Raw genomic sequence first — 69,213 nt, forward strand, 5'->3', positions numbered from 1 at the left:
TATTGTAGATCTTTTTGTCGTTGAAGATGGTCGTACTGCCCATAATGCTAGCTCCAAGTTCCTTGTCGTGACGATTTTAAGTTTTCTAATGTGTCAAGTTATGATGTCAAATCAGATGTCCCTATGGTTATAGTTCTTTAAATGTTATAAGGCATATTAAAGTTGATTAGAGGGAGACCAGTTAGGATCCTGCGTTTCCCTCATTTCAGTATCACTATTTTCTATTGGATTCACTTAGTCCAATGAATTTACTAAACTCAACTCAATGCAATGAGTTCCATCAATGAGTTCCACACTTTCATTTATACCGTGGGAAATTTTGTTAGCAATCGTAGGTTACCTCCTCCGAGGGATTCCCAATCATCCGGTAGAGAAGTCTTAATTTAGTTGTAGTTGTTGTTTTGTGATGTAAATTTTGAGTTGTCTTATATTATGAATGTTGTGGTGTTGAATTTTATCTTTATTGATTTTAGTTTTGGTTTTGGTTTTACGACTATCCTAGCAGTTTTGGTTCTCATGCAGGGTGACATCGTTATTTAACATGCAAGTTTTGTAAGTATAAAAATATAGTGTGGGAAGTACAAGAAAAGATGGTACTGTAAATTGTAAAAGCGTACCTGACGATTCTTCTTGTTCCACCACTTGCAAGGAACTTACAAGGCATGTATATAATATTGCAAGGAACTTAAATTGCAAGAGTAGATGAATGTTTAGCTACCAAACCCTAGGCTATGATTTTATTGAGTCTTGGAAGATCCTAGGAAGATCCTAGTGGAAGATCCTAGTGGATAATTTTAGAACAAAATATGACAAGTTCAATTTGTCTTCAAACTATCCAAAAGATTTCAAAGTGCTCGGAATATGACCTTGAACGATTTTGCAGATCTCTTGAACTATTTTGACTTCAGTTCTAAACTTATCATATTGTTCCATCAACCATCCAAGTTTAAAGTGTTGCTAACTCGTTGCTCAGTGAAACTTGTTAATTTAATTATCCTAAGGATAGGATACTCGATTAGTCAAATGATGTTTCGTTTAAAAGTTATGTGAGCGGGTGCCCCTAAGGCAAGTTTAGGTCATTTAAGTCTGTGATGCCCACAATTAAGGTCAGGATTGTAGTGTTTAAAGATGTTAATCGCCAATTATGTTATCTTCTAAATCCAATCAATTGAGTTTAGATATTGAGCATATGTCACTACCAAGCCCTTAATAATCATGATAGGTGAAATGGTGATTATCAAAATTTTGATTTAAATGACATGTATTCTTATCAAATGGTCAAACCATCCTCAACTTTGGGCTTAAGAAAAGTGAATTTCCATCTTTCCAACTTAAGCCCATCATTTAAGAATTGTCTGATCTTAGTTGACTTCCAAGTTACGAAGATTATGAGATTTATAATCTTGTTGACCTTGTGCAAAGGTGGTGAGTGGGTTTCTACCTTTCAATCCCATTGTGTTTCAATCATCCAAACATATTTATTAAGAACAAAATTACCCATTTTACCTTGGTTAATAAAAAATTTGATTAAGGCGCCAAAGTCTAAAATTACAACTTTGACCTTGGGCCACTTCATCTCATAACTCATTAAACACAACTCAAATGACTTTGAGGATTTAATGTGTCATGTCCATGAGGTAATTATAATGTTAGAGGAGAGCATGTGGACCTCTCAAAATTTTAATTTAGTTTAGATAATTATTTAAATTTAGAAAATAGGATTTTTAAAAATTGATTTGTTTAAATTTTCAAAATGAAGTTTTATTTATGAGAAAATGATTAAAGGCTTCCTTAGGCCAGAGAAATACTTAAGCAAAATTTCATGGTCTTTTAAATTAATTTATTATAATAATTTTAGTGGGAGAATAAGGAAAATACACTTTTAAGCCTTTAAAAATTATTTTTAATTCATGGAGAATTAGGAAAAATATTTCAATGGGGCCCAAGTGATCAGGGAGCGATTTGGCACATTTTGAAATATTTTAGTATTTTTGGGATTTTTAAGTATTTTAAATTTAAAAGAAGACTCAAAAATCAAGTAGTTTACCAAAAATAACTTTTATTTTTTCTAAGTGCCCCTGATCATAAGGAACTCAGAAAACCACTTTTCATAATTTTTTCAAGTATATTTGATTTATTATAATTATTTTTGCACAAAAATACAAGGTTATTTTGAAAATCAACTTTGGTTCTTAAACTTAGTCAAATAATTTTTAAATTTTTGCAGTGAGTAAACATGATTTTTATGGACAGTGGGGAAGTGATTTTGTCAATTTTTTATAAATATTTAATTTACATAAATTATTATAAAGTATATGCATCAATTAAATATGGGAATGTACAAGATGATTCAAAATATCACAATATTTTTCCTATACTTCTCTGACCACAGGAAACCTACTAAAATTATTCTCATAATTTTCTATGTGATATTTTGATTTATATAATTAAAATAAGCTAAAAAGGTCACTTTAACTTGAAAATTAGGGACAGGAGCATAGGAATATCCTCTGGCCTTGGAAAAATCAGAAGACATAGCCTCTGTCATGAGGAACAAACCCTTAAAATTTCAAGCCATGGTGGGCAATGTTTAGTCATGGAGAATTAAAATACCACAGAGGGGGTTTAAATCATTAAAAATTAGGGAGTAAGAAAAATAATTTATGCATCAAATTAATGTGAAAATTATTCCACATGGTTCTCTTCTCTTTACTGAGCAAGAGGGTATTTTTCTTTTATTTTTGTGATTTTTCTACTCAAAATTACAGATTTTCTAAGTTAGGGGTATTTAAATAAATCGGAAAAATTCCTATTTATCTATTAAAACTATTTATCCAGCGAGGGGCCAACTCATCCTACGTCGGCTCCGAACTCAAACGTGGTACACTCTCATTCAATGCCACCATCCACTTTAGTTGCCACAGGGCCCGCAGTTCACGCACCATCCGCTCGTGCGGCTTGATCTTATCTTCTCCGTTGGTTGGATACACGGGCGATCAGACGGCTCTCCATTATCATCCCCAAGTGACTTAACCTATAAGTTGTTCACACTAAAACCTTAAGATTTTGAGCTAGACTCAACCAAATTGCATGGGGTTTGTTTCTAAACCTTCATCTACTTAAGACAAACACATCTTTACGATTAATCAAGTATGAAATCAAGCCATTACACATGGAGAATCAAAATATTAGGGTTGAGGTTCAATACATTTGTCTGAGAGGGGAGGCCTCAATCAGATGGTTGTGGTAGCTTAACAAACCTCCGAATGAAGTCTTAAGCCTTGGTGAGTTTTCTAGGTATTAATTCAATCAAGCTCGATTTCAGGTGTTGGTCTAAAGCTAGGTTAGAGGCTGTTTTTGGGGGGGTTTTGTGGGAAAACCACTTCTTTTACTTTTGAACTTCTTTCACTGTTGGGAATCAACTTCTTTCACTGTGGGGATGGTGTGTGCACAATTAATTGCAGTTTGGTTCACTATGGAGGTGTGGAGAAATATGTCCTGGTTTTGGGCCAAATTTCAGTGGAGAAATTGGCTCTAATGGGTGGTTATCAGTGGATGACAGCAAGGGGATTGCACTTGGGATGGTTTGGGGAAGCTTTTGTAAGATTTTGGCAGAGTTTCTTTAAGGTTCAAAGCACACTCTTCCTTGGCCGTGGAGAGCTTCATTTAAATCCATGGCTATCTAGTGGAGCTCAGGGCTTGGAGTTGGGTCCTAAAGCTTGTTGAGGTGGAGGAAAGGAAAGCTCTAATGGCCAATGGGAGCGAGCCAAGTCAGGGAAGTTCAATTTTGGGTTTTATCCATTTGGGATTCCCTTGGGGTGGATGTTTTGGTCGATGGGAGGTGGCTGGCTAGAGTATGGTCACTTCGTAGCTCAGGGTGGCCAGGGAGTTGCTAATGATGTGGGTAAGTGATGATGAAGGAGATATTTGAAGTTTAAGCCAAATATAGGGTGAAATCCCTTAAATCAAGGGACCATTTGTCCATAGCTCATCTTAGCTGGTCTGGGCAGGTTTAGCCTGGTCCATAGGGTGTATTTAGTGGTTATGGTCATTAATTTGGTGGCTTAGACATGGTTAAGTCAATTTTTGTGCACGGGTTCAACTTGGGTCCAAATGGCTAAAAGTTGGGTTTGGGTTAGGGTAGTCATGATTTTGAGCTCAATTAACTGATCAACATTGTGTAGATGATTGTCATGAAGATTTTTTATGAAGGATTGAAGTAATTTTAAGGTCAATTGGATGCTCAATTTGAAAGATTTTGGGATTTTGGTCAATTTGGGCATGATGGACTAGACTTGGGTCTAGATTGGGCTAAGGTTGGGATAAGTCCAAATATAAGTCCAAATGATAAGTCCAAATTTATGGTTTAAAACTGTCTATAGGAAGGTCATGAAGATTTTTCAACAAAAATTGGGTGTCAATTTTGGGTTAGGGCATTCAATTTGGTGGAATTTAGAGACAGCCAATTTGGGTCAAATTTGAGGAGTTTTGGACTTGAGTTAAAATTAAGTGAAATTAAGGCTTGGTCAAGGCCAATTGAAGGTCCAATTTGATGTGTATGATTGTTATGAATAGTTTAGGATTCAAATTGGGGCAATAGTTTAGGATATAGTTTAGGATTCAAATTGGGGCAAATTGAGTAGGTTATGAGGTTCAATTAGGTAAGATTAGGTCACAAGGTAAAAATTGCGGGTTTTGATTTGGATCAAAATTAAGCTTAAAGCATGGGCCAATTAGGCTTGGATTTAGTTTGGGTTGGTCATATGAAAGGTTAATTTGAGTTTAGAATTGAAATTGGCTAGGATTGGGGCTAAATTGATGGACATTTAGGATGAATTTGGGGAAATTGGGCCTTAAAGATAATTTGGGGGTTTTTTCAAAATGGTCAAATTGGCAAAATTAGGTTCAATTGAAAGGTTCAAATTGGTTTTGGAAATAATTGAAGTGATTTTGGGTATTTTGGAAAATTTTGGGGTGCCAAGGATCTTTTGTAATTTTGGCAATTTTTGGGGTATTTTGATAATTTTGGAAATTTTGGGTGGATTTTGGTAATTTGGGTATTTTGAAATGGTTTGAAATGTTTTTTGGCCAAATTTGAGTATTTTGGGTGAAATTGGGATTTTTGGCCAAATTTGGGATTTCGGGGTGTTTAGGTAATTTGGGTAGGTTTGGGGGTAAAAATGTCAAATTGGAAACTTTGGAAGAATTGGGTGCCAACCACCTTACATGAGCTATGTACCAATGAAATCCCCATTTTGGGTCCTTTATGTACTGGTATTAGCTAAACCCTAGCCTAGGGCTAATGGGTCTAGGGGACCATCTATTTGAGTCTCCCAAAAGATCAAGGGATCAAAATTAACAAGTTTGTTTTTAGGGTTGTGAGTGGATATAGGTGATAGTGAGTGTAGTGAGCTAGCTTCAGACCAACACCCAAGGTCAACACCCAAGGTCAACCCTAAGCATAAGGCCAAGTAGTCTTATGGGGACTCCCTTTGTGATCCTTCATACTAACCCCACCTACCAAGTGTTAGAGGTTATGACCAATATGTGGAACTTCAAGTTGAGCAAGGAAGAGTTTAGAGTTTCTAATGTTGAGGGTTCCTTTTCTAATTTTCTAAGAATAGGCAACAGGAAAGTCTTACGGCTAGACCTTAGACAACTGAAGAGGGAAAACTAAACCTCAACCAAAAGTGAGGTCAAAAAAGCGTAATTAATTCAAATAAAATTCTTCTAAAAGTCAAGACCAACCGTTGTGATCCCCAACAACAGTGCCAAAAACTTGATCTTGATATTTTTTAATATGTAAGGATTTATGAAGTTGACACCCCTATTTGAAGATTTTAATCCCCGGCAATGAAACCAAAAACATGATCCCAAGCAAAGTAAGATTTCAATTATATCTTTAAATAGTAGGGATTCTACGCAAGTATATGTATCGTTATCAAGTAATATAAAACTTTCTGATTAAACACTGAATATCAATTCTACGGAGATCAAGGTTAATCACGGCGGCTTTCAAGAGAAGTTATAGTCTAGAATACACGCTCTAGCTTGGAAAGTCAATAAAGGTTTGGTTTTGATTATATCTTAAAATTATCACTACAGTAATACTTCTACTCCTAAACTAAAATACTAAGTGAAAATTAGAAAGTGAGATTTAATATATTAAAAGTACCCGTCCTCATGCAATGAAATTAGTGATATGTGTAAAAGTAAAACAAGTGGTGAGAGAGATTGTGAAAAATAGGAGCAATTATATTCTTTACCCTTAGTTAAGAAATATAAAGAACATTGGCAAATTCATAGTTCAAAAATCCTAAATATTGGTTAGGTAGGAGAAATACTAGCTCTCAATTTAGAGTCCCCTCATCCCCTCACCTGAAGGCTAGCATTTAGTATTAAGACCTAAAATTATGAGCCAAATTAAGATACTCTCTCTCTTTCTCTCTCACCTTGTCATCCCACTCGGGGCTCTCGCCCAAGCCTTCTTATTCTTCACCAAGACTTCTTCTTGTCCTTTAATTAGTTTAATAGTTCTTAAAAACATTTCCAAGCCTTGTTTATAATTTTCTAAAATGTGCTTAAGTGTCTCTTCCAAAGTGTCCATATTCAATGAATCTTTCAAATTGTTCCTCAAGTGTCTCTTCAAAAGTCTTCAAAAACCTCCTTCTAACCACCCTAAATCCTTCTATAAAGTCCCTAAATCCATTTTCAATGAATTCCCTAAGAGACACATGAAGCACCACTTCAAAAATCATCCAAATCCAATGTATATTCTAGAAGATATGCACCACTTCAAAAATCATCCCACCACTTCAAAAATCATCCAAATCCAATGTATATTCTAGAAGATATGTTGAAATTCGTTTCTGATGCTTATGCACCAATTTTGGGCTCTGTCTGGTGGCACCTAAGTGCCATGCTTGGGCACTTAAGCACCAAGCATAGACATTTAAGTGCCCGATTTCGGCCTCAATGGCTTCAGTGTGCCCAATTTGACCAAGTTTGCCCCGGTTTGTTCCATTTTGGTCCATTTTTGTTCATTTTGCTCCAATCACTCCAAATTCTTCAATTTTATGTGTCTACAAACAAAAACACAAGAAAACATACATTTAAAGTACAATATCATTATAAAATATAGCATTAAAAGTAGCACATTCTTAGGCACATCATTGATGCAAAGTTTATAAACTACATATGTGTAAGGAAGTATGATTATAATAAAAATTCTTTCCCCTTTTTAAGAGATTGTAATTAATGTAGGAGTCCAATGCATGAAGATTAAAAAGAGGTTTTGTGATAAATAGGAAGATACCTATTCCTTAACCTCTCTCGAGTGCATAAAGAACAATGGCTAATCTAAAGTTACATTCCTGATTGAATGGTTATGTTGAGTAGATTCTAGTCTCTCACTTCCTGATTGCCCAATATGCCATTTCTATATGACAAACCAAGGACTTAGTTTATGAACTAAGACCAAATAAATAAAGGTTCTAGCCTTTCATTTTAGAATCATTAATTCTACACCAATCAAAACTTATCTCTCTATCTCTTTGCACTCCCTCTTGGACGTGGCATCCCCTACATCCAAGGTTTAGTGTGGTACTCACTAGTTAGTGAAATCGTAGCCCTCTCGGGTCATTAAGTTTTGCAATAGATTTTAACATCACAAATGACCAATTTTCAAAGTAAATAAAGAACTAGTGAAAATACCATCACAAATTTTTGGCATAAAACAAATCTTTAAAACATTCTAACCCCACACATGATTACTTCTTATTACAAGGAGAAAGAAAAGAAAACTACTCAAAATTCACGGGGATAAAAAAAAAGATATTATATATATTAAAAACTAATTTTACAAAACAAAAAGTACAAATACTTATCTTAAACTCTTCCCCAAGCAATCCTCTAAAGTTTCCTGACTGAACTTGACTCCACAAGACTCAACAAAAAGTCACAATCACCAAACTCACACTATGGTGGGCACCCAGCTATGGTGGTCGCCCACCCAATGGTGGTCTAACCTACCCAAAAATGACTTTTCTTTCATTCTCCTCTCTTCTCAGACGTGTGGATTCTTATATATAAAGCTCTGAAAATAACTAAGGTTTGCTTCAGACACCATTTCTAAATTCATCCAAATTCAATCAATATAAGCATAATTGTCACTGGCACCTAGGTGCCAACCTTCTAGAACTACCCGACGCTTAGGTGTCAGGTCACATTTTTATTCTTTGACTTCATTTGACCCATTTTTGCTTCTTTTTCTCTTAAAATCCATTTCTTACACCTGAAATAAAAAACACACAAAATATATTTCATTAAAGCACAATATCCTTAAAAATGAGCATGAAATACACATATAAAATAGGTAATTTTAAGGCATGTCACCTAGCTAACCTATCCAACATTTGGTCCAAAAAATATAGAGGAAAGTGATCTTTCCTTGTGGTGAGATTTAATTTTCTATAATTAATACAGATTTGTCACCAAGTGACTTATCTTGTTGAAATTAAATCATTTCTTTCATTTAACTACAGTCACTCCCCCTTTCATAGGAAAGCAGTGAACTAGACTAACCTTGGCTCTGTTATAAACAAGATAAATGATTCTAGCATCCAACCATTTTAAAATTTCCTTCTTTACAACATCTTTCATTATAGGGTTCAATCTCCTTTAAGGAACCGCCCTAGGCTTATGATTATCCTCCATCAAAATTTTGTGTATACAAATTGAAGAGTTGATTCTTTTGATATCTGCTAATGTCAATCTAAAGGCTTTCTTGTAATTTCTCAATGTTTCCAATAATTTTTCTTCTTGTTATTTAGTCAATTTTAAGGACATTGTAATGAGTAATGTTGATGAATTCTCTAGAAAAACATACTTTAAATGCGTAGGAAGCACCTTCATCTCAAGTTCAGGAGCTCAAGTTCAGGAGGTTTCAAGTTCAGGAGGTTTTTCAATTGAAGGAATAAGAGGTTTTTTATTTTCAGTAGCATCCAAAATTTCAAATCTTTCCTAAACATAATTTAAATCCTTAGTTATTATCTCAATTGATTTTTCTTGAAAACCAGTCTCATTCTCATCCTTCAGTTTTGTTTGGTTTGATTTAAATTTGCATCTTTCTTAAAAAGGATTATCACATAAATAATCAATAGTCTCCATTCTGTAACAATCATCATCTTTTCCATTAGTTGGATACTTCATAGATCTTAGCACATTAAAAGCAACTTATTGGTCATTAACTCTCATGGTTAGTTCTCCTTTTCTACAAATTTATCATAGCTCGTCCAATAGCTTAAAAAGATCTCCGTAAAATGATAGGTATTTCTTTATCATCCTCCATATCTAAAATAATAAAAATCCATAGAAAAGAAAAAAATTATCTACCTTCACCAGTACATCTTATATAACTCCCTTAGGATACGTAATAGATTGATTACCTAACTGAAGGGTTATAATAGTGGAAGAAATCTCTCCTGAGCTTAACCTTCTAAATATAGATAATGAGATGAGGTTAATGCTCACTCCAAAATCACATAAAGCTTTTCCACAAAATTTTTCTTCAATCACAAAAGGAAAAGTGAAGCTACAGGATCTTTTTGTTTTTAGGAAGCTTTTTTTTTAAATTATAGCACTGCATTCTTCACTTAATGCCACATTTTCATGATCTCCAAATTTTCTATTCTTATTTAATATTTTTTTCATAAACTTTGCATAAATTGGCATTTGTTCTAAAGCTTCAGTAAAAGGAATGTTGATAGTTAGATTTTCAAATATCTCAAAAAATTTAGAGAATTATTGATCTAAATTTTGCTGCCTAAGTTTCTAAAAAAATGGAGGTGGTGGTCTTTGTAATCTAATCATGGTTGGAGAGATAAGTTTTTCCAAATCCTTAGTAATATTTTCTTCAGGTTTTTTCAGATTCTTCTGCTTCTCTCTCAACTTCAATTTTTTTTGCGCTTCATTCTCCAATTCTCTCTCACTTCTCAACGTAGCTGCTTTAACTTCTTCTTTATTTTTATCTTTAGGATTAACTTCAGTATTAATTGGAAGTATTCTTTGAGGCTTATTGTTAAGTGATCTAGAAATTTATCCTAGCCAATTCTCAATATTACTTATTGTTGCACCTTGACTTTGAAATTGATTTCTCATTTGTAACACCACTTCTTTTAAAGACAACTTCTTCTCCTTCTTTTGTTGTTTATTGATAAATCCAGAAGGATAAGAAGGTTTAAAGTTAGTATTACCTTGGTTGTTTCAATTTCTTAATGGGTTCGCTTGATTGTTCCCTCACTGCTGACCTCCACTAAAATTATTATTCCAATTAAAGTTAGGGTGGTTTTTCCAAACTGAGTTGTAATAGTTAGAATATAGGTTATTGGGTCAATTTTTAATTGCATTTAAATTTTTTAATGAAGGTTGAGAATAAATCAATTGTCCCAATGAGTTTTCTTTAATCACATCAGGTGCTTGAGAAAATTTCATTCTAAATTGATCTAACTTCCTAGATATTGCGGCTACTTGAGATACCAAAATGAAAATAGCATCATTATCTTGAACATTAGCTATTTTCTTAGGATTCACCCTTTCAGCTGACCATTAAGAATTTTTATTATCCATTTCTTCTATTAATTCATAAGCTTCATTAAATGGTTTAGACATTAAAGAACCTCCAACAGCAGCATCAATAATAGATCTAAGGGATTTCACTAACCCATTATAAAATGTTTGAATAATCAACCAGTTTGGTAAAACATGATGTGGACCTTTCTAAGTTTTTCTTTAAATCATTCTCAAGCTTCTCATAGTAAATCACCTTCATACTGTGTAAAAGAAGTAAAATCATTTCTAAGCTTATCAATTTTTTAAGGTGAAAAATACTTAGTTTTAAGGGATTCCACTAACCCATTATAAAATGTTTGAATAATCAACCAGTTTGGTAAAACATGATGTGGACCTTTCTAAGTTTTTCTTTAAATCATTCTCAAGCTTCTCATAGTAAATCACCTTCATACTGCGTAAAAGAAGTAAAATCATTTCTAAGCTTATCAATTTTTTAAGGTGAAAAATACTTAGCCAGGAATTTATGTGCTAAATCTCCTCAAGTTCTAATATATCCAGGTGATAATGAGTTTAACCACATCTTAGCTTTATCCCTCAAGAAATAAGGAAATTTTTTATGTTTAACGACGTCATTTGATACACCATCGTATCTAAATGTAGTACATAGTTCTAGAAAACTTGCATGGTGTAAGCTTGGATCCTCAGATGGTGTTCCTCCAAAGTGATTATTTTGTACCATTTGGATTATAATAGGTTTAAGTTCAAATTCATTTACTGTAGGGTTTGGATAGTCTCTTAAAGGCCTTTGCATGTTATGATGTTCATTTTCAAATGTTTGGTTATCAATGTTATTATGTGATGTGCTAGTCATGCCTTGCAAATTGTAAATTTCTTTTCATTTTTGAATTTTTCTTATGGTTCATTTTAACTTAGAATCATAAGGAACTAAACATTTAGATCTTAAACTATGCATGCAAAAGGTAAAAATTCAGAAAATAAAAATACTCCAAATAAAAAATATTTTTTTGTTTTTATGATTTTTTTCTTTTTTTTGTAAATTATATTTATATCCTTATATTTTAAGAAATAAACAAATACTTATAAAGAAAAATTAAAATAAAATTCTCCTAAAGTAAATCGACAGCTTAAATAAAATTTTTAAGTCAAAAATTTTGTTACTTCCCCGGCAACGGCGCCAAAAACTTGGCCCAATCAACAATTAAGCAATTATTTAATTTTCGAAAGTTGACTAATAACTTGACCCAATATATCTTAGTGGCTAGTGCACAAAATGATATTTTCTAGAATTTTAGAATTTGATGTGCACACTAGGGGCACTATACAAGTTTACATATCGTTTCAAGTAATATAGATTTTTCTTTAAAAGCCCCAATATCGATCCCACAGAGAAGCAATAACTTTATATAATGACTTATAAAACTCCTACTTAAAATAGTAGGTAATTATCTAGGAAAAATAAGTAATTACAACAAATAAGTGCAGTTTAAAAAATAAAATAAAAATGCTAAGTGTTTCTAGAATAGCTAAGTGTAAAAGAGTTTTAAATTATGTGAAGAATCTTCCTCCTTGCAAATCTTCCTCCTTGCAATGAGTTAATCAATGTAGGAATCAAATATTTAAAGGTTAAAATGTAGTTTTGTGCTAAATAGGAGCATGCATATTATTTACCCTCTTTTGAGTGCATAAAAAATATTAGCTAATCTAAAGCTAAGCTCCTTATTGATATGACTATGCTGGTAGATTCTAACCTCGCACTTCCAGATTACTCGTTGTGCCCTCTCTATAGGACAAACCAGGCCTTAGGTTCTGAACTTAAGACCAAATTTATAAAAATTCTAGCATATCAACCTAGAATCACCAATTCTACACCCATCAAAGCTTATCTCCCTATTTATTTGCACTAGACTATGGACTACTTTTCCTTCACCCAATAATGCAATGTGATTCTTACTAGTTAAGAAATACATGGCCATCCCGGGTCATTATGGATTCACATCAAATTTTAACATACCAATTGACTAGATTGAATATGTAAATGAAGCACGAAGTAATGAATCATCATAATTATGAAATAAGAGAAGCTCTAAACAATTCCACTCCTACAATATTAATTCTCATTATAAGGAAAATGATAAGAAAACTACTCAGACTTTATGGGGATAACAGAACAAAACATGATTTATACTAAACCTAAAGGTGAACAAACTTTAAAAAAAATTACAAAATACTTATCTTAAACTCTTTCCCCCATGCAAATTCTTTGAAGTTTCCTTGATGAATCTTCAACTCTCCTGTCAAGTTTACTCCAAAATATAAAAACAAAAACTTGAACACCCACACATAAGACTCTCTCCTAGGACTCATGCCAATACTATACACTAAAGCTTTTCCCAACTTTTCCACTCACTTTTTTAGCCATCCAATGGCTCTATTAAATAAAGCTCTCAAAATAACTAAGAGTCACTTCAAGCACCTCTCTAAAATTCATCCACATTTAATGCAAAAAGTAAAAAATCGTCTCTTGCGCCTAGGTGCCCAACTATGGCACCTAGGCACCACCCTTATAAAAGATATGCATAACTAACTGGTGCCTAGGCACCAGATCTTAGCGCCATGGCATTGAAGATTCCTACAGTCTGACGCTAAGGTGCTAGAAGCGGGCGCCTAGACACCAATTTAAGATTTTAGCTCCTTACTCCATTTTGCTCTGTTTTCTCTCATTATTCTCCAAAATTTAATTTCTTTTACCTGAAACCAAAAAAATGCAAAATATCTTTCACTAAAGTGTAACACCATTAAAAATGAGCATAAAATACATATAGAAAATTAGCATATTTTAAGGTGTATCATCATCCATATGTGACATCGGTTTTTTCAGACTTGCTTATGTTTTTCAAACGACTTGTTTTTGGTTTCTTTCATACCAAATTCCTTTTGCAATTCACTTAAAATTCATGCACTTTATTATACCAAGTTTATGCTACTAACCCATGCAGCTACAGCAGGAGCGCCAAGTACCCATCCCATAATTTATTCACTGCACTTTTACTACTTTCCCTTACAACATTTTCATGCCCAAGAAAGTTTTACTTTACCTGAAAAAAAAAACAACAAAAATACACTTTCATAAATAGTAATACACCGTTAAACCTTTAAATGCACTTAATCTACTCCTTCTAGGTGTATGAGGATCTCTCGAATGCGGTAACCTACTATTGCTAACAAGAATTATCCGGTCTAAATAAGTTTAACCACTTATTTAGAATAAGAAAATTCCAGAGAAAATAGTGGTGTAGGGACAACTGAACCATAGGATCTTGACCGGTGTCGCTTAAATTAGATTACAATCCTCCAAAACATTCAAATAACAATGATAATAAAACCAAAACATAATACATAAATGAGCATAATTCATAACACACATAAATCTTGAAGTTGTTACTTCAATGAAGAGGATTGGATCAAGCCGTGGTAGACGGAGGATGACGAATTACAACGACAAAACAATTCTACATCAACTAAATTCTCTTAGTATTAAAAATAAATAAAACATAGGACATCGAGGTAGTCTGCCTAGTGCGACATAAACCCTCTCTTCATCTTTTAGGCTTTTATACATCATGTAATATTAGCCCTAACTCACCTTTGGATTCCAAGACGGTTGTCCGATATGACATAAATCCTCCTATCTTCCAGACTATTTGCATAATAAAATATTATACAAGTATAATGCCTATAATTAATAATTGGTAGGATTGAACATAAATAATTTAGCTTCAAAAAGATAAAATCCAATAATAGGATATTTTGGGAAGTCACTGAGGTTTGCCTCTATCTCGTGACATCCCCTAGTCTTTAATTCTTTGATTTCTAAAATAATTGTTCCTACTTGGTTCTTTCCCACTCACTATTCCTTGAAAGCTATCTTGAAAACCCAAACTTTCAATATCTTAAGGACAAAACCCCTGATCTTTATCGAGAGTTTTTTTAAATGACCTCGATCATTTATGATGTAATTAACTATAGGGGATTTCCTTTATAGGGAGCATTAGAACCCAGGTAAAATAAATTCTGCCTAATTTTTCTATATTTGGTAGGGGAACCTGTTGGCTATACACATGGTTCACAGACCAAGCATATGTCACAAACTCTTTGGTTTAAATAGTTGAGCCTACAACAAGTGATATGCTTATCCTTTGGGATAGTGTATTGCTTGTGGTATCAGGATTGATTATCAAAACTAATTAGAAATGTGAGACCCATTCAGTCCCACTATTTTAACAAAAATTAAAACACTATTTTTTTCAAAAATCAAAATTATAAATAATTATTAAATTAAATCAAACCATTTTCAAATTCAAAATACACGCACTCAAGAAAACAAGAAAAAGAAATGTATGAAAGAAAAAAAAACTGGTCGCAGTTTGGTCACAATAAAGTTGATTTAAAAAACAACTTGACGCTAGATTGTTTTAAAGATGACACAAAAGTGTTCTGATGATTGGTTACATTAAAAAATATTTTAATTCTTGGTGCCATTAAAGATGACCCTAAAGAATCCCAACGTCAGGTTACATTGAGGATGACCCAAAAGCATTTCGGCTCTTAGTCGCATAAAAACTACTCGGAAGCATCTCAACACTTGGTTTCATTAATGACAACCTAAAAGCATTTGACATTTTGTCACATTAAAGATAACCTAAAAGCGCTCTGATTCTTAGTTGCATTAAAGACAATCGAAATCATTCTGATACTTGGTCGCATTAATGATATCCTTGATAGCATTCTAGAGCAAGATAGTAGTAAATATAATCCTGAAAGCATTCTGATGCAAGGTCACAATATAGATGATCCTAAAAGCATTCCAACATAAGGTTATTGTAAGAAAAATTCACACAAAGCATCCTGACATGAGGTCATAAATTAAAGACTTCAATTCTCAAAACTTAAGTTTACCCAAGTAAGAAATGCAACCAAATCATAATAGTGAAGAAAAGAAAAAATGGTATTAGTGCCCAAGCACATGATCAAAAACATAATTTATCAAAAAATTTGTATTTCAATTATGAGAATGACTATTAAAAAATTATTGTATCTATCATTTTTGACAAACATAAATATTAAAAAAAGAATGAAGAAGATGGAATATGAATCTACAGTTCTTCGGGTTGGGTATCAAATGATCTTTCATCTACCATGTTGTCACCCTTGGATTTCCCACAGTGCTTGGATGCAAAAGAGCATCATAAGGTTTCTTGAATTTATTGAGGTTGGAGTACTTGGCATCAACCATACCCACTCTAGTGAATTCATTAACTGCAAGTTTACAACCCATCTAAAGGTACATAACCTACACGATAAGAATATCTTCAGTAGTAGTCATGGTGTTTATTAATTAAAAAACTTCATTATTCTCATCCTGGACAACAGATATCCACTCATACTGTATTTCTAACTCAATTTGGGCATCCTTCAGATCTGTCTCTGCCTTAGCTGCTTTCATAGTGGCCAACTCTGTGCGCTCGCATTACTGCCTAACTTTTATCTCAAATTTTGCAGCTCTCTACCTCATACATAGATAGAGAAAAGCCAAGTAGTGAGTGGAGGTGTAACCCATAAGCTGAAAAACAGTCGAGCGATAAACACAATACATCTGAGCGAAGATCATCAAGATACTTTTTTAAGCTAGCTGACCACAAGATATTATCAACAATAGAGGCATATCCAGCTAATGTTGAAATCAAAGGAAGCCAATCTCTCTCAACATTTACCATACTAAGACTGGAATCAGAATTCATAAAAGCCTTTGGTTGTCTTTTTTGTAGAGGGATCCATTGATCAAGGCCCCCTTCCTACTCTTTGAAGGTGTTGAGAGGAAGGAGTTAGAGTTCAAGGCTAAAGCCCTACCTTTCTGCCTAAATTTGTATGCCTCAATCAATTCAGAACTCTCCTCTTCAACTTCAACTGAACTTCCATCATTTGTTCCTTCCTTAGCTTGTGCATTTTGAATCGACAAATATAGGGGGGATAATCTACTTGCATATCCTCGCTCGGATAGAGGGATGATAACCATTTTCGATGTCTTAGAGACCTCCTGTGAAAGACACTTGGAAGATCCCCAGTATCCAACCGAAGTGAGACAGAGTTGCTTCATCCATAGAATCACCTAAGACAATTGGTGCACATTTCCATTAGATCAATATTAATTCACTAGTAAACTTATTTTGGATAACAATAGAAGTTTTGGAAACTGAGTGAATTAAATCTGAACCTGGGACTCACCCCTTTTTAGGGTAACCTTAGACTGACTCTTCCTCTGTTTCTCTCACAAGAGAGCCAGTAATTCGCTTCTGCTTTCTCAATGCCTTCTTAGAGGACCGATCAGCCTTCTCAAACTGTCTTTTCTCTTTGCATAGTCAGAAGCTGCCCACATCTCCAGAGTCATGAGTCATTTTGATTTGAATTTAAAACCCAATTCATGATCATATTGTTAGTTTATTGGAACACTGATAGTTTATTGGAACACTGATAGTTGTTTGTCAAGGATGACATGCTCCATAACTTTCAACAGAGGAGAGACTCACTTACTTTTTTGGTAAGGGCTACTAGACACTTTGGTTGGAATGGCCCAGTCATTACACACCCCGTAGAAATTGAAGCTCCTTTATTTTGTTTTTCAAGTCTATTAGATGAACATTTGAATGATTCCAAAAACTACTTACCTTTCTGTCTAGATACAGAAAGATGTGTTAGAATAATTCCCAAGTCTAGAAAACCTCCATTCTGTCTAGGTATAGCACATAAGTCATTACGACAGAAATGGAGTTTAGCTTCACCTGAGCTGGTATTAGTCCATAATAGTTGAAAATCGAAAAGAGCTCTATGCACAAGGATAGCTAAAAGCTTCATCATAATTGATCTTGGTAGAAGATCAACTCATCATCCAGGTAATCAGAAGCCCAGACATCCATGCCCACTCACTCAAGTAACACTTGCATTATAAACAAAAGTATCATCTAACAATTAGACATCAAAGTTAGTCAAGATTCATTTTTTGGTCAACCTGACCAAATCAAACAACTGGAGAGAGTATTGCCTAGCGAGGAAGTTGAAATACCTCTTGGGCTCTGACAAAGAGTCACATCAGTGCAAAAAATTGGGCTCTGACAAAGATTGATTAATACCTATTCAGCCCTATATATTGGCCTAGCGAGGAAGTTGAAATGCCTCTTGGGCTCTGACAAAGAGTCACACCAGTGCAAAAAATTGAGGGTACAATGATATAAAAAATTATGCAAAATTTTATGTATAGAAAGAAATATTTTACAGATGGGCCATCCAATGCATCAGGTAGGACTAAACCTAGACTTAATGGGCTCGTGTACAATGCACACCCACCAAACTCATACTTTTCTTTTTTTTTCTTCCTCCGCCTAAACACCAGGAATTGAGCTAGCTATTCAAAATTTGCCAGTTCACCCAGAGATTCACCACCTCAATTTGAAGATCTTCCTTAAAAGCATAGAGGACCCTCAATTACTCCCTCAAATCTGATATGGCAATCGCTCTTTAAAAACCAGCAGCTTAGGCAAGTGAGTGTATTTTTCTTGTATGTATGCTAGACCAGCTACTCGCGGGACTCGATGGGGCCATTCTTGTCTTTTCTTGGTCGAATGGAGGAGGAGGTGGAGTAAAAACTAAGGTAGAATAGACGTGGCACTGCCCGCGACAAAAACAGAAGGATCAACATGTTCCTTTGGCTTGGGAAGACACTCAACCCTTGTGCTGCTGAGAGTTAATGATCTCCACGATTCCCTATACAACATTAGAATCAATGTTAAAATGATAAAATTAAAGGATTTAATGAGAGTAATCTAGATTACCAATCATGTTGACTAGCTTCGACATACTTAAACTTCCTGTAAAGAGTATAGTAACTTCATATGAACTACCCCCTTCAACCAAGTGTGAGAGGAGAACACTTTCCACACTAGAGCATCACCTTGAACAACCTGCCTTGATGAGGCCTGGATTAGATCCCCAACCACAAGTGAAGCTTTGTTTTGGGCTATCTCTTTTGTTAGGGGTTGGATTAGGATGAATTATGATGATGAAGGTTGAGTAATCATCACTAGTTTCCCTTTCGTCAAGAATGGCAGTTGAGCAGGGAGTGTGCGGAGTGGCTCAGGAGTTAAGAAAGAAGCCTCTAACCTTTAGTAGAGGCAACAAGTCTGATGATTCTTCAACCTCTTCAACCTGAGGCTGCTTCACCGCCTGACGTTTAATTCGTTAAGGACTTACGGGCCTGGTCACTTCAACTGATCTTTTAGTCCTAGCCAGCTTCCTCCTTTCTCCCAACCTTCTTTTAGTCGAACGATCTTCTTCGCTTTCTCTCTTCTTTAAGACCCGATGAGGATTCTCAGATAAAAATAACTGAAGGATAGAAAATTTGAGAAACGAGGAGGAAAAACACTAATCACACCCTTTTATAGTGAGAAGCAACACGAAATCCCATGAAGTATAATTATTAACAATGTAGGTACAAGTAATTATGTTATTTAATTATCTCATTCTTATGACAATTGTCCCTATCAAATAAGTAAGAGAATCATAGAACTAATTATGTACATCATTAATGTGGCCACATGAATCTCGAGGAGATTCAACGGGTAGCACAAAGAAAGCAGCAGAAACACAAACATTCATTGTTGCACTAGTCGATCAAATTTTAGGCTAACCGAACGAACCTCTGACCGAACCAAGGAACACTACGCACATATGTTGATGATTAATCGACCATTGTTTGGCATTAGCAATATTAATAGCCATCCATGAGAATTCCTTTTGCATAGGCTCATCGACTAAAGAAAGGATATCTGTCAGATTACGATAAATATCCTCTGCCTGATGGAACATTCCTTCCCGAGGATGATGAAACCTCAAAATGAACTTCTTCAGAATGCTACTGAAAAATTATTCAGTCGGCGGATACTCTTGGTCGACCAAATGAATACTAGGCGATCTGACTAGACCATTACGAACGTGAAACAACATCAAATACAATTACAAACATAAAACTGTGCCGATAGTAGTTACATGGTTAAAGTGTGTTTACGTTATTTGCAAATATATAAAGATATAATGATTCATAAATGATTGTAACATTCCCATTATTTGGGGACAATTGTGTAATATACCATACCTTTCATATGACTTATAAATAGAATAATCCTTTTTATGAAAAGAGATTAACAATTCTACAAAAATTAAGTATTTTTTCTGTCTTAAAATTATATATATATTGTTTGGCATCTCTTTCTATGAGTTATTATTCATGTGAAAGTAATTTAGCATTCTTAGCTTTCCAACACAAAAAAAAAAAAAAAACACATGCAAAATAACCATTCAATTTTTGGAGTTTATCCCTCGTCAAGGGTAGGTGAGGGCGAAGGAAAATTTATTTTTATTCATTTAATTTAGGTTTAAAATTAAAATTTATCATTTAGTCAAATATATATCATTATTTTATTAATTTCACACTAATAAATTTTATTATGAAATGTTATTTAAATCATAAAAAAAATTCAGGAACAAATAATAATGGTAAATAGCACTGTTTTTGCTATTTGAAAAATAAAATTAAAAAATAAATCAGAGCGAGAGAGGAGAGAGAGGAGCAGGCTCATCATCACTAATCGGAAAAAGCTAGCTGGTTTTATGAAGTCACTTCGCAGGAAAAAAGAGGTAAAAAGAGGACAGGGAGCTTTACAGCGATCAGCTCTTTCTTCTCTCTTTCTCTCTTTGCTTCAAAATTCCACTTGGGGAAAAAGAGTTCTACTCATCTACATATTACTCTTTTGCTTTGTCCCCGTCCTCCTTTTCGTCTCTCTTTCTCTGCCCTGAGAGATCTACTGCGCCGGTGGAATCTTAGCAGCTAAGTCAAGCCTTCCCAGTCTCCAAGGTGAGGCTTCTTCACTGCATTGGTCGGAGATATCCGTTAGGCTTCTGGCATGATCTGCCCATCACTTTCCAATTGAAAAACATGTTCGCTTTATTATTATTATTTTTGTTTCTTTTTGGAAGACTACTGCTTTTAGTTCGTCGCTGCATCTCGCTGTTTTCCCAAAAAGGGTTTTGTGGCATTTGAGCTTGCTACTGATTTTTGTTCTTGGATCTTCGGGCTTCGGGAAGGAAATGTGCTTGCCGAATTGAAAATTTTCTTGGATTTCTTTAGTTCCTTTTCCTTCTTCGAGAAAGTAAAATATTATGCTTTATTTTTTTGTTGCTTTTAGCAGAATTTTCATCATTTTGCGAAGCCGACTTACTGAGGTGAGTTCTATTCTCTTTTTTAGTTTGATTATATTAGTTCACAAGTAATAAACTTCGGAATGACCCAATTTCTTGTTAAAAATTTTTAGGTTGAAATTTTATTTTTTTGTATTTATTGTGGGATTTTGAGAGCTGAATTCCGCTTTGTTGAAATATTCAGTGCATAAATTATGCTTTGTTTCTGATTTTTATTTATTCTCTCTGTAATTGATGCTTTATTTTTTTCATCAAGCATAAATAACTGTGTTTTGTTCTCTCAGAACAACGTGCCTTTGGTCTTTTTCTGAGCATTATGATAAGGGAGCTGAGAATCATGCTTTTAAGGATCTCTCGTGCTTCTGTTATAGTTTTGATGGTGATTGTGGCTCTGCCTCTTTCCCACAGTTTTACAACCGACCAAGACGGTATGTCATATTGTCTGCTATCTGTACTGTTTAATGCTTTATGCAATTTTTTTAAGGTGATTATGTTTTCAATGCACAATTTTATTTCAACTAAACTAATTGAATGCTTCTCATGTTGATTGACTCCTACTTTTAGCTCGTGCATATATTCTATTGTGGTTTTTGAACCTCAAATGTTAAATGTTCCTATATAGTCATATGGAAAAAGACAATATCTTTGGTCTGCAATGTTTTGAGGGATGAAGTTACTTACTAGTAGGGTGGAAGTGTATCGGAAAATAATGAATTTAATGGTGTTACCAGTATGATTTTTCTATTACATTATTTCACTTAGGTTCCCCTTTAGGTCTTTGCATAGGTCTCTTTGGTAGACTGTATGACAACTCCGTATGCATAAGGGCTGTTTTTGTGAATTCACATTTTCCCCAAGGTCGCCTATACTGTATAGAGGTTTCACACACTTCACTTGCACCAATTTTTATTCTTCACATAGATCCTTGGTTTCATTCATATTTATTTATGTCATTCATATAATTCTTGATGTCATTGTTACAGTTACCTATATTTGATTTTTGGGCAGGCCATACTAGATATAGGAGGGAACTCAACAACGTGGTGATATCTATGTGTTGATTCTATGCTAGGCTTGGTTATTAATTGAAATGACAAGGCTTATCCAAATTGCAAATGACTATAGTCAGCTCTATATGAGTTGATTCTATGTTGGGCTTGGTTATTAGTTGAAATGACAAGGCTTACTGAAATTTCAAATGATTATTGTCGGCTCATTGTCTAGCTTGGCTCACTTATAACATGGCATTGAGATTGAATGCACAACAAGAAATCATATCCAAATTAACTTTACTTAATTCATTCATACATGCATGGAACATTCTCAAGTGTAAAGGACATCAAAGAAAGAGTGAACAACAGTGCATATTATTCTTGCTCTTGTTAATGTCCACTAATTGAATCTTAAGGTGGATGACGTGGAGTGGAACCCATGATCACCCGTGACTCTCCCACGTACACGGGACGAGAATTGGGATGGGATTCAATCTCGTGGAGACATGTAGCAGGATTTTCCTACTAGGTCGAAAACCAACTAATACTAGAACTTCCCATGCTTTCAAGTGTTTGTCATAATTTGTTGTATGATTTTATAAGATTTCATCTTTATAGCACCTAATTCTTAAAGCCTTTGTATGAAATCATTCAATATTTAGACATACCATTATCTTGTCTTTTAGTTTAAATTTCACAAATCTTCTTCACATCAACAATTAACAGATAATTAGCAATCAAATTATTATAACTATCTTCATGTATATTATGAATAGTTTGTGTAAATGATTTTGCAAACTCGCTAAGCTTAGATGCTAGGGTAGTCGATAGCCAACGCAAAATTTGTCAAAAAATCAAATCATGAATCTTTTTTATCATTGTGTAAATCCTAGGGCATCCCCTAAAAGCAACGCGTTGTATGGTTTGACTACAGTGAAATGTGTATAAGGGTCGTTACATCATCGCCCTAGTATAGTGTCAAATAACTAAGGGTTCCTATTTTATGGACGAATGCGGGTAAATAAATTAGTTCATGAAACTAATATAGGATAGGATCTTGGAATATAGATATTTTCACAGGTAAATTAATGTAATTAGTTGATATTATGATTTATAAGAAGAAAAAATATCTTATGTATTCAAGAAACTAAATGTGTTGGAGAAAAGACTAAGGAGATTGATAGTTTAGGTTCTTAAACTTTAGTATTCAGTTAAGAGTCACACTAGAAATGATATAGGTGTAATTATAGATAAGAGTTTGAAAGATAATGTTGTAAAAATTAATATAATTGAAGATAGAATTATAGCCCTTAAGATTATTTCTAATACTAAGATTTTTAATATTATTAGTGTTTATGTTTCTCAAATAGGTTTAGATATAAGGTCTAAAGATGAATTCTGGAATGACCTAAAATACTTTATACAAATGATACCTCTTGAAGACAACATTTTTATTGGAGTATATTTAAATAGACATGTCGGTAGAGTGGTAGAAGATTTTAGAAAGACATGGTGACTGTTATTTTAGAGTGATTAATGAAGAAGCTATAACATATTAGATTTTGCTTTAGCATATGATTTTATTATCACTAATAATTTATTCAAGAAAAGAAATGAACATATTATTACTTATAAGAATGGATCTAATAAATCACAAATTGATTTTTTTAATGGGAAAAAGATATCGTCGAGAATTTAAAGATTGTAAGGTCATTCCAAGTGAAGATTTAAGTACTCAACATCAATTATTATTTTTAGATTTTAAGATGAAGAGTTGTAAAATAGAGAATATTAGAAATCATTGTCGTAGAATTAAATGGGGACTCCTAAAAGACAAATAAAAATATTTTTGTGAGCAAATTTCAAGATTCCAAGATTTGGGATGTTCATGAAGAAGCAAATTCTATATGGAATAAAGTGACAAATACAATTAAGCAAGTGACAAAAGTTATACTTGAAGAATCAAAAGAAAAATATTCATATAAATAAAAATAATTGGTGGTGAAATAATACTTTGCAAAAAAAGATAAAATATAGGATGTTATGTTATAAATATTGGTTTAAATGCAAAAGCTTAGAGAATTGAGAAAAATATAAAATGACCCGTAGGAAGTTTAAGTGAACAATCTGACACTAAAATTTCTATTTTTGGTGAAGTTTATAGTAGATTAGATACTAGAGAAGGTAAAAAATATATGTATAAACTAGCTAAAAAAAAGTGAAAAGAAAAGTAAATGTTTAACTCAAGTAAAGTGTATTAAAGATGAAAATCAAAAAATGTTTTTCTTAGAAAAATATATTTAACATAGGTGAGTGAGTTATTTTGATAAAATTTTTAATGAATTTTCTAAAAATATGATTGACTTTAGTGATCTCAATATCGTTAATAATAATAAAATATTTCATTTTTATTATCGCATTAATAAAAAAGAAATTGAGGGGGCTTTAAAGGAAACCAAGGGTAGAAAGTCTGTAGGACTTTATGATTTCTCAATCGAAGTGTGAAAATATATAGGAGATTTGGGTGTTTCTTGGTTTACTAAACTCTTTAATATTATTTTAAAAACTATATAAATGCCCAAGGACTGGAGGAAGAGTTTTTTTATCCCCATTTTTAAGAATAAAGAGAATGCACAAGAATGTGCAAATTCTAGAGGAATTAAGTTGATGTGTCATAAATTAGAATAAAGAGAATGCACAAGAAAGAATGCACAAGAATGTGCAAATTCTAGAGGAATTAAGTTGATGTGTCATAAATTAAAATTATGAGAGACGTTAATTGAACAAATGTTTAAGACGTATTACAAAGATTTCTCATGATCAATTTGTATTTATGTCGAGCAGTTCTACTATGAAAGCTATAGATTTATTGAGAGGTTTGAAGGAGAAGTTCAGATAGAATAAGGAGGACTTACATATGGTTTTTATTGATTTAGAAAAAGCCCATTAGGTTCCAAGAGGTCCTTTGGAGAGTTCTTGAGAAGAAAAGTGTTGATATGAATTATATTCAATTCATGAAAGATATGTATACTAGAGTTGTTACTTGTGTTCGAGCAGGAGGATTGGCCAAATATTTTCCTATTTCCATTGGATTACATCAGGGATCGACTTTAAGCCCATATCCTTTTTGCTTTAATTATGGATGCTCTTATTATGGATGCTCTTACTGGACAACCCTGGTGTATGTTTTTCGCTAATGATATCCTTCTCGTGGATAAGACTAGAGAGAAAGCTCAGGAAAAATTTGAATTATGGAGGTTTACATTGGAGTTTAAAGGCCTTCGTTTGAGTAGTTTAGTTTAAAGGCCTTCGTTTGAGTAGAACTAAAATTGAATACATGGAATGTAATTTTAGTAGTAGTAGCTCTAGTGCATAATTAAAACTATGAGTGATCAAATTATTAAAAGATGTGAACACTTTAGATATCTCAAGTTTATTGTTCAAAGTGATGGTGATATAGATGGGGATGCTATTAGTGGAATTCTAGTTGGTTGGTTGAAGTGGAGGAATGCTTCAAGCCTATTGTGTGATAGAAATGTACCGCTTAGATTGAAAAGAAAATTTTATAAGATGGTGACGAGACCTGCAATGCTCTATGCCGCTGAATATTGGCCTTTAAAAGAGAAGCATAAAACTGAGTCAAGTGTTTCCGAGATGAGAATGATTAGGTGGATGAGTGGCTTTACGCTTAGAGACAAAATTCGAAATGAATCGAAATGAATATATCCGTGATCCGTGATAGGGTTGGTGTAGCTCCAGTGGCGGGCGAAATTAGAGATAGTTGTCTTAGATGATTTGGTCACATTAAACGTTGACCAACTGATGATTCGATTAGGAGAGTAGATGTTTTATATTCTACTTATGTTAAGAAAGGCAGAGGTAAACCTAGAAAGACTTGGGCATATTGTATAAAAAATAATCTTAATTTATTAGAGTTAAATGAAAATATGACACGATGGAGAAAAAGGATTCATGTAGCCGACCTCACGTAGTTGGATAAAGGTTTGTTGTTGTTGTTGCTAAGCTTAAATGCTTTTTGAAAGTTAATTAGATTTATAGATTTATAAGTTCTTTAAGTTGAAAATGAAACTATTTCAATTGAACTTATACTTACATCTGCTAAGAAATGAATTTAATGTAAGCTCAGTCATAGGTAAATCAAATTTCAACCAAAAGCATGCTCTTTAATCATACTTACAATAAAGCACCAAAATTAATATTTACTAGCTTGGTTCGTTCAACAGTTTATGGTTATAAGCTATTAAAAACTTTAATTGTGCTCTCATTTTTTTTCATAGGGTTCTAAAAACTTTAATTGTGTTCTCATTTTTTTTCATAGGGTTCTAATAAGCAACACAGGAATTCTTCAATCTTTGTTAGAGGTTGGCTTTACATGAGACATTCAATATATATTACCTTGTTCTGTTTCTATTTCCTTATATTGTATGGTGAGTTATACATTGTGAAATAATTCACGTGCATTTTCCTCAAACTTTTTTAATAATGTCAGTCTTTCGTCATAGGCATTGTATTGTTGTGATTAATTTATCCCGCAATATCAACATGTGATTCTGGAACAATAAATCTCTCAATGATGAATCAAGAATGCAAAGTTGTGTCTCTTTAGAGTGAAAGCCATATTTAAGTGTAAAATCTTTGTTTAGCACAAATAGGTAACTATTTATGTCATTCAATCACGGTCTACTCAAAGGATGCATGTTGCTAGATTGAGTGCATGTCCGCACAAGTAATAACATGATGAGTAAGAGTTTCATCTCATATGGACTAAAATACGATGTTTTGAAATTTGATTTGTTATTATCGAAATGAGCGAATATAGGATAATTATAAAATTATGAACTAAAATAAAACCTAAATAAAATAAAATAACAAAAATGAACTACGTAAGTGGCGGAGATTCTTATGGTAGAAAGCAATTAGACTAAGAATATGGATTGGATTTCATTTAGATGTATTTATTTGGTTATATGTAATATGATGGAGGGTTCATAAAAATTCAACCGAATTCCAATTTAGATGTCACTTATCTTTCCCCCCAAAAGTCTAGGGACATTATGTCCAATCATACAATTGTCTTACCTCTCAATGCTATATTTTATGGAAGAATTTTTTTTTTATAGTTTTAGGTTTCACAAAAGCACCATATGAGTTTAAAAAAGTTATATTTTCTATGATTTGCCATGGTATTTTATGAGTCTGTTCTTCACGTTCCAATTTCAAATGGATCTCTTAAACTATCAATTAATGGAAAATTAAATAATAGATAATGAAGCACGGAATAAAATTTTCGATAACCAAATAAAGCATAAATTTTAAGAGATTTATTGAAAACAAAAACCAAGTGAACATTTGATTACATCCAATTTCTAGAAAGGAGATCTAATTCATAATGAGAAAAAAAGATATATTAATTTCATCACGATGAACAAAAACAAGCAAAATGTAGAGAAAACTAAATGTTGTAGTCCCTCGCTCAACTTTGCTTTCCACTTCTTCCGTTTGCCTAGGCCTTCTCTCATACTCCCTTTGAGTTCTACACAAGATTTATGCTTTAAAAACCCTAGAATTTGTTGATAAATGCCAACACAAACCTTAGAATTCTCTGACTATTTTGAACTTTTTCTTGTTCTGAAAATGGTGGTTGTTTTAGTTAATTTGCAAAGCTCTTTGGATTAAATATCTCAACAGTAAGCATTTTTAACTTCAACTTGCAGGATACCACAATATATTCTTTTTTTGTGATTATATTTTCTAATACCTTTTTCTCTTCAGTTTTTGCTATAAATAGCTTATATGCTGCATTGGGATCACCTCCTCTTCCTGGATGGATTCCAAATGGAGGTGATCCTTGTATAGAAGGTTGGCAGGGTATCCAATGTGTTGGTCCAAATATCTCATCAGTGTACGGTATTTATTGTTCTAACACATTGTTTCTTACACTTTCCTTATTTGCATATATTCGTCCTTCAATAATTTTCTATAATGTAATTATTTTTTCTTCTGTAGAACAATAAATGGTGCAAATTTGCGTGGTCAATTAGGCAGTCATTTGGAAAATTTTTCTTCAATAGTGACAATGTAAGTCCGGGTGCGTTATACTCTCTTCTTTAATGCCCATGATTTTTATTTTGATATGATTGTTTCATTCATAGCTCCGGTGATGCAAATTATTATATTTTTTAAAATTAAAAGTTGAACACTTTGTTTCGTTATTTTGCCCTTTGATTAATCTTATATTTCCTTCCTTACAACAGAGATTTCAGTAATAATTTTATTGGTGGAACCATACCAGAAAATCTACCACTTACCTTGAAAGGATTGTATGTGTTGAAAAGTTGAATTATTTGTTTTTCGATATACATTTAGGGTCTGTTTGGGGCAGCTTCGGCTTATTGAATAATTTGCTGATAAACTGATTAAAAATAATCTACTGATAAGCTAGGTGCGGTGACTATTACAAATTTTTATTTTTTTTGAAAAAGTCAGACCGTTGCCAGAAAGCTGTCACCACACCTAGATAGGTACGGTATGAAACTATTGTTTTCAGCGTTTTGAAAACGCATAAGTTGCCAAAACGCAATTTATCCAAACAGGTCAGGTGTGTTTTCAAAACGCCACCGCACCAAATAAGCAACCCCAAACGGGCCCTTAGTTAATTGATTTATGTAACTTTTATTTACAAGTTGATAATTTTTTTTATATTATTTGGCAGTTTTCTTTCAGCCAACCAATTTACAGGGAACATCCCAGCTTCCTTGTCAAAACTAACACTTCTTTCTGACATGTAAGCCAATGCTTTTCTTTCTCTACAAAATTTTTTTTTCGCATTTTTCTTATTTTTTGCCTCCTTTGTTAACTTTATTATAGGTCAGTTAATGCCAATAATTTAAGTGGAGAATTGCCCGATGCATTCCAGTCTCTCATTGGTTTGATAAATCTGTAAGATTCTTATTGTTTCTGTTCAAGTCATCCTTTTAATTTTATTTGCGTCCAATATTGTAATGATTTTAACATCACAGGGATCTCTCTGCTAATAACATAAGTGGTCAACTTCCTCCTTCAATGAGAAGTTTGTCATCATTGACCACACTGTCAGTTTGCCACTTCAACACAAATATCTCCCTCTTTCTAGCTTTTATCTTCTAGTTTTATGAGGTGCACAATTTTGCAGGCATGTACAGGACAACAAGCTATCTGGGACTCTTGATGTTCTGCAAGATCTTCCCCTTAAAAATTTGTACTTTCTTGCACATTTTTTCATTCTGTAATTTAACTTCTCTATTAAAATGTTTTGGTGATGAAATTAATTTAAGTATCTTATGCATTCTGTTTAGGTGGAGGTTAAAACAAGTGTTCAAATGTACCAATTGCCAAGCCATCAATATCTAAGATTTTTTAGCAACAACCGATTGATCATCCAACTCTGTATCTATCTCCTTAATTATTTGGTATTAGAGGCAGCCCATCGACAATCATCATTCACAGTTTTCTTTCTCATGCTTGCCTGTAGCCATGTACCAAATTTCATGCTCATCCATTTCTTCCCCTTCATTCATGCTGCCCAACAACTCCGGACGACGTAATCCATCGTGCGCTTCATCCTCCACCAACTTTAGCCTCTCTTTTATGTCCATGCTTAAATCATCTGCTTATCTCCTACATTGCTCAACTCCACGGACACAAGCTTGGCCAAGCCTCTAACTGGTTTTCCAAGATTATTTTCTCTGTTTATGCAAACCCCTTACGGGCAACTGTCTGAGCACAATCACTCCTTTCACATTTGCTTGGTGCGAAACTTATTTTTCTACCATCTGCAAAGCTAAACATTTTTTGCCGACTTGTGCTACTTTCTAACCTCATTGGTAGCAGCAAACTGGCTCGCGCTAACTGGCTCACGCTAACTAGCTCTCTACTTGCAACTAAGTCGTTGATAGAAATAATCGACTTTATGATAGTGACAATATCAAAGAGGACCATCCATAGGAATTTTGAATGTTTGATGGTACTTTTTATGAGGTAAAAGATTTAAAAGAAGGATCTTGCAGGTTGTCCACCCCTATAAAATTATTGTGAAATTATTATGAACTAACCTACTCAACAAAGGAATGATAGTTTCATGCAATAAAAGTGGTTAAGGTTGAAGTTCCTACTTCCAGCAGAAAGAGTATTCCGAATACTTTTTTAAATTGGTTATTTGAGTTGGACTTGTCCTGACATTGCTTGGGAATTCTCCAATGCTTTCGATTCAAGATAGTTAAATTGGTTGAGATGATTGACTTCTCCAGACATTGACGGGAAGTCTCCAAATTGTTTGATTCAAGAGAGTTAAAGTAGTATGATTTGCAAAAAGGTTTTGGTGAGGAATTAACATGGAATTAGGTTTCCTAGATGCTTTAACTATTACCACCTATGACGAAATGAAACATAGAATCTAACAAAAAATACATCCAAAGTTATTATAAGAAAAGCTAGTCAAGTAATCGACGAACCACATAAAAGATACTCTTAACTATAATTGAATATTTGAAAAATATGATGATCCTTGACTAGTCATAGCTTGATCAAATAATACTTTAAAGCTATAAAGAGAAACGCAATCGTATGCTCAACATTTTTAGATGATGCATAAATTAGGGCATTGAAAATTGAGAAATTTTAAATGTCAACCTACTATTGGGACTATTAACTCTCAAATGAGCACGACAAAGGTTGGCTTGAAATTTAATTACAATCATTCAAATTGACCATTTTTCAACGCTAAAACTCATACATGACTAAATTGTTGTAGGTTCTATGAAAGGAAACCTCCCCCTCTACTTACAAATCTAATATTACACTTGCTTCAAATGTCACTAAAATGGTCATACGTCACAAAATGTGTTTCTGAATAAACAAGAACCTGAGTTTTCATCCTTAGATGATACTGGTATTGAACACATGGGAGACAATAATCCTTTCACCAAGGAAAATGACAATTAGAAGTGTTAATAGTTGATTTGACACAAATCCAGCTCGAACTTGACATGAAAAATTGGAGTTCAGGTCAATCCATGTAATATTTAGGTTGGGATTAGGTTAAGTTTAAATGACTCGAAAAAAAAATTAAGTTTGGCCAACCTAAACATAATTTTTTAATTATTTGATTATTTTTTATGAAAAATTATATTATTTTGTAATTTTTATTTTCTTATTGAGTTGTTTCCAAATTATGTGATTGTGTCCATTTGAAGTTAGATTAACACTAACCCATTACTACTTGACTATTTTTCGTCTCATGTTGGGTTAGGTTCAAGTGTAGTCGGGTCTTGTTTCGGTCGAGTTTTTTGACCCATTTATTGAATAGGTTGAGTTTGGTTAATTATGTTCATATAATGCCATTTTTGTGTCAAGCTTGTAATTGATAATGGTAGTACTATGATTTTCATCTTAAAAGCTACGTTGTGTAGGGTCATACTTATTTTGGAATCACATTTTCAATATCACCTAGGTGAATTAAATCCATCCAATTGGAAACTATAAAAATTATATATGGTGTGATATGTACCAATGGTTGTAGCATATTTCTTCTTTAATATTCTTTGGTTATATGACTTAAACTCCGTAATCTATGAAAACACTTCGTTATCAACTTTTAGGGAACAGTAATTAAAATGTTCCTTCTAAAGCTTGTTAAGATGGTTCAAAAACCTTAATTGGAAAGTTGAAACTTATCATAAATTGTAAGACATAACAAATATTGGTTCATTAGGAAATTGTAAAAAGAAGATTAGGAGTTTAGGATAATCATGCTTTTAGTCACCAAACCAGCTACTGCTAAGGCATATAAGTCGTTCATGCCTTGATTAAGATGTTAAACCGTTAGAACCCTAGAGGAACTTCTTGATGATCAGTTACTCCTATTGTGTGATATTAAATATTCAATTGATGTTGTTCTAGAGCTTTGAGCTTGAATGATCGGTTGTTGAACTATCAAAAAGATTTATGCATGAAAATTTGAATTCATGTGGTATATATCATCTACATATTTCAAGAAAGATAGCTGATGGAGAATATGCGTTAATAAGAGCCTTAACTAAATAATAGTTAATTGTAACTTCTCAAAGTCTCTATTTAGATATGTTAGATTTAATTTAAGGATCTTTTTTCTTCTTTCAGATTGATTTTAAGAAGGTACCGCCAAATCTGTATTAACCCTGAGGAAGAGTGGAAAATAAATTTCAAAACAAGTGATTTTTTGACTGAATGGATGGTGCTATTTGGACTCTTAACATATTTAATACTTTTATGATAATTATGAATTAAGATTTATTGCCATTTATTTGTAAGTTTTAGTCATTTAGTTTGATGGCATCTTCATTTACATTATATTGAAGGAAACACACCTCGATCAAGTGCACCTTGTTTTGGATGCACTTAAATCAAAAAGTTATATATTGACTAATGGACAATCTTTCATCAACTTCAAGTTATATTTCTTGGATATGTAGTTTCCTCTAAAGTATTGGAAGCTTAACCAGAAAAGGTTGTACTGGGCATTGGATTTTATTAAAGCTAGGATGATAGAATGCCGTGGTTAAAGCTTCTTGATTTCAAATAAACTGTTACATTTATGCAAGAGTAATTATCTGCTCTTAAAATATGCTCTAGAGATGAGAGCAGAGTTGATACACTGAGTAGAGCTTTTATCATGTTTAGCCTTACGATTGTGAACTTACAAATAAAATATGAGCATCTACCATGCCTTAACGTTCATTTGTTCTATTTGGAGCTTAAAAAATCGGATATTATTCATTTCAAATTACACATGGTTTGAGAGATTTCTTTTGGTAGGTTCAAAACCATGCATCTCTACTATTAATGAGATTCTCTTGTGTAGGTGTTATATGTTGTTGCTGCGAGATCTAGATATACCGGTTGATGTGATATATATATATAAATCAAACAGGAGAACGATCGACGAAGTGAAAAAATAGAACAAGAAAAATCACACCAGAAAAGAACAACACAGTGAAACACAAATTTACGTGGTTCGACAAATTGCCTACGTCCACGGAGTTGCAGAAGATTTTACTACTTGAGGAATTTACACCAGTCAATTACCTCGACTACCTCGACTTCAAGAAGAATCTCTCACTTCGTTGCTCTCTCTTCTCCTCTCTCTGTTTTTCTCTCTCTACACCGATATATACCGAAGAAGCTCTACACCGAGATACACCGAAACTTATTTCTTTTCTGCCACAATTCAATCAGAAAGAGAACTTCGAACCGGAGAGAAGAAACCTTGGAGAGTCTTGCTAGTTCGTAATCTTTTTCTTTTTTCTTCTTCTTCCTTTTACCGCAAGGAACTACCTCTTGCACTTCTCTTCCTCCGAGTAAATTTTCCTCTATCCTGAGAAAACCGAAGAAGAGCTCAAACCGAACTTCCTAAAGCCAAGGAGAGCCATCCAAAGCTTTTATCATGAACAGAAGGGAGCGAAGAGATGCTTCACTTCACAAAAGAGGAAGACAGGAGTGGTTATTTTTGAAGAGGTGTGACTCTCCAAAACAAAGTAATCGCCCAAGCATAGTAATCGCCCAAGCATAGCGCCCAAGCATAGTGGACCGGGCTCCACCGTTTCTAACATTTTATGCTAGATAATTAACTAGTCATGAAAGATGTGATATTACCATCTGCATGTTTGAAAAAAGTTTGTATTGGCCCTTATTAAGGATATTACTGTAAAAGTTGGCTAGTGTTAAATGGGAAAGTTGAGCAAACTCTAGCGACTACACTGCTCTACTTATGCATATTTTGCCATTGAAAATCGTCAACATGGATTACATGTTAGGATTACTTAATAGAGCACATCTGATATGAATTTGTATTAGTGGTAGTGAATATATTTTCTGAAATAAAACAATTTATTCCCCATTATAAGATTTTTTATAACTCTCATGTGGCATAACTGTTCCTTAAAGAAATTGTTCGTTTGCATGGTCTCTCCTCTTCATATGTTGTGGGATGTAAGGTTTGAGAATTCTTTGGGACTCGACAAATAGTTTCCTCTACTTTTATTCATAAATAGATGGACTAACAAAAGTTGAGAATAGGAATTTGGAAAAATAGCTATTTTGTCTTATCAATAATTGGTTTAGAAATTTGTTTTTATTAACTTTGCCAGCTCCACCAACGAAGTATCATTCTTTAAAGTGATGTGTGGTTCATAACATAGGAAGCCTATAGATGTCTTACACTTACTTGTGAATGCAAGTACATAATGCTACATTTTTTTTGAGCATGTACATAAGTTATATTGTGATGTTGAAGCACAAATTGATTTGTAAAATAAAAAGTATAAAAATATGATGAATTCTCATAGAAAATCACGATAACATAATAAAGCAATTATGTATTAGTTTTTTTTTGTCATTGATCAGTACTCACATAACACCTTATGAAACACCATAGTTGACTGTCATTTCTCCACTAAGAAACATATCCATATATTATTGATTTATTAGCTGATAAGCGTATCACATCAACGTTTATTATTGAGCAATACAGTATAAGCGTACTTTTAAGCCATCAATGTTTCTTACAACTATTAATTGGAATGAAGTTTCTATCTCCAACTCTCATATTAGTTCTAGTTTAAAGTAGCTTCTAGCAAACATGGTTACACCGTCTTTCCTAGTAGAATTGGTTCCTTGTTTTATCTCCAACTGTAATATTAGTTCTAGTTGTTAACTAGCTTCTATCAAACAAGGTTATACTAAGTCCTTTGTTGGACAATATTTAGGTCTTTCATTTTCAGATTACTCATTGGTGGCACATGCCGAGCTACAATGCATCTTCTCGTACCTTCTAGATAAAAAACATTCATCTTAACTTCTCATGGAGATGTTCTTAACACCACAATGAACTTTATGACGATCTACCGATCTAAACTTACGTTTGATGCTAAAAACATGATTAATTAAATATTTCATTTCTATTTAGCATTTAAAATTTTAGAAAAATAGAAATTTATTTTATTTTGGCTATTTTTTTCTTTTTATTTTTATTATTACTTATTTACTATTGATTATGCGGTGTTGCTTATTTTTCTTGTAATTGTAAGTCCTCATCATAGATGAAGACCTCAAATGTTATATTGTGGCATGATTGAATTGGGAATACAATCCTAAGATCTTTTTTTGATATACAGTTAGTGATCCATCTCTTGTCTTACTCTCTTGAACTCTCCTTTTATTAGCATGGCTCTCTTAAACAGACCGTTGAGATTTTAAATATGTCCTCATTATTAGCCACTCTTCTTCTTGAATTTCTTGTATTACTCTTTAATTATTATTTTTCATCTTCTTTCCTTTACTTCTCTTAGTTAAACTCAATTTTGTTGACTACCTTTGTGAACTTCTCTTATATGGTCAAATCAGTCATTGAAGAAAATTGTGTACTTATGTAAGTAGGCTACGATGTTGCCATAATAATATTTTTCTAAATGAATCCCTTATACAAATAAGGTTTTGTAGTTTATGAAGGAGGTTGAAACATCAAATTGCTAGTGGGTTGCAAAATATATTAGAGGGTGTTGTTCATCTTATTTCTATCTTTTAAATGAAATTCACCTTAATCATATCTTGAATTGCATTTGTTATAAGAGTAAGATCCTTAATCGAGGCAATAAGGCCACTATAGTTGACAATTTTTGGAAAAGTTTGTCTTTGCTCTAGTCATAATGAGGATTTATGCAGATAGTCAAAGCCTAGGATCATCAAATGCATAATGAGGCAAGTTTCCTAACCCCTCTGTGGTGGTGAAGACTTTGAATCCATATTTTTTTCGAAGTGACGGGAGAAAAAAATTGGGCCAATTTTCATAATGCAATAATGCAAATAAGTAAGCTCGCTATTAAAATTTCTTGGATATTATTGAAAACCTTTAGTTGGTGCCTCATTTATGGCCATGAATACAAAAAGCCAACATCATGAAGAGGTTTAGGTTTGGCTATATTAAAAGGAAATATAATGGATTAACTCTTATTAGTTTAAGCCTCAAATTGTTAGAATCTATGTATTTACAACTTTTGAAATGAGGATTGTCCTTGCAAAAGAATGCACTTGGCAAGGTCTCATAATGCATGGAAAAAACTAGAAAAATGAAACGAGCTTTCCTGATAAATCAATACCTAGTTGAAGGATGATCGGTTGATGATGAGAAATTTCGTCCCAAACAGCTTCAAAACTGGATGAAAATTTTCCCATGTTGATTTCCTTCAAAATGAAAGAAAAACCTTAAATCTAGTGAGATCTAGTGAAGATTTGCTAGCAAGATTATGAGGGAAGTCAAATTAACTGCTTAGGAGGTGAGGGAAAGAACCTGGAATGGTTGGGGAATTGATAGTGGCCAAAAGCAGCATGAGTCAGAAAATCATTAAGGGAATCATATGTTTATGATAAGGCTTTTTGACCTGATTTAGGTAGATAATATATGCAATCAATATTGTTCCTATAAAGTTAGATCAATGAAATTAAACTAATGGTACTCCTTGACAATCATCAAATAAATTAATCTAGAAATTTATGCATTTGAGTCTATTAAACGTACGTGACTTCTAATATGACACATTCTATTCGTTGGCAGGGGATTTGTAAAGATGGTGGCTGATTGAAAATTTGTGTACAAAATCTAGTTTTACATCTGTTTTTTGCTACACGATCATTAATGAAATTCAGGCATTTGTGTTTTTTCTCTTTAAGCACCTTTTTTGTTTTTATTTTGCCAGATTCCTTATTCACAGTGCTAACAAATAAGCCTTATACAAGCCTCTTTTCACAGGAGCATATTTGGTACCCTTCTTCTCAAACCGAGAAAGCTCTCTTAACTATCATTAAACTAGTAACCACAAAAACGTACAACACCAAGACTTTAAATAGAATGTTTGATAAGCACAGGAGGAATTTTGTCACCTCAGATACACATGGTTGGAATTCGGTGCTGCGTGAACCCTCCAAGTCTGGACCAACCAGAAAGATGCCAGACCAGCTTGCCCCACCCAAATCTGGCCCGGGTGATCCCAATGTCCGGGTGGGGCCTTCCGGCTGCTAAGCCTTCCGGCTGCTAATCTTGTATAGAAGGAAGGAGAATTAAGGAGGGGGGTGCTGGAGGATTCTATTAAAGGGAATAACCTAGGGTTTGTTTTTTTTTATGCATTTTTTTTGTTGGTTGTTGCGTTCTTTTCTTCTTGTGGTGTTCTTAGCGACATCTAGATTTGTGTGAGAGGCAATCTACCTATTGAACAGTAGATCATTGTTTTATCTTGCTTGTTTACCTTTGATTTTTGTAATGACACCCTCATTTGAGTTTTTCCACCTATCTATTGACGTTTCGTCGTTCATTGCTCACTAATTTTGGTTCTGAAGCATAACAAATTGATATTAGAGCAAAATCTTGGAGGGATGGCAACACAGATAGTGTGTACGATAGAAAAAGAAGTTGGGCAATTCGAATTGTGAATGGAAGGGAGGTTCTCCACCATGTAGGACATTTTCTTTCATAGAGAGCCGAATGGAGAACAGATTCGAGAGCATGGGAAAAAATGCGAGAGATGATGAGGAAGCTCATGGAGATGCAGTCGAAGGCCATGCTTACTGTTCCAGTTGCAAACCGTGGCCAAGGGTTGACCAGGGATTCTTTTGCGAGGTCAAAAGGGAAGGAGATTGAATGAGAAAAAAATGAGGAGGACATCATCTACCACCCCATTAGGACTTCGAGAGGAGGGGAAGTGGAGACTTCCGAGCTGGGCTGAAAATTAGAGGGATATTGCAAGGGGCATGAAAGAGTACGAAGGAGAAAGGAGGGAATCAAGAGTTTGGTACGGTTATGATCGGAGGAGGGAGTTTCATCCTAGACACATGAGGGGAAATTTTGGAGGAAGAGGAAGTTGTGGTGGAGATGCAAGGGTCAGAAAATTGAAGATGCCAATTTCCGAAAGGGAAGTGGCTCATGGGTGGGTGAATCAGATGGAGTGATACTTATCTCTTGAACAGTAGATCATTATTTTATCTTGCTTGTTTTGCTTTGATTTTCGTAAGGACGCCCTAGTTTGAGTTTTTCCACCTATCCATTGACGTTTCGTCGTTCATTGCTCACTAATTTTGGTTCTGAAGCATATCAATTTGATATCAGCGCAAAATTTTGGAGGGATGGTAACACAGATAGTGTATGTGATAGAAAAAGAAGTTGGGCAAGTCAAATTGTGAATGGAAGAGAGGTTCTCCGTCATGTAGGACATATTTTCTTCCATAGAGATTCGAATGGAGAACGGATTCGGGAGCATAGGAGAAATGAGAGACATGATGAGGAAGCTTATGGAGATGCAGTCTAAGGCCATGCCGATCGTTCCAGTTGCAAACCCTAACCAAGGGTTGACCAGGGATTCTTTTGCGAGGTCAAAAGGGAGGGAGACTAAATGAGAAGAAAACAAGGAGGACATCATCTTCCACCAAGAGCCTCCCATTAGGACTCCAAGAGGAGGGGAAGTGGAAACTTCCGAGCTGGGCTGAAAATTAGAGGGATCTTGCAAGCGGCATGGAAGAGTACGCAGGAGGAAAGAGGGAATCAAGAGTTGCGTACAACTATGAACGGAGGAGGGAGTTTCATCCTAGACACATGAGTGGAAATTTTGGAGGAAGAGGAAGTTGGGGTGGAGATGCAAGGGGCAGAAAATTGAACATGCAAATTTTCGAAAGAGAAGTGGCTCATGGGTGGGTGAATCGAGTGGGGTGATACTTTGCAGTCAATGAGCTTATTGAGAAGGAGAAGCACATGACGATGAGATTATGTTTGGAGAAAGGCTTTAGCGTGGTTTCAGTGGATGGAGGCAAGGTATCCGATGTACTCATAGGAGTAGTTTAAGGATTGCTTGTTGGAGTTCAAGCCATTCGGGAAGTAGACCTACATGACAATTCTATGCTCCGACTCAAAAGGAGACGATTACGGAAGACAGAAATTCGAGCTCTTGTCAGGGAGGTTGAGGGATATTTCTGTTGTAGGACTGGAAGAAAACTTCTTGAAAGGCCTAAAGCTCGACATATGAGCAGCCATCCGACCATGGAGACCATGTCAATTGAGGGAAAGGATTGAGCTCACACAAATGAAGAAGGACGAGAAATAGGTGAAAAAGGAACATCAAAGGCGGCAACACATGAGTATTATACTAAAACGCCTTGACAGATACAACACCAAGGACCCAGATGGTGTCATTTTAAAAAGAGATGTTGAAGGATAAAAACATGGGAACCCTTCTCGAGTGCAATTTCAAGCGCCTCACAAATGCATGTTGTGAAGAAAATATGCTTCAGGGCACTATTGCAAGGAGTGCACCCTACAAATCCTTTTAGTTCAAGAGGAGGAGACAGAGGGTGACGAATGAGAGGAAGAGGCGGTGGAGGACCATCTGCATTTTGATGTAGCAAAGGTTTCCCAAAATTTGGTGGTAGGTTTCACTTCAAATCTCACCATGAAAGTGAGGAGGCGGATTGGGAAACAACCGATTTTGCTGTTGGTGGATAGTGGGGCCACACAACTTTATCTCAAATCTGGTCGTGGATCAGGTTGGTTTGAAGTTGGTGATTTCAGGGAGCTTCGACGTCATAATAGGGATAGGGAAAGTGGAGATAAGTCGGGTAATTTGCAAGATGTTTGTTTTAACACTAAATTAGCCTACAGGTGATGGAGGACTTCCTATGGATATGGGCAGCACATATATGATTTTGGTGATGATGTGGCTACAGACACTTAGGGAGATAAAAGTGGACTAGAAATCCCTAACGGTATAGTTCCACGTGGAGGGGAGGAAGGTCATGCGGAGAGGTAATGCTAGTTTATGCAAAACCATTTTCATACAACGTTTTCCTCTCAACTCTTTTGATTTCCGCTCGGCACCTACTGTTGCCTTTCTTCACTGCTTGACACAGACGCCGCCTACTCCTTTCTGTCGGTGAGCATGGCGTCGCTAGCTCATCTCAACCTAGCACAGTGAGTCTAACCACACATATGCGAGCCACCACCTCCTTCGACTACCTCTTCTTCTCGTGTGGCTCGATGGCACGAGATCGAGTATTGCCATTTGACTCTCCAAGTTGGCCGCGACATTTTATAGGCGAAATTCACCTCTTCGGCTTCCTAACCTCCCCTCGTTTCCTGTCTTCCCTGCTCAACTCTTTGTTTTCTCTCTCACTCTCTTACTCTTTGATTCCTCTCTTTTGATAATAGAAATGAGATGTTACAATATCTCCAATAGGTCTATACAGATGTTTTGTGACAGTTAAATAACTATCAATATTGCCAATAATCCTACACATCATGATAGAATCAAGCATATTGAAGGTGATAGCTTCATCTCTAAAAAGGTTAATGGTGGAATTATGTAAATAAGCTACATCCTGACATACCGACAAGTTGTCTATGTCTTCACCAAAACTCTTCCTTTACGCATCTTCTCAGAGGTCAATACCAAGTTTGATCTCTACAACATCTAAGGCTTAGCTTGAGGGGGAGTGTGGAAATCTGTGATCTTATGGAGGGATTGATTGGGACAACTGGGAAACCATTGATTACTTTTTTCTCTTCCTATTATATGTTATGTGTGTGGGTGTGTGTGTGTGTGTGTGTGTGTGTGTGTGTGTGTGTGTGTGTGTGTGTGTGTGTGTGTGTGTGTGTGAGAGAGAGAGAGAGAGAGGAAGATTGTGTTTCCTCCATTTTGTTTTGCTTAAAAATTGTTTTGCTTATTTGTTTCAACATTTTGTTTCCTCCATTTTTATTGTGCTCTTTTATAAAAATACATTGCTCCTCGGATTGTTGGTGAGTGCTTTTGTTAAGAATTTCTCAAAAAAACTTTTCAGAACACTATTCACCTCCCTCATGGATTGTTCCTTAAACCATTCATTTACTCTTAGTTTTCACTTCCAATAGTCATATTCAGATAATCGGCTAGTCTGGAGTGATCTATATGCGGATATAAATGCTTATTATTTGGGGCTCTAAGTTTATACATTAAAATTTCACGTTTTTTTATTTTATCTTTTATTATAACTGGTAGATCAGGTTCTAGAATTCTTAAATCCATTGCTACATTTAATTCACTGAATATAACATAGATTCTGAGAATTACTCAGTTTTTACCTACTTATTCCTCACGCTATGCTACTTGGCTTTTGGCAGAAATGTTGAAAATAATCTGTTCTCTGGACCCATTCCAGAAAAAATGCTCAGTATTCCAATTTTCAAGTAAGTCTTTCCTATCCGTTATATTTGCTTGTTAATCCAGCGTTACAGCATCAGAGTTTCTACTCTCATGTTCAGTAGTCAAGTTACTTTTTAAGAAAATTTGTGTGGTATAATTAGTTGACCTATATACTCTTCATCATTTTCTTGTAACCCTATTTTTATGCATGCAAGCTCGATTTTAATGCTTGCAACTGAACTTTATGCAGAAAGGATGGTAATCCATTCAATACCACTGTTGCTCCATCATCAACGCCGGTGATTCCACCAGCACCATCGCCTTTTTCTGGGGCTCCTTCCCCGCAGAGTGTGGCAAGGAATTCCTCTGAGGGTTCTTCTGCACCAAGAAGTGGTGAACCTGCACAACATAAAAGCACCTCAGCCATCAAAATTGTTGGATATGTACTTGCAGGGGTGGTTTCATTTATTATGATTGTGCTAGCTGTCGTATTTTGCTTATCTAAGCTGCAAGAAAGAAGTTCAGAACGTGACGAACTTCCTGTAAGGCAACAGCGGAGGGCACCTCTGAGGACTGAGGAACCTAAAAGCAATGAGCAATCCACAGGGCAAAATGAGCGCATAAAGAAACGTACTCTTCACTAATCTTCTAGTTTTTAGGGAAAAAAAATTTTTTTTTCTTCGCTCTAATCAGTTGCTACCTTAATAACTCAAGATGTAATTTTAACAGCTCCACGACAGGCATATGTGGAACCAAAACAAGTACCTAAAATTAGCATGACTAGTGCAGGTAAATTTTTGTTTGTACTTATAATCCTTTTATGTTTATTTTTTTTTTTTGGCTAGGATGTAGCATTCTATCTTGTTTTGGCAGTTCAAAAGGAAGATTCAGAGAAGCAGAAGAAGTTAGAAATTGATAAAGTCGATTCAGGAATATTTCAAATGACACCGCTACTGCCTCCCCCTCCCCCTCCCCCTCCCCTGCCCTCATCCCCTCCTGTTGAACAAGTCATTGTAAATCCTATTTTTCCACCTGAAGAAAGTACAGCCACCAAACCTTCTGTCGCTGCTGATACCCCATCCCCAGTTACATCTTATTCTGTTGCAACACTACAGCAATACACTAACAGCTTTAGAGAAGAAAATGTGATAAAAGATAGTAGATTGGGAAAGGTGTACTTGGGAGAGCTTCCAGATGGGAAGGTATAACAGTCAATTCTCCATAGCTTGCTCTTCAAATGAATCTGAACTCCATCTGTTGTACTACTCTTAATGCTATTGCATGCTTTTAATACTCCTATCAAGAAGAGAGAAGGCGAAGTTATAAACTTTTATTCAACTAATTAGCATAGAACTTAAGAGTTGATCTGTTCTGCTGCTTAAAAAAATCAACTTTGTGGGCTAACATAAACGTTTTGATGTCTTTCTACTTTCATATATGTCCAACAGTAAAATCAATCTCATTTCACCTTCTAAAAATTGCTAGTTTACTGCGGGCAATGTATTCATTTTTTCTTATCAACTAGAAACTTGTTCTTTACTCTATCGTAAGCTCTTCATTCGGATTGACCTTCAATTTCTGTGTTCTAGCCACTGGCTGTTATGAAGCTGGACAATGCGAACTCCAAAATACCAGTGGATGATTTTCTTGAACTAGTCCTGAGCATCTCTGAGCTTCGACATCCAAACATTCTTGAGCTTGTGGGTTACTGTTCTGAACATGGACTACGACTGCTAGTCTATAACTACTTCAGTAAAAGAACCTTGCATGATATACTGCATGGCCATGATGAACTAAAAGGAAAGCTATCATGGAATGCTCGTCTCAAAATAGCCCTTGGGGCAGCAAGAGCTCTTGAGTAAGTGAAACTAGGGTTTCTGAAGAAGTTTGTGTTAACTTCTCTTTTGTTGGATCTTATTAAGTGGCAGTTTAGTGTTGTAGACTGAAAAAAAAATCTCCATTTATCATGTAGATATCTTCACGAGTTTCAGCCACCCATGTTTCATCTGGATTTTGAACCTAGCAATGTTCTTGTGAATGATGAACTTGCAGTGCGAGTGGCAGATTGTGGCCTAGCATCTCTGTTATCTTCTGATTCTGTAACACAGGTAAGATGTTGCAAATTTTATTTAGAAATGCTTTACTGGTTTAAAGGATGTTTTTTCGAGTTTGTGGCTCAGCAGAGTTTTAGCATAAAATTTTTTCATGTGTAAGAAAGAAGTTGATGTCTCTTTGGGATTTTCATTTATTTAAAGATCTGGGGGGCACTTCGCTGGTGACTCTCATCCTATTTAGCTGTTGGAGGCATATTTTATTTTTGATGCTCTTAAAGAATTTGAAAAATATTGTGTACTATGAAATATTGAAAGGAAATTTAATCAAAATTTGAGACAATTCAATAATATATAGAATTTTTCTTAAGAATTATTCCATAAATTACATTCATCCGTCGGATCATTAAGTTGCAGAATGATGAAAACTTGATTTCCATTGAGATATCACAATATGCATACTTTGGTTGGTTAAGTACGTGTTTGAGACTCTTTGGTTATTAAGTGCATTGTTCAGCCTGATTTGGATAGACATAATAAGATGTACCAATAATGCTGGTTCTTACCAGTTATCAGGTCGAATGCGTGCATTATTGAACTACGAAGCCCCAGAAGTTCACGAATCTGGAGCATATAGTGAACGGAGTGATGTTTACAGCTTTGGAGTTGTCATGTTGGAACTCCTTGCAGGCCGTGAACCCTATGATAGGTACTTAACTTTTCATCTCTGCAACCTCAGTGATCTTTTAAGAAATTATTTTGTGACCATTTTTCTCATTTGATGACTTTAGCTCCCTGCCTAGAGCGGAACAGCATTTAGTTAGGTGGGCTAACTCTCAGTTACATGACATCGATGCCTTGTCAAGAATGGTGGATCCTTCTATTTGTGGGAAGTATTCTGAGAAATCGCTCTCTCGTTTTGCAGATATTATCAGCCGCTGTATTCAGGTCAGACTTGCATTTATCATTGAAGAATTCAATATTTCCATCATTTTGATTTGGAAAAATTTTAAAGCAAGATATTTGATTAATATAAATTATAAGTTTTTGGTATTTATAAAAAAAGTTTTATTGATAGGCACAGTCCTCGGTTAAACGGCAAACTGGCGTGGGGCGCAGTTGGTTGTTAAATCGGTGACTGCGATCAATAATAAATATATATTTCGTTTATTTCCACCCCAAGGGCTGACAGAAGATTAATATAAAAGTCTCCTTTTCGTGTTTTCTTTGTCCATCTTTTCGAGTCGGTTGGAGCCTGGAACAAACCTAGTTGTTTTTTTTTTATTTTCTTGGAAAGATTTACTTGCATACCACTAAAGTCTTATTTATTTACATATTGAACACCTGACCTTCAATTTTTACATATATGCCACATTAGATGCATGAAAAGAGCTATTTCACTTTTTTGAAGTTAAAATAGTGGTATTTTTAAAGAGATGAGAAAATTTTAGATGGTATAAATGTAAAAGTCAAAGTTTAGGTGTTAGATATGTAAATACATAGAATTCGGTGGTATGTATATAAATGTTCCTTTTATTTATTTAATTAGTTTGATCAGGATTTGTAGATTTCTAGAGCAATTTTTTTTGGTTCACTTAGGTTTAGGGCTGTCAAAAAAGCTCGTCATTCGCGAACAGTTCGTATTCGGTTCGTCAATGTGTTTGTGTTCGATTCGTTCAGTAAGTAAACGAGACGAACGTGAACAAATTTTTTTCGTTCGATTAGTTAAACAAACCAAATACGAACAGTGATGCGTTCGTTCGAGTTCGAATTGTTATTATTCGAAATATAAAATAATTTAAAATATTTATGTATATAAAATTTACGATATTTTAAAATTTTAAATTTTATATATTATAATATATAAATATTTATATATCTTAATATTAAGGATGTCAAATTGGCTCGTCGTTCGCGAACAGCTTGTGTTCAGCTCGTTCGTTAAGAAATGAATATGAACAGTGACTTCACGAACAATTTCGAACACGAGCTTATTTCAAACAAACTAAATTTCAAACGAACCGAACGCGAACACAAGCTCTGTTCGTTTACACCCCTACTTAGGTGGAATAATTAGTGAAAATTGTAAGAAATTTTTTATTATCATTTTTAAAATTATTTGGACATTTAAATTAAATAAATTTATTCAAATTTAAAAGTTATTATTTAATTCAATTCAATTTATTAAAATAATTTTATATAATTTTTAAATTTTATTTAATTGTATTTAAAAATGAAGTAAATATATATTTTGATTACAATTAATTAATTTAATATAAATTATTGATTAAAAACATCTTATATGAAATAAGCAATTTTAATTAAAGAGGGGTATTTATTAGTGAAATTAAAAGCTCACCACTTGAACTCAATTAAAAAGATAAGGGACATTTAGGGCTTGTTTAGGGCAGCTTCCTCACTGTTTGGAAAATACATTTCGACAGCTTATCTTAAAATGTGGTTGGGTTTTTACACTAAACACAGGCCGCGGGTCGAATCTGGCGGACCACCCGTGGGCCACATTTCAGGATAAGTTGCTTGTCTGGATAAGCACAAGCTACCTCAAACGTACCTTTAGATGCATACTACCCAATTCCTATGTGCTTATGTGTTTAACACTCAACTTTACTTTTTTTACATTCACCACACAATCTTTTATATCATATGAGAAATATCATTATTTTAACTTTTCGAACTAAAATACACTTTCTAATGCAATAGTTAGGAGGTCTATATGTAAAAAATAAAGTCTAGATGTTGGATATGTAAAAGTGACACGTATGTAAATCTGCCCACAACAACAAGTTTTTATCTCACTGAGTGGGGTGCCTAAAAAATCTTTTTTCTCCATTGTGTTCTATTGAGCGACATAATTATATTTAATTCTAATAAATTTAGATCATTTTTATACAATATGCCCATGTCCTTTTAGGTCTACCTCTAACTTTCTTATCATAAATCAAATCTAAAACAACTCTCTCCTATTAGGTTCAGTAGATGGTCGATATTTAATATGACCAAACCATCTATGACAGCTCTCTCTAATCATGTCCGTCGCTGGAGCTACACCAACCCTTTCACAAATATATTCATTTTGCATTGTCTCTAAGTGTACAACCACTCATCTATCTGAGCATTCTCATCTCAACAACACTTCATTTTATGCTACTTTTTTATAGGCCAACATTCTGCTCAATAAAGCATTGTAGCTCTCACCATTATCTTATAAAATATTTCTTGGAAAACTCGGTGATAATTTTATATCACACAATAGGCCGATGCATTCCTCCACTTTAACCATCCAACTTGAATTTTACTGATAACATTCCCATCTATATCACTATCACATTGAACAATAGACCTTAGGTATTTAAAATGTTCACTCCTTTTGATGAGTTGATCACCCATTGTTATAACCCTGTCACTAGATCTGCTATTACTAAAATTTCATTCCATATTTTCAGTTTTAGATCTACTCAAACGAGAACCGTTACAATGTAAGTTGATCTCCATAATTTAGGTTTTTTTTCCTAAATCTCACTAGTTTTATCCAAAAGAAGGATATCATCAGCGAAAAACATATGTCAAGTATATCCTTCTGCAAGTATCCTTTAAGAACATCCATAACTAAAGCAAAAAGATATGGGTTTAAAGTTGATCCCTGATGCAATCCAACTGTAATAAGAAAATACTTGGTCAATCCTTGTGTTCGAACACAAGTAACAACTCTAGTATACATATCTTTAATGATTTGAATAAAAACAATATCAACATCTTTCTTATTCTAGAACTCTATAAAATATTTCTCTTGATACTTTATTGTATATTCTTTCTAAATCAACAAAAGCCATATATTGATCTTTCTTTATTTTATACTTTTCCATCAAATCTCTCAATAAATATATAGCTTCCACGGTAGACCTGTTGGCATAAATCCAAACGGAGAGTGGATCACTTTATTTGATTCCTCTAGTGGAGCTGAAAAACTCATGGGTTTGCCCATTGAGAGGATAGAATGAAAATTGTTGGATGGCCATCTGCTGATCAGATTAGTGAACTGGGAGAAGAATCCCTTAGCCAGAAGCACCTCCTCAATGAATCCCTAATGGATTGTGTCATATGCTTTCTTAATGTCAAGCTTGTAGATAATATTACCTTTTCTACCGCTTCTTTCCAAATCTAACAATAATTCCTGAGCCAAAAGAACATTGTCCACAATGTTCTCCCTTGAATGAAAGCAGGCTGGTTCTCACTGATTAAAAAGGGTAGGTGGGGTTGGAGCCTGAATGCAAGGACCTTGCTAATGATTTTGCTAATCACATTTGTGAGGCAAAATGGTCTTAATTGGTCCCATTTCTGTCTGGCCTTAGCTTTGGGAATGAGAGTAATGATAGATGCCTTGAAGTAGTTAGGAGGATCTACCCTCACTGAAGAAACATTGTACAGCTTCAATAATGTCAAGTTTAATAATTTTCCAGGCTTTTTTATAAAAGTCAGCTGAATAACAATCTGGACCAGCCACTTTGTTGCTGTCTATGGAGTTTAAGGCAGACCATATCTCCTCTTCTTGTGGAATAGCAGTGAGGTCAAGTTGATTAGTAAAATCCCTATCATGACAGAAGAGATTAACATTGATGCCATTTTTGTGAATTGGGGGTTGAGACAGTAGCTTTTTAAAGTGCATAACAGCATTGGAAGCAATACTCTCATTAGTATGCTGCCAAGTACCAGAAGAATCCTGAATCTTTTGTATAGTGTTACATTGCCTCCTGTGGATAATGCAGGCATGAAAGAACTTGGTACTTTTGTCCCCCTCACAAAACTTAGTCATTGCAGCTTTCTGTGATAACAGATATGTTGTGCAATGGCATTCAGAAGCAATTCATTGGCTGAAAAGAGATCAGCTTCAGAGGCTTGATTGGTTCCTACCTGTGCTTCCAGCTGGGAGACCATTTTTTCAGCTTCTTCAACTCTAGCATGGATATTGCCAAAAACTTTCCAATTCCAGTTTTTGAGATGTCTACTGAGTTTTTTCTGCAGAACTCATAGTCTAATCCAAGGATTATCATGTTTGTAGTCTTTCCAGATTTGAGACACCTGATTAAGGAAGACTGGATGGGAGGCCCACATGTTAAGATATCTGAAAGGAGCATCGAAATTACTTGGGGAACCTGAGATAGAAATGATAAGGGGCCTGTGATCAGACCCTGCCATAGGTAGGAGAAGGACAGAAGTATGAAGATAGTCATTTAACCAAGCATTCTGTCCAGTCTTTCCCAAAGCTCCCCTCTTCTCCACGTAAACTTGGGCCCAGTAAAACCCAAATCATGCAGTCCAACCAATTGAATATTGTCATTGAAAAGAGATATAGTGTTGATGTCAGGGGGGCTCCCCCCCAACTTCTCATTGGGAGAAGCCAGGCAGTTTAAGTCACCTCCCACTAACCATTTAGAATACATTGATTGGCTGATCATGAGAAGTTCACCCCAAAGTTCTCTCCTAGCAAATGGGGAGCATCCTGCATAAATGAAAGTGGCAAAGCTGGAAGCCCCAGCAAGATTAATAGAGAGATGAACAAACTATTGGTGATCAATAAGGATATCCCACTGCACCTCATGCCTGCATAATAACCAAATTTTGTTGTTAACATTAGAGAAGTGTTAAAAGCTTGGGAATTTGTTAAAGATTTTGGGGGGGTGTTTGGACACCAAAGGCTCCAAATTTGCAATAAGCGAAAACTTGTACATCCTATTGAGATGGAGTCTGTTAAGGGACGTAGGATGCGCCAGTCCCCTAACATTCCAGCACAAAATATTAATCATTAATGATGGATTTGCCCATTAATGAGCGACTCCATCGTCACATTATAAGTACTCCCACCAGCAATAACATGGCTATCATCTTGCAAATTTATCAGCTCCAGCAGCCCTTTCTTCTTATTCCTGGCTATCTGGACTTGCCACTCCTCAAGAGCTTCACTCATCTGCTGGATAGTAGCATCATCAAGAGAGCCCATCATGGTGTTACCTGGACAGCATTCATGTGTTTCAGGATGACTGAGTAATGGGGGAAGTTCAATCTGTGTGGTGTGATTTTCATCAAGCCTGATCTCAAGGGCTTCATTCAACTGGAAGACCTCATTAGGTTCTGTACCAGGAGCCACATCCACAGAAGGAGTAGAAAGAAGTACTGTGTTCAGAGAAGAATCAGCAGCTGGATTCGAAGCCAATAGAGGGCTTTGAAATGGTTCTGCTGGAGTGGTATTAGCAAGGAAAACCTCAATATTATCATCTGGACAGTCCAAGGCATTAACTTCCACAGGGGTATTCACCTCCAATGCACTTGATGGGCAGATATTAGGAATAATCTGAGAAGGGGCATCAGTGCCTAGATGTACATCTGTTGGTTGACCAGTGGCCCCTTGAGTAGGCCCTTTGGATCTCAACTTGGGATGAAGCCTATAGCACTTATCATTAAAGTGCCCAACCATTTTACAATGAGTAAAATAGGGAGGTTTATGTTCCATAATAATTGGTTGTCAATACCCATTGTGGGCAGTGTCCAACCAATTCTCATCAACATTTGGGAGAGTAATATCTCTTTCTACCAATATTCTAGCAACAGATGGCCTTGAGAGATTGAAGGTAGAGATATCTAGCTTCATGGGTCTACCCAAAATAACACCAATAGAGAAGAGAACATGATGATTATAATAATGAAACTTCAGTCCAGACCAAATTGGGATAATAGGGGGCTTCTGGCTATGATCAAAATCAGGTGTCCATTTAAGAAGCTTCATTTGTATGCCTTCAATGGGAATGTATTTCTTGGAAAAAATTTTAGCATAATCTTCTTCTTTAGCTAACTGGATCATAACGTGTCGGCGATCAAACAAGCCAACTTTCCAATTACCAACTAACTTGAAGTTTTCAAAAATCTTCCTGATAGCCTCCATTTTTGGTTGGCCCATTTGAAATTTTTCAATAAGGGTAAATTTACACTTTTTTGTGAGGCCAGCCACTTCAGATTCAAAAAATATGTGAGTATGTTCGCCAAGTTTTTTACTGGCTCTCTTGATGAGGTTACACTCACCTCTACCATCAAGACAATTATGGTAACCTCCTTTAACTGAACCCAGAGTCGAACCTCCTTTAACTGAACCAACCACCTTAGCAAAAGTAATCCTCCCAACAAAGTTAGGATCAACTGTAACTAAATCAGCCACCATGGAGAGCCCGTAGACCAAGAGCCAAGCAAAAGGGAAACCAGCAAAAAAACAGAAGAGAAGCTAGCAGAGATCAAACCAAGAACAGGGAAAGCCCCAAACTCCCAAACCACCAAAGCTGAGAGAACAGGAGGCAAGGAAACACCAGCAAGGGCAGTAAAAGCAAAACCAAAGGCCAAACAGGCCACCAAAGTCACCATGGAGCAAGAAGCAGCCATTGAGCCTGAAACCCTAGCAGAGCAAAATCTGCTGCCACCATAGCTCATATGTTTGGCTTGTTTATATATATATATATATATTACCCTCTTTAGTATCTATTGGTATCTAATATATTATAAAAACATTAAAAAATAAAATTCTTAGCATCACAAAACGAGTCACCTTATATTTTCCTCAATTCTTCAAGTTTTTACATTTTAACTAAGCTTTATAACCAAATTTCTCATTTTTTATCTTTGTTACACATTATTATTCCACTATTAACTACTATTTATTCATACAAATATTTTTCTTTTGATTCTCCAAGGACATCTTTTATAATTTGCTTAATAGTATTCATTATTTTATCTAACATAGTATTAGCTTCATAATGAACATCCAAAATCTTAAAGTTTACTCATAAAAATAATTGTCCTTTTTAGTGTTCCCGTTTAATTCTATGATATTATCCGTTATATTTTACATATTCCAATCCTTCATCGTAAAATCCAAAACTAATAATCGATCTTGGTTGCTTTAATTTTTATTTGGAATGATCTTATAATATTTACATTCCCAATGATAAAACGCTCACAAAAAATAAATAATTTATATCTTATTATTTCTGTTATTATAAGTGATAATATGTTTTTCTATTTTCTTAAATAAAGTATTAATAATAGAAAAATTACATGTTAACACAAAATTTAATGACTCTACATTCTTCTTTAGTCACATCAAAATCATAGCTACCATGAATATTTCTAATAATCAATGTTGTTTGCTTTAATTTTTACTTTAAATGATCTTATAATATTTACAATCTCGACAATATATTTTCTCATAAAAAATAAATAATTTATATTTTATTAGATCTATTTTCAAAAGTGATAATATGCTTTTTTATTTCTTAAAGAAAGTATTAATAAGAACAAATTCTAAAGTTGAAACAAAATTCAATATTACTACTTTCACCTTAGTTACATTAAAATCAGTCTCCAAGAATATTTCTAAAACTTTCTAGTAATAATAATAATTTTCAGAGTTGTAATTCTAACTTCAACTTTATTAATTTTTAAAATATTATCTTTAAAACTCAGATTTATAATTACGCTTACAGCATTCCTAATTTAACTCATACCTGAATACAAAAGTTTAAAATCTTAACTATCAATCTCAAACTTTTTTTCAACCCATTTAGTTACTTGAATGAATAAAATATTTATCATTCTATGAATCATAATATTTATTAATTTAATTAATTTATCTGTGAGAGTATCCATATTTCAAATTCATATCCTAATACTATTTGAATGGATTAATTTTTTTGTCTGCATTTATTCATAATGTAGGAACTCTTGCTTATTTAACACTACACTTGAATGTTGATGTACCTGAATGTCGGTGTAGTGTCAATTGTATATTTGTCACTTATTAATGTCATATATTGCATCGCTTTCTGGGGGTTCCTTAGCATTGACACAATGATTTAGATGATTCATTTCATAATTTTTTCGACAAAATTTTGATGTTGGTTGTCAGCCATCTAATGCGATCTCTCTCTTTTTTTTTTGCATCTAAGGCTTGAGATCTAGCAATAACAGTGTTATGTATGTAAATCTATCAAAAAAAAAAACTCTTAAGCATCGTGAAAAGAGAGAACATGAAATAAAGATATTGTAAAAAAAACTTGTTGAGCCACTTTAAAGGAAATTAAATGAGGATGGCTAGAAAATAGTGAGAAAGAAAGAAAAAGTTAGCATGCAGCAAACACAAAAGGAGAATAAGAAAATGAATCAACTCGTCAAATGCACAATGTTGACATGTAGTCGCCCGTATTACGGATGACTGTGCATAATTATAAAATTTTCTTCTTGAATACCAGAAATTTAATTTTATTAACAAAGTGTTTTGTTTTAACATTTATCTGTCTGATTTGTTGAGGAAAAGGTAAAAAGGTAAAAATGTTACACAAAAGCACTGTACTCCTGTTGATCTGCTACAAACCAAGCAGACCCTAGCTATTTATAAATCATTAAGGCCCTGTTTTGGAGTGGTTGTTTAACTATGGTGTGTTTTGAAACTGGCGCAACTGACGTTTGGAAAGTGCGGCACGACAATGTTTTTTATGTTGCGCCCATAAAGGCAGGCAGTTGGTATGCCCTCGCAGTCTGCGTTTGCTTCACTATTTTTCCCCTTCTTGCCCTTCGAGTCTCTAACCTAGCTCCTTCGCATCTCGTCCAAACTCCTTCGTATCTCTGCCTCTCTCCCTTCTCGGTCTCTCTCGCGCGCGCTACCTCTCTTAAGTCTTTGACCTTAAGCTGCCGCTTCTCTCCTATTTGTGCAGTAGGAAGTGATCTCCCCTCTCCTATTTTTGTCTTTGAAATTTGAGGTTGGTTTGAAATGTGTCTTTCTCTGTGGAAATTGTAGCTTTGCTCTATCGTGAAAATTGATATTCGAGTAGCACGAAAATGAGATTTTGGATTTTTGTATTCTCTTTCATTTTTTGTGCGGTTTGTGATCTTTGTTTTACTCATTTATAATTTACACTTTTATTTTTCTTTATATTTATGTACCTAACATCCTGTTGTGTGATTCTTATTCGATGTGAATATTGGTTGGGATTTTAGCAAATATTTTGATATTTGAGGGAAACCCGACCCGGGGAGACTTGGATTAGGATTTTATGATGAATTATGTCTTGAGCTAAAACTGGATTTTTTAATGGTAATTTATTCGGGTGTTGTGTATGTTTTGAATATGTAATTGTGGTTTTATGGTGAATCCTTTCTTTGTAGTGAGAATTTGAAAAAAAAATGCAAGAGAATTTTAAAAAGAATTGTAGTGAGAATTTGATATTTGAATATGGTTATTATTTTATTATGGTTGTGCTATTGGTGGTGCTTTTTTGGTGACATGGTGGTGGTGTTGGTGGCTTGTTTGGTGGTGATGATTGTTGTGGCTTTTTGGTGGCATGGTGGTGGTGGTGGTTGCTGTGGTGAGTTGTTGGTGGTGGTTTTTTGGTGGCATGGTGGTGGTGTTCGTGCGTTGGTGGTGGTTTTTTTGTGACTTGACCGTGGTTTGTGGTGGTTTTTTTGGTGACATGATGCTGGTGGTGTTTGTGGCTTGTTGATAGTGGTCATGGTGTTGGTGATGATTTTTTTATGACATGGTGGTGTTGGTGGTGATTTTAGTAATGGTGGTGGTTTTATGGTGATTTTAGTAATTTTAAATGACTTTAAGTTTTTTTTTGGGCAAATATTTATGTTGCTCGGTTCTTTTCATGCTAGTATCGTTATGGTTAAGACAAAAGAAATCGGTTTGTCTGTCACGTGTGATAAAGATGTCAAAATAAGTCTCTACCTTAAAGAGGTGGAATTGAGAAATAGGTCAACAACCTATCTTAATAAGGAGGTGTGACAAAATATTATAAATAGTTCAAGAAAAACACAAGATGGGAATATGATATGATGCAATTGAAAAATAAGTGGGATCAATTAAAAAATGACTGAAAATTTGAAAATCGTTGAAGGATCCACGGGTTTGGGTTGGGATTCGATAAAATGAATAATTGATGCTTCGGATGTCTGGTGGGCCGAGAGACTAGAGGTGAGAATTTATGAAACGTCTGGTCTTTTTATCAAACCATTATAAAGAGGGTTTCTCAAGCCTTTTTCTGATATCAAATATCATGTTTCTAATGTTGAAAAAGCTAGCAACTTTGCTTGGGATAGAAAAGAGATGTTTAACAAGAGGCACTCATCCTTACGTGGTGTTATCAGAAGAATATTTGAAGTTTGCAAAAAATGGGTTATTCTGTGAGATATGCCCACATTCATTTAGCAAACAAGTTCAGATTGTGGTCGCTACAGTGACTCTCCATAATTACATTCGACGACATACTTTATGCAGTGACATTGACTTCAATAGGTCAAATGAAGATCATTCACATGTTTTTGCTGAAGCATATGAATATCGCCTAAGGCAATCAATATCACGGGCTAAAAGTGATTTCTTAGAAACTTGTACTCATGATGGGAAGGGTGCAGGAGAGATGATGAAGTTGTGAGAGCGAATTACAGATGTCATAGTTAGCGGGTGAAATGATATTTGTTTTTTATTATATTTATGTGAAATGTGTTGTTATAATGCTTAATGTTTATTGTATTAACGGTCTACGCAACGACGTACATGTTGAATCTATTTGCTGCAACTTTTATTTTCAGTTCTTTTGCATGTATTTTTTTCTACATCGATGGTCTCTGAGGCAACTGTGGGTACAATATTTAATGTATTTATTTATTTTTTGTTTTATTTTTGGTCTGGAGGTCTTTGATGAGATATTCGACCTTATAGGTTCTTCTAGATGACTTATATGTTGTTATGGATTCTTCACACGTATGAAATTGCTATCAAGGCAACCAAGTACCTTTCTTTTTTCAGACATATGCCTTTTGGGGCTCTTCTAGATGACATTTGTGGTGATAATTGTGATGCATATGAGCTCGGTATTACGTGGTTTAAAAACAACTAAGAACCCCTTTTTTATTAAGATCTCTTGTCTTTTGTAGTGATAGATTACTCCGTTTATATTTTTTGCTCTGAGACCTTACAAATTTCTAAAACATTAATTGAGTATTATTATTATTATTTTTTACTATTGTTGTATCTAAGGGTCTAAGCTTTGTAGTTTTAAACCTTCAGAAAAGATGTGCTTGAGTATTTCCGCAGTCTCCAATGCATTGTACTTTTATTGTGAACTTTAGTGTTCTCTGCTTATTTCGTGACAAGAGCATAACTATTACAACAACTACAACAAGCCTTTTTCTCATTAAGTTGGGTCGGTTACTTAAATCTTTTTTCTCCATTGCGTCCTATTGAGTGTGTTATGTTCATTTAATTCTAAAAAATAAAGTTCATTTTTTATATAATATGCCCAAATCTTTTTAGTTCTACATCTGCCTTTCTTAACATTAGTCGAATCTAAAACATCTACTCTCTTATTCGGATCATCAGATGATCGACTTTTAATGTGACTAAACCATTTTAGACGACTCTCTAATTTTGTCCGCCGCTGGAGCTACACCAACCCTATCACGAAGATATTCATTTCGCATTGTCTCTAAGTGTAAAGTGTAAAACCACTCATCTCGGAAGCACTTAACTTAATCTAATGCTTCTCTTTTAAAGGCCAACATTCTGTGCCATAGGGCATTGTAGGTGTCACCACCATCTTATAAATTTTCTTTTCAGTCTAAGCGATACTTTTCCATCACACAATAGGCCCGAAGTATTCCTCCGCTTCAACCAACATGAATTCTACTAATAAAATTCTCATCTATGTCATCATCACAATAAGCAATAAACTCGAGAAATCGAAAATGTTGACACATTTTAATAATTTGATCATCTATAGTTACAACTCTGTCACTAGAGCTACAACTACTAAATTACATTCCATGTATTCAACTTTAGTTCTACTCAAACTAAGGCCTTTATACAACAACATAGTTATGTGAGACAATTTTACAAGTATACAAGGAATAAATCAGAGAACTGTGAATTTTTCAGTTGTGTGGATCGATTTGATGATTCCACTGTTGATAGTCATCAGGCGTGGAGATTTTTGTTGGAGGGATTAGATCATGATATTCATCAACTTCACTTTAAAAACAATATTATGATGATACCAGTTGCAATTTTAATAGTTTTATTTTAAATTTTGATTGTTGTGTTACTCATTATTGGTGAGTTGTCAGTTTTTATTTTATAATATTCAAACTAGATATCTGCTGCCATGTATGAAATTGGCAAGCATGACTAATTCTTTTATAAACAACATCATACAACATGGTCATAAATGTCATTTATTCATAAACAACTGCAACACTACTACTGCAAAAATGCACTAAACAGATAGACATAACTTTCCCACAGCAACTTTTTGGCACAACTGCTGCGCAGTAGCTTTTTAATGAGCTACAGCTGCCCCAAACAAACTCTAAGACTCACAATCAGTGGTGAAGCGAGAAAATTTTCAAAATAGAAGCCCAAAATAACTTTTTCAAAAATTACCTCAACTCTTTTTACTGGTCTTGCGACCAACATCAATGGTTTTAAAAATTTATTTGTGAGATAATTTTTATCTAAAAAAATGAAATATACAATAAATAAAAAAGAAAATCTAATCACTTGTACTGTCTTGCCTCATGCAAAGTTGAAACATAAAAATCTCCCATTAGTGTTAATACTTTTTAACTTATTAACTTGTAACTTGAAGCTACTTGTGAACCACAAAAGCTCAATGAATCGTTAACTTTCGTCCAATACAATCTTCAGGAGAATAGCCATGCCTTTATTTCACAATAAACAGCGCATGCCAAATCATTTTCTTTTCTTTAAATACCGCCAGTGGCTAACTTCTGATTTCTTGTTCTTCAGCAAGGCCCGGAGTTCAGGCCACAGATGTCTGAAGTCGTCCATGACCTGGCCCGAATGGTAGATGATATAACACGATCAAATAAGGATTTGCGAGGAGATTCTTCGAGTAGAGTTTCCAAATAAAGGCGAAATGGAGTAGAACTCATTGGTTGATGAGGGTGAAAGACTGATACAAGCTCATCTGGTCTTTCATTCATGGAGTTTCTTTGGAGTCATCTCCTGCTGATGGAATTGGAATTGGAATTGGAATTTTGCTTTGGAAGCTACATAATAATGGAAGTTAGCATGCATGCCATGGATTCTTCAACTAGAAAGCTAAGAGCTGCTGCTGGCAATTATTTTGTTAGTCTGCATTAGAAATAATTGATTTCTATTAATCCATTATTTTGATGTATGGAGATAAATGTGATGTATAAAGTTGAGAGATATTCTCTAGTTTGTTTATTTTATTTTTAAGATGAAGTATTTTTTGTTTGTTTCATTATCTATAGATGATTATCCTCTGCTTGCATGTAGCATTCTTTGCATCATTATTTCTGAGTTGCTAGAGATAATGTGACGGCACTGATGGTGACGATTATTATTATTTTTTTGTTATATATCCTTATAACATTTTTTTCTTCTTAAAAGTTCTTACATCTTTAGGAAGAAGTATAAGTACATACCACAATTTATATGTATTTATGTATCTTACATATTATTTTTCCTACATGCATATCACCTCACGCAAGAAAAAGTTTATTTCACTTTTAAAAGTTAAAATTGCAGTATTTTTTTTTTGTGATATGAAAGATTTGGGTGTTATAAATGTAAAAAATTAAATTCTAGATTTTGTTTATATAAGGATTTAATCAATATATATGCAAGGCATGTATGCCATTAAAATAATTTGGTGTAAATGTCTAGAATGTGATATTATAATATTTCATTCTAAAATAATAAAAAAAAAAATGAATTCCTGTTAAATTATATTTATTTTTAATGCTTATTAAAATGTTTAAATTTATTGTATTTATGCTAATTGAAGAAGAAATTTGTATGGTATCAAGTTTTGTTTGGTTGAAATCTAAAAATTAGTCTTTGTAAACAATCATAAATTAATTTTTCAAAAATATATAAAAATCCGAGAATAAAAACAATGTTAAATAGCTAAAGGTTTTTTTTTTTAACAAATATATTTTAAAAAAAAAGTTTAAATTATGAACGTAATATTTTTAAAAAAATTAAATTCTTTTTCCCTGGATTTGTTGTAGGCATTAAACTTTTTTTATTATATTTATTTATTTTTTTTAATTGAACATGAAATAATGTATTCATTAGTATGCACTTTGTTGAACTCCAGTATTTTCGAGTCACCAAAGGATTAGAGCGCAAAGAGAGGAAATGAGCAGAGAGATTATAGTAATGAACAATAAAATCACGTAACCATTATTCATGAAATGAGCCTCTATTTGTAGGAATGAATGTTGTAAGATTATATTTAGTATCTCTAGTAAAGTAGATACGGTAGGGGGGTTTCATTGATATATGGTCGGGAGCCTGAAATTGCGTTTGAGTGGTTATGCGTTTGGAGTCTAAAATGGTGTCCAGTCGGATCATGGCCTAGAAGCCTATGGCTGAAGTGTTGATTGGGAGGTGTCAACCGCCATCCAAAGATTCAGGCTATTATTATCATTCGCTTGGCCTGGTTGAGGAATTCTGACAAGGTTAGTACCAGTGGCCATTTGAGAGGATGTTGAATTGCGTTCGCCATGGGGTTATTTTTCTCTCGACCAGTCGGAGTAAGGCAGTTAAAAGCAGGCCCTTAAATTGCCCTTGGTGGTTCCTGGACCGTCATGTCATCTTCTCTGCTGGTTGTTTGATTTCTTCAACATTTATGTTGACATATATTTGATGTACATATTTAAGTCCTATATTTTCTTACTACTTGATATTGATAACTACACCACAAACAATAGAATCTTAATTTTTAAAAAAATTATTAGTATTCATGATTATTGAATGTACAATAATTGAATACTCGTAAAATTTCATACGAAGAACCATTTAAATGGGGAAGGGTTGAAGAAAGAATAGAATCTTATGCTAGTTTTCTTTGGCTGTGTTGTCTTCTCTTCACTGTTGTTAGCGATCATTGAGAGTGGCCATCCCACTAAGTTAGTCATGTTTGACAAAGATTACAAAAAAAAATGGTCTTTCCATGTCATGAAACAGAGGGTGAAGGCTTTTTCTAAGAGTTAACAACCCGAGAAACTTCTATGGTCAAAACAAAGCTCTGAGAGCTAAGAGATGAAATAGGGTCATTAGATTTACTTTTAGATCACCCTACAGAGAGGTCTCAAGTGAAATAGGGTGGCTTCTTAATGAAGAAATGTTGGATGATGGGAATAACCCATCCAGAGGATAAGTTAGCAGAGTAGCTGATTTCAGCCTAGAATCCTTTTGTGCTGGAGGAAGAGCAAAGGCAGAAACATGTGACTACAGTGGCATTGCCTGGGGAATTAGGCATAGTTATTAGGGGGGTGCCCATGATTTTTCCCTAGTTGATGCCTATACATATATCTCGAGAAGATCCAATGGATCACATGAAAGAAATTGATGTACAAACTCTCATCATTATATCAGTTGGCCTTTATAGTTGACCAAATGAAAGATTGCCAGACCCAAGGAACACCATATGCCTGCATTGACACCTATGCAACCAACACCTAACATTAGAAAGATCAACAACTGCTAAAGGAAATTTATTTTATGCAGCTCATCGACCGAAGGGAGGTTGCCTGTCAAATCATGATAACATACGCTCTGTCTGATGGAATATCCTTGACCGAAGACAATGATCCTTCACAACACATTTCTTAGCAAAAGGTGATTGTAATTCATTCGTTCAATCAATCAACACATGGCCAACCATATGAAAACAAAATGATCAGATTAGACGTTACAAACACGAAAGGATGCCAAGTGCGGTTACAAATATGGAAAGGCTCTAACAGCGGTTACAGGGGCAAAAAATTTTCTACGTTAGTTACAATTATGTAAAGGTATAATGATTCATAAATGACTATAACATTCCCATTAAAAGGGGACAATTATGAAATTTTTTATACCCTTCCTATGACTTATAAATAATAATGTTACTTTTATTAGAAAGGTCTATTGCACAATTTCCCAAAAATTGGGCATTACTCATTTCCCATGTCTCTTTCTGCTACTCTAATTTCTTTCATTCGACTAATGCTCTATTTTTTTGGTGTGATCCACAAGAAAATTTGGGATCCAACATTCTATAAGGTGTTGTGAGAGTGGAGGAATGCCTTCAACTACATGAGAAGCACATTAGGATGAAGGAACACATCAAGGAGAAACCTCCAAGGTGGAGCCCTTTTTAAAAGTTTGTGTGATTATAAACTCAAGAATTCCACAACCGAAGATAAGTCGAATTGTGGAATTGACCTAAGTGGTGCCTGAAGGGAGGGAACAACCTCTCCCATAACCCAATCCACTAGTACCCAAACCTCAAACTCAATAGACGGTCCATGTCGCTGAACGAGTAGAGGAGTCCTAGTACCAAGACAGTGCTAGGTCCGTACCAAAGGGGAGACCGCAGCCAGAAGTGATGGAAGTGTACCACCAGATAAAGAATGCCTTCATCTGACATATTGTTGAAGTTGAGTCACCAGAGAAGTTTAAGGTTCCCTCCTTGGTACTGTACAAGGGTCGGAGTGACCCTGCTGACCATATTGTGTCCTTTGAGTTGGTAATCTGCCTTCTCAAGATCTCTGATGCATTAAAATGTCAGTTGTTCTACGCTACTCCAAGATATTCTCCTCTCAGGTGGTTCAATGAACTCCCTATAGGAATTATTAATTCTTTCAAACATTTTAGGAAGTTTTTTTTGCTGCAGTTTGTTAACAGCCAAAAACAATTAAAAAATTCAGTTTCCTTATGGTATGTGAAATAGAGATCGAATGAGAGTTTGCATACATTTGTTATAAGGTTCCAGCAGGAGATGCTCGAGGTGTGGAACATGGAGCGAGTAGTTGGTGAAGCAATCCTAGCGCAAGGACTGAGATTTCACAATTTAAGTATTAATTGGATTTGCAAAAACCCAAAACATTGGTTGAACTCTTAGAGTTAGCTAGTGATCACATTGTGATCGAGGAATATATGAAGTAATCGATTTAAAAAGTTGACAAATTAGACCGAGAATTCAGAAAGAAGAGCTCAAGTAATGATGAATGGAGGAAGAAGAATGGACCTCATCCAAAACATGAGAGAGGTAATTCATCCTGAGTGGACATGGAAGTCGATCGAGCTGGATGCAGACGCACTCGATCAAACGTCTTATCTATAGAATACTGGGATCATCCATGCCTATGTCACTAAGACTCTTGATGGCGGAACTCGTAGACTCTATAGAAAACAAAGAATACTTCCAAAAGGAAACTCTGATGAATACTGGAGCTCCCCTCTTAAATCTCAACAAATATTGTAAGTTTCACTAATACCATGAGCGTTATACAAAAAACTACAAGCACCTTTGTAGCATAGTAGAAGAGTTAATACTAGCCAGGAAGCTCAAGGAGTTTGTAGCCTCGGAGTCCCACATTCAGAGGAAGGGGAAAGCTCCTTTAGATGAGAAATCGGGTGGGCTTTCCCAAGCCAATGCTATCTACATAGTGGGGACAGTACTAGCAATATTAGGAGGCAATTCATTCTTGAGGCTCAACTAAAAAAGTAGTCAATTAGGGTACTACTATGTTGTAACTTCCATCCCTAAAAGGAAGTCTCATTCCTAGATCATTTTCACTCATGATATCTTTCTTGAACCAGGAATCTCTACAATGATGCCATTATTGTTACTAAATTACTCAGTAACTACCAGGTAGGGAGTATCTTGGCTGATATCGGTAGCTCGGGAAACATTTTGTTAAAAGCTTCATTTGACAAGATAAATTTGACGATCAAATTGTGGCAATTGGTACAATAGGAATCTTTGTCAACTGGGGAGAACGTGACAATAGAATTACAAATGTGGAGAATTTTTTAGTGGTCGACTTGCTACCAACTTACAATGCAATATTCTTTCACCTCTTCCTCAGTGATTTCCAAGTTGTGGTGTCTACATACCACATAATGGTGAAATTTCCTGTGAAGGGGTGATTGTGGCTATATGTGGAGATCTAGAGCGGTCCTAAACTTGTTAAATTTGAGTTATGAAGCGTAGAGCAAGAGACTCTTGACATACATCACTAACGGGGAAGAGGCCTTGAAACTATTGAGGCTATAATCAAACTCCCCGTAGACCTCAAGGACCTGATAAATTTGTTATAATCAGTAAAAATTTTGACACAAGTCACAAGGATCTATTGATAAATACTCTCAAGAACACTAAAATATTTTTTTCCTAGACGACGGTTGAAATGCCAGGCACCCCCATTGATCTGGCTTTTCACAGTCTCAACAATAATTTTTCCATCTGACATGTTAAGCAGGTGCTCCAATCAATGACAACGAGTTTTGATAGATAAATTTGTGAGGAAGTAAGAAAACTCTTGAAGGCAAGATGCATTCAAGAGGTTCAATACCCCCTCCTAGTTTTGTTATAGAAGTCCAACGAGAAGTGGATAATTGTCGTGAACTTCACAAATCTAAACATTGCATGCCCGAGTATGACAATCCACTGCCTAGGATCGATGCTCTGATGAACTTTGTGATAGGCTTCTCGATCATGAGTTTTCTAGATGCTTTCTATAGCTATCACTAGATCAAAAAGCACAGAACCAATGTGGAGAAGACAATTTTTATTGCGAGTGAAATTTATATTAGTTTACTATAATGTCATTTGAGCTAAAAAACACTAGCACTACTTATCAGCATCTAATGGATGTAATTCTTTCTATGCAAACAAGAAGAAACATTGAAATACATGTAGATGACGTGTTAATAAAAAGTAGGTTGGCCTAGCAATACTTGTGTGATTTAAAAAAAAAATTATAAACACTTAGAAAGTTTACTGTGGAATTGAACTCATTGAGATACACATTTGGAGCTTCTCTTGAGAAATTCTTGGGGCACCTCTTGACATTTGAACACATTAGAGCTAATCCTGAAAAGGTGAAGGCACTCCTCGATATGTTTTTGACCCAAACTATCAAAGAGGTACAGAAGCAGACTAGCTGAATTGTGGCTCTTAGCAGATTCATTTCTAAGTCAGGTGACAAGTGCACCACTTTCTTCAAAGTATCAAGGAAGGCCAAGAGATTTGAATAGACAAGTGAATGTGAGCAAGTATTCTAGAGTTTAAAATAAACGTTAATCCCCCCATCGCTATTGTAGAGTCCAAAGCCAAGTAAGGGATTTTCAATTTACTTGGGGGTTGGACTAGAAGCCATTAGTTTGGTCCAGGTCTGAGAGGAGTCATAGAAGTATTTTCCCATCTATTACAACTTTCAAGTCCCCAGGACGACCAAAATAAGGTATCCTCTTATGAAAACTAAAGTTTAACTTGATTGTTTCTACTCGTAGGCTCAGGCCATACTCATCCAATTAAGGTGGTCAATTATCATTCACTTAAGTCTGCATTCACTCAACCAGAATATTTTGGTCAATTACTAAAGTTTCACAGAGAGCTCAGTGAGTATGATCTTAGTTACATGCCTTGAGCTATTCCAAAGGTCAACCACATCCTTGCTTCTAAGATGTGTCAAAGAAAGTGAAATGGTGGGTATCCTCTAAATAGTTCATTTAGGTGAATGCGGAAGCCATTTAGGAAGGAAAACTTTAGCTCATGTACTTTAAAGACAAGATCACTTTTGATTTAAAATATGCATAATAGTTTTCTTTAAAAATATGTAGAATAAAATTTTTGAAGATACAAGCAATGTCTGAACAATTCTGCTTATCTTCAATTTTACATGTGAAGATATGCAGAACAATTTTCTCAAAGTAAAATCTTAAAATATGTGGAACAGTTTTCTCAAAGATGCAAACAATGTCAAAAATATATTCCACTATAGCATAAAATAACACATAAATTACAACTGATCATTAGTCCTGGGTCCTTTGTCGTTTGGGGGCTAGACATCCTCAGACCATTTTTTTCATAGGAAGGAAGACAAAATTTTCTTTAGATTGTCATTGATTACTTTCTAAATGGAAAGAGGCAAACGATCTTGCACGGAACACTTCAGGTGTAGTTCAGAATTTTATCTAGACAAACATAATTTATAGGTTGACTTGCCCCTAATACTCATTACAGATAATGGATTCCAGTTTGTTGATCAGAGAGTAAGAGATTTCTATCTGAGCCAAGGGATCAAAGTTAAGTTTGCATCCGTGCACCACTCACAAACTAATGGCTAAGTGGAGGCCGTAAGAAAGATCATCTTAAACCAGTGCCGAAAATGGCTGAGGGTGCTAAGGGTAATTGGGTGTTACGCTTCCTTTGGTCATTTGGGCCATTCGAATCAGTCCAATAAGGTTGATCATAAAAACACATACATGCTTTTTCATGGAATATAAGCCATGTTAACGGTCAAATATAATCACCAAAGTCAAATAGTGGTCATTACAATCTCTTTTGATGAAGAGGAACTCAGTGACAGGAAAGATACAAATGTTGAAGGAGCTTCACTCGCCCTTAATCTGTTAGAGGAAGTTGAATAAGTGATGCCCTCTGAAATAATAAATTAAAATAAAAACCACTTGTTATGACAACAAGAATGTCCGAGAAAAGATAAATTTCCACAACAACTTAGTTCTGAGGCCAGATGATCCAACCGCAAGGTGGTAGTTAGTCATCATGCTCAGTTAGACCTAGACCAGTTCCATCATTGTCGACCATCAAGTCACCTCTGGAGCTTACAAATTAAAGTCCTATACGAAAAAAAGCCTCAACAAGACATGGAGTGGAGACGACCTTAAGATTTTTTATCCTTAAAAATGAATAATTTTTATCTATGATTGAAAGACAATATTAATATGAATAAAATTATCATATTTTCTTATAAGAAAAATAATTGTGATTTGGTGTTATAAACCCAAACTTTGGAAATAGGCTCAGAGAACTGAATGATTGATGAACCTCACATCACAGCACATAAGGAATTGGATTATTCATAAAGCAAAATTGATAAGTTTTCCAAATTTTGGTCACAATCAGGATGACTACGAAGCGTTATGATTCTTGGTAGCTATACAAATGACCAGAAAGCGTTTTGATGCTTGGTTCTAATCAACACGATCGAGAATCATTCTGACTCTTGGTTGCAATCAAGATGATGGAAAAGAGTTCCAATGCTTGTTCAAAACAAAGATGACCAAAAAAGCATTCCAATTCTTGGTTGTAATACAATCAAAAAGCGACTAAAAAATGTTTCAACACAACTCACAACAAAAAATTAGAGACGACGTTCTAATGCACCGACATGCACCAATTTTATATGATTTCACCTTTTTTTTCTAGCTTTTATCTAATATTTTTATTAATTTATCAAATATTTCCCCTTGAGAAAGGTTTTTTCTTGAATTTTTGCAGGTTGCAGGTATTTAATACAAACAATTTTGAAAGAGAAAATCTTACAATAAAGTGACGACGTAGCCATGATTGGATGTGGTGTGACAACACAACCTGTCATGGGAAGTGCCATGTTAAAGTTAGATCTAGCATGACTAACCAATACATGGAAGACCTGAGGCATGACCACACCACTGTCGGACATGACCATGATGCTCTGTTCAGCACTTTAGTGTGACCACACGAACGACCCGGAAAAAAACTTTTGGAAGAAAATTTGCTTTTGAAATCCGTAGTTCTTACTATAAGAATGATTTTTAGGGCTTCTTGGAGATAATTCTGGAGTAGAGAAGAGTTGGAGGCTAGTAGAGGTTGGATTAGGGAGAATTTGTGTGCTTTCCTTAAGGTTTATATCCTCCCTTGGTTGAAACCATCAAGGGTTAGTTTTTCCTCTATTTTTTAAGTTGTGAGAGATTATTGTATGAGAGTAAAGGATATTGCTGCTGTGGACAAGGCAAGTTATTTTAAGTTTTACATGTTCTTGTGGATCCTACATAGCTTTTCTTGATTTTGTTTTCTGGAAGATGGTAGCAAATTTCTTCTTCGTGACTCTGTGATGTAGAGGTAGTAAATTTTATTGTGGTTTTCCAAAATATTTTTCTATTAGTATTTTATTTATGTTTTCATGGTTTATGTTGTTTGCTAACTTATGAACATCATCTACTCCTATCCTCACCAACTAGGATGTTAAAATATCTCATGAAACTACAACCTCTGGCCATTGCAAAGTGGAAATGAAGGGTTAACCTCATAATCCTGAAAGGATTGTATCTCAATATGATTCTGTAATCTTTTTAGGGGGTCAGAACATTCATGTAGAATGCCATGGAGATTGAGTAATCCTCAACTTCATGGATTCTAGGTTTTTATTCACCTAGATATAGGAATAAGAAGTAATATATCCCCAATGAAAACAATCACGCAAGAAAATTTTTAGGAAAGGCACAATTACTAGGATCCCTGAATCTTAGAGGCACGAACCTCATCATTCTTAAAGGAAACTTACAATATATTTCCTGCTATTTTTGTTTTCTGTTGCCTACAATTTACTCTATTTTTCTGAAATTTTAGGACTTTAGCCTTCTTTGCAATCACGTCAAGCTAGGTTCATTAAATTATTAAACTAGAGCATTTTATGTAGAAATAATTATTAAGACTTTCACTGTGGGATTGATATGAGGACTCTTAAATTGCATATTATGTGACGTGTGCACTTACATTGTACAACAAACTTACTTCGTGGTAGATTTTTGCTCGTCAATTTTTTGTCATCGTCGTCGGGGAAAGATGTTAATATTTATTTTTTATTTTAAGAGAACTTTAGTTGAAAGAGTTAGGATTGACCCAACCCGCAATTACGCAGTAATTTAGCTTCCAAAAGATGGCCACAGAGAATATGTATCATTTTAAGTGTGAAAAATGATTGATCCAATTTATATTTAGCGACTAGTGTGAAAAATTGAAATAATATAAAATTTAGAAAATTGTTTGTACAGTAGGGGTACTACGCAATTATATGTATCGTTTCAAGTAATATAGGACTTTCTATAAAAACCTCAGTGTCGATCCCACAACGAAGCGATGTAGGAAATCCATTAGACTAATTCTAATATGTTACTACTAGGTCTTAGTTAGGAAGTTCTGAAATATTTGGTTTTTTTATATTCACTAATTTACGCTAAAGTTATAATTAACTAAAGTAAATAAAACCAGATATAATGAGAATGGTAAATTGGGAAAGATCATAAATAATTAAAATTTCTTTCCCCTTGCAATGAGATCATAATTAATGTAGGAATAAAATGTTTAAAAATCAAATGCGGTATTATGACAAATAGGAGCATTCCTATTTTTAACCCTCTCTCGATGATTGCAAAGAATATTGACTAACCTAGAGTTTCTCACCAATTTGTGTAGTAGTGTTGAGTAAATTATGGCCACTCACTTTTAGATTACTCACTGTGTCCTCTCTATAGGACCTACTAGGGACCCTTACGATCAAAACTCTAGACCAAATTGATGAAATAATATATTCTATCACCTTAGAAACATCAATTCTATGCCCACCAAGAATTATCTCCCTATTGATTTGCACTCTAGTCAAGTGATCGCAACGGCTCTGCCCAAGATGAAATGTGGTACTCACTAGTTGGTGCAATCATTACCCTTTTGGGTCATTTTGTTTCTCAACAGATTTTAACGGTACAAATGGTCAGTTTACAAAGTCAATGAAGAACCAGTGAAAATACCATCACAATGTTTTAAAAATAAAAGAGATCTTTAAATCATTCTCATCCCACAAGATTAATTCTCATATGCAAAGAGGAAAAAAAAGGGAATTACTTAGAATTCATTGAGATAAAACAAAAACAAATAATTTGTATTGAAATCCAAGTCTTACAACCAAAAATTAAACACAAATACAAGATACTTATCTTTATGTCTTCTTCCCAAGAAAATCCTAAAGTTTCATTGAAGCCAATCTCTAAACTTTTACACAAAATAAAGACTCTCACTCGCATACACACACTAGACTCTAACCGAACTTTCTAAAATGACCCCAAAATGACTCAAAAAAGACTCTCCGAAGGCTCCCTTTTTGTCCACAACTTTGTCCTATTAAAATCACCAAGGGTCACTTCAAGCACCCCTTCAAACCTAAGTCAAATTCAATGGATATTCTAGAAAGTTGGTTACTGGCACTACAACGCTAGTCTGGGGTGCTATAGCGCCTATTCAACCCATAGACATATAGGTAGTAAAGTAAATCTACTACTCCTCCGATTCAGTGCTTGTTTCTCCTCTAATACCGCATATCGATTGAACATGAATGAAGAGTTTATAAAGGGGTCGTTATGGGAATTCTTCAGAAGAGTAATCTTCTATCAATCATATATTTCTCATCAATCGTATCAAACTTCTTTCGATATGTCCAGAGTGATCAAAATGCTCTTTCATCCTCCAGTCTAGATGATCAAAAAAATCAGAGATATGTTAATTGCATTCATAACATTTTGTACATCTTTCTCCAATTTCTTGATTCTGCCCAGGATCACTAGTATCTTGTCCGAAACTAGAGGCTGAATAAGAAGTGAATTATGAGACGATTGATCCGTAATAATATTCATATCATTCTCATCTTCATTGGTTGGGAACTTCTGGGTTGGGTCCAAAGGCTTCCAAGGTAGAAGTACCTTTTCCCAATTCTCATAAGATACTTGGAACTGACTGCAAAGTAAGAAAATTGTAGATCAGGTCTAAAACCGACTTCACAATTATTGATCCAATGTCTATTGGCAGTCCCCTTTAGATGCAGTAATTCAAAATGGCACTTTCTTTAGATATTTTACCTATCCTCATTGTTGGTAATAGTTTTGTAGAAATGAAGAAGTGCTAGTGTTTAGAAATGGGGTTTAGAAGTGTAGCAGAGAAACAGCAGAGCCCATTTTCTCTCGTTTCCTAGTCTTCAGTCTCGTCCGTCAAAAAGTGGTAGATCTCATTCATTAGATTTCTTGTCGAGACAAAGTTGGAATAATGGCAGACAGGAACATTCTCGATCATATATAACTCATTAATCCATGCA

At 34.6% G+C, this 69,213-nt stretch overlaps 1 protein-coding gene across 4 annotated transcripts; it reads left to right on the forward strand.

The window, feature by feature from the left end:
* Window positions 1-20,299: 20,299 nt before the first annotated feature.
* LOC110037499 (protein STRUBBELIG-RECEPTOR FAMILY 3) lies at window positions 20,300-57,564 on the forward strand. Of its 4 annotated transcripts, XM_020742158.1 has the most exons (19): window positions 20,769-20,786; window positions 20,886-20,919; window positions 21,180-21,323; window positions 27,681-27,810; window positions 27,915-27,986; window positions 28,163-28,228; window positions 28,621-28,692; window positions 28,776-28,847; window positions 28,928-28,999; window positions 29,080-29,145; window positions 41,113-41,178; window positions 41,385-41,764; window positions 41,864-41,923; window positions 42,008-42,336; window positions 42,724-42,992; window positions 43,107-43,242; window positions 43,755-43,894; window positions 43,977-44,133; window positions 57,050-57,564. In XM_020742158.1, the coding sequence occupies exons 3-19, from the start codon at window positions 21,212-21,214 to the stop codon at window positions 57,170-57,172; spliced, it is 2,322 nt and encodes a 773-aa protein (XP_020597817.1). In that variant the 5' UTR covers window positions 20,769-20,786; window positions 20,886-20,919; window positions 21,180-21,211; the 3' UTR covers window positions 57,173-57,564. The 4 variants fall into 4 exon arrangements, with proteins under 4 accessions (XP_020597815.1, XP_020597818.1, XP_020597816.1 ...); XM_020742156.1 differs by lacking the exons at window positions 20,769-20,786; window positions 20,886-20,919 and adding an exon at window positions 20,300-20,551; XM_020742157.1 differs by having other exon boundaries at window positions 20,708-20,919.
* Window positions 57,565-69,213: the final 11,649 nt, after the last annotated feature.

Source organism: Phalaenopsis equestris, unplaced genomic scaffold (genome assembly GCF_001263595.1).
Source record: "Phalaenopsis equestris unplaced genomic scaffold, ASM126359v1 Scaffold220379, whole genome shotgun sequence".
NCBI lineage: Eukaryota > Viridiplantae > Streptophyta > Magnoliopsida > Asparagales > Orchidaceae > Phalaenopsis > Phalaenopsis equestris.

Excerpts from the sequence above, each read along its gene's own strand:
- LOC110037499 (XM_020742156.1), top strand. The coding sequence starts at position 21,212 with ATGATAAGGGAGCTGAGAATCATGCTTTTAAGGATCTCTCGTGCTTCT. Across the intron at positions 29,000-29,079 it reads TTGTCATCATTGACCACACT|GCATGTACAGGACAACAAGC; the intron begins GTCAGTTTGCCA and ends ACAATTTTGCAG. Across the intron at positions 42,337-42,723 it reads GAGAGCTTCCAGATGGGAAG|CCACTGGCTGTTATGAAGCT; the intron begins GTATAACAGTCA and ends TCTGTGTTCTAG.